Source organism: Rana temporaria, chromosome 11, assembly GCF_905171775.1.
Source record: "Rana temporaria chromosome 11, aRanTem1.1, whole genome shotgun sequence".
In the NCBI taxonomy this organism is placed as follows: Eukaryota; Metazoa; Chordata; class Amphibia; order Anura; family Ranidae; genus Rana; species Rana temporaria.
In genome coordinates, this window is record NC_053499.1 from 21386007 (window position 1) to 21458095 (window position 72089).

General features: G+C 44.2%; 1 protein-coding gene across 1 annotated transcript; it reads right to left on the bottom strand.

The window, feature by feature from the left end:
• Positions 1-33420: 33420 nt before the first annotated feature.
• Positions 33421-59068, bottom strand: CCND1 (cyclin D1). The gene is made up of 5 exons (XM_040328152.1): positions 58765-59068; positions 56455-56670; positions 55020-55179; positions 40053-40201; positions 33421-37903 (listed from the first exon to the last, which is right to left on the bottom strand). The coding sequence occupies exons 1-5, from the start codon at positions 58954-58956 to the stop codon at positions 37745-37747; spliced, it is 876 nt and encodes a 291-aa protein (XP_040184086.1). The 5' UTR covers positions 58957-59068; the 3' UTR covers positions 33421-37744.
• Between the last annotated feature and the right edge of the window lie 13021 nt (positions 59069-72089).

A 72089-nucleotide genomic window follows, 5' to 3' on the forward strand; every position in this document is an offset into this window, starting at 1 on the left:
TCAGTGTGCTGGCTATCATAGTAACCAGTCCAGGAGGCAGGACTTCATATGACAGTGGCCGCCAGGTAAGCAGGAGATCCTTGCTCTGTGAAATCTGGTGACGCCCCCCCTCTGAGGAAGCCCAATGGGCACAGAACCTGGGCGCCCTCCCACTGCCCCATCTCATGGTGCACCCGCCCCCAATTGGCCCGGCAAAGACAAAACGGGGACAGACTTGGTCCAGGGACAGTGTCCTCAGTCCGTGGACTGTCCCCGAAAACAGGGGACGTCTGGTCACCCTAGGCTTGTGGCCAGCAGGACCCATAGGTCCATGGCCAGCTCCCAGCGGGATCTACACACTGTGGCACCTGCTGGGAGCTGCCCGCGCACCTGGAGGTCCTGCTGGCCGCTGCCCATGGCCTAAGGGTCCTGCTGGCCATGGCCAGCTCCCAGCAGGACCCACAATGTTGAGGGCTATTTTTAGGTTACTGGGTGGGCACAGGCCTGGGGCAGGGTAAATAGGGTATATGGGGGGGTATATGGGATGTGGGAGTTCAGCTGCGGGTGTCAGGGTCTCTCACCTCAGCGATGGCAGCTGCCTGTGACAATGCCAGCTCAGCAGGTCCTTGCAAGGCCTCCTCCAATCTGAGGGTGTAAAGTAATGCTCCTGTACTGGGGTCAAGTAAACTTGCAGCCCGAGCCAGTCACAAGGGTCCCAACTCCCTGGTGAACCTTGCTGCTCAGGGGTGGACTGACAACACCCAGGGACCCCAGACCAAGACTGAGCAGGGGCGTGTCAGCTGGGATGATTGACATCACTAGCTCAGGCAATGACACCTCTCTGGATCTATGACAGGTGAGTATAAAACTCGGAGGAGGGAATGGAGGGGAGCTGATATCTCTCTGGATTTGACAGGTGAGTATAAGACTCGGAGGAGGGAATTGAGGGGAGCTGATATACTCACCTGTCATAGATCCAATGAGATATCAGTTCCTGTCCATCCCCTCCTCCGAGTCTTATACTCACCTGTCAGATCGGTAGAGATATCGGCTCCCCTCCAGCCCCTTCTCCAAGTCCTATACTCGCCTGTCATAGCCCCCCCCCCCCTCCGAGTCTCATCTCTCTGAATGTATGACAGGTGAGTATATCGGCTCCCCGCCATCCCCTCCTCCGAGTCTTATATTCACTAATCCTCGGATGTTTTTTCACCTTAATGCATAGAATATATTAAGGTGAAAAAAACATTTACCTTTACAACCCCTTTAATCACTTAAGACCCGGACCATTATGCAGGTAAAGGACCTGGCCCCTTTTTGCGATTTTGGACTGCGTCGCTTTAACTGATAATTGCGCGGTCGTGTGACGTGGCTCCCAAACAAATTGGCGTCTTTTTTTTCCCACAAATAGAGCTTTCTTTTGGTGGTATTTGATCACCTCTGCGGTTTTTATTTTTTGCGCTATAAACAAAAATACAGCGACAATTTTGAAAAAAAATCAATATTTTTAACTTTTTGCTATAATAAATATCCCCCCAAAAAATATATATATAAAAAAAATATTTTTTTCCTCAGTTTAGGCCGATACGTATTCTTCTACATATTTTTGGTAAAAAAAAAATCGCAATAAGCGTTTATCGATTGGTTTGCGCAAAAGTTATAGGGCCAGATTCACGATGGACTTACGACGACGTATCTCCACGTACGCCGTCGTAAGTCCGAATCCGAGCCGTCGTATCTATGCGCCTGATTCTTAGAATCAGTTATGCATAGATTTGGCCAAGATATGAGCGGCGTAAGTCTCCTACGCCGTCGTATCTAGGGTGCAATATTTACGCTGGCCGCAATGGGCGCTTCCGTAGATTTACGCGTCTAATATGTTAATTAGGTAGATACGCCGATTCACGAACGTACTTGCGGCTGCTACGCCATTTACGTAAGGCTTACGTCCGGCATAAAGTTACCCCTGCTATATGAGGCGTAGGCAATGCAAAGTATGGACGTCGGCAAGCATATCTTTTTACGTCGTTTACGTAAGTCGTTAGTAAATGGGGCTGTGCGTAGGTTACGTTCACGTCACAGGCATTGAGCCGGCGTAACTTAGGGAAAAAATTTGACCTGATACTGAGCATGCGCGCGCATGCGCCGTTCTTTAAGCGCGTCATTTACGTGGGGTCACGATTGATTTAAATACAACACGCCCACCTCTTCCACATTTGAATTAGGCGGGCTTACGCCGGCCAATTTACGCTACGCCGCCGCAACTTACGGAGCAAGTGCTTTGTGAATACTGCACTTGCCCGTCTAAGTTGCGGAGGCGTAGCGTAAATAGGATACGCTACGCCGGAACAAAGATACGCGCTCCTACGTGAATCTGGCCCATAGCATTTACAAAATAGAGGATAGTTCTATGGCATTTTTATTAATATTTATTTATTTTTTTACTAGTAATGGCGGCAATCAGTGATTTTTTTTCGTGACTGCGACATTATAACATCGGACACTTTTGACACATTTTTGGGACCATTGTCATTTTCACAGCAAAAAGTGCTAGAAAAATGCACTGATTACTGTGAAAAAGTCACTGGCAGTGAAGGGGTTAACCAGGAGGGGGCGCTGTAGGGGTTAAGTGTGCCCTAAGGGAGTGTTCTTACTGTAGGGGGGCGTGGCTGTGTGTGTGACGTCACTGATCGATGTGCCTGATGACAGGGAACGGATGAACAGTGACAAGCCACACTAGGAAGCATGGGGAGAGGTTTGTTTACACTCACCTCTCCCGTTCTTCCTCTCTGTGACCCGATCGCGGGACACCAGCGGCGATCGGGTCCGCTGTTCCCCCAGGGGGGACGGTCACTGAGAAGAGGACCGGGTCGCGAGCGCGCCGTGTGACCCATGGCTGGGCTCTTAAAGGGGACGTACGTGTACGCCCTTGTGCCCAGCCGTGCCATTTTGTCAACGTATATCATCGTGCGGCAGTCCTCAAGAGGTTAAAGAGGCCACCGAGTAATGAGGAGATTCTCCTGTACGTAATCTGTTGGCACTCGTCCAGCCCACCTCCCTGTCCCCTTCGAAGGCTGCAAATGGGCATGGATCAGGCTGCACTGATGGCACTTGTGAGGCTGCATTCATGGCACTTGTCAGGCTGCATTCATGGCAATGGTGGGGCTGCATAAGGCCACTGATTAGGCTGCATTGATGGGCACTGGCCCTTATTTTGCTTCACAGTTCTTTATTTAGAATTATTTTTTTTTCCTGAAACTTCCCTCTTAAAGTGAAGGTGCGTGTTATACGCCGATAAATACGGTATATTCAAATAACACACCCAAGGTTATCCTTGGTTCTGAGCGGCACTCTGGAATTCGTTGGGGGCCACAAAAGAGATATCTATCCAAACAACACGCCCAAGCTCATCCTTAGACTCTTCACCACACACAGCCACAAAAGCAAGAGAATTATTGTTGGGCCGTGTATTAGTTCATTTGCATTTTATTTTAATGATTCAAAGATTGCCGGGCAAAATGGTCGGCCCTCAAGCATGTTCACTTCATCAAATCTGGCCTTCTTTGAAAAAAGTTTGGGCACCCCTGTCCAAGACCCTTCCCACCTTCCCCCCCAGTTTCCAGATAGCAGGAAGGAGTCACCAGAGAAGTTACTGCTGAGTCATGCAGCCCTACCTGAGTCACTCAACCCTGACCCAGAAAAACACACAGGCTTGGCTGCCACCCAAGCCTGGAAATGTACTTACATTAACACAAAAACCCTATCACTAAGCACTGGGGTAGGCAACATCGGCCCTCCAGCTGTTTTGAAACTACAAGTCCCATGAGACATTGCAAGACCCTGACATTTACAGGCATGACTCCTAGAGATAGAGGCATGATGGGATTTGTAGTTCCACCACAGCTGGAGTGCCAAGGTTGCCTACCCCCTGACTTAGCACTTGCTAGCAATGCTAGAGGGGTGCTACAGGTATGGTTCATGCACAAGATAAGGTGTCATCGACTGGCCACCTTCTGCCCTCTCTGATGGCCTAATGATAGTGTCACGGGCCTCATCAGAGTGGGAAAAAAAATACTTGTATCATTATATGAATTGTAATTTCCGTGTCCTAAAAACAAGCCAGGGCATGGAGGTTGCTAACAGGCAGGCTTCTGTGGGACCCAAATGGTCTATAAATAGGACAATAAAATCAATGAACATTTTAATACCTACTGGGGGTCCATGATTGCATAGGCTTTTTTTTTCTGGAAAAGGTAAACTTAGTCTTTAATGAAGATCCACCATGTGTCAAGGAGCCAGACCACACCCCTGGGGGCTCTATTTACCTTCTTTTTATGAATGTCACCCACCTGTGTCCTAGAAACCAAGGATGTTAGGTGGCAGGGTCCACCTGCATGCTAGCAACCAATGATACTTTGAATGTCACCCACCTGTGTCCTAGAAACCAAGGATGTTAGGTGGCAGAGTCCACCTGCATGCCAGCAACCAATGATACTAGACCACAGGGGCTACTTGCATCCTAAGAGGGATCCCCTGCGACCTAGCAATCAAGGATATTAAGAAGCAGGGGTCACCTGAGTCCTAGAAATGTGGGTCATTGTGGCAGCAAGGGCCAACTGTAATCTTAGCAACCGAGGACAGCTAGGCAGTAGGGAATGTCTGCATCCTAGCAACCATGAATGCTGGGGCAGCAAAAACTACCTACGTTCTAGCAACAAGGAGGGGCCAGACCCCCCCACACCACCATCCTCCCAGCTATAGGGATCACCCCCCCCCCCCACCACCATCCTCCCAGCTATAGGGATCACCCCCCACCACCATTCTCCCAGCTATAGGGATCTAAGCTGTGTGTCTAAAACTCCTCAGAACCAATCAGATTCATTTTAAAAACAAAACACTGCCCTGGATTTGTTTGTTTTTGTTCTGTGGGTCTCTTTACTTCACATAAACATGAAACCAGTTTAAAACCGAAAGTGAAACTAGAGGCACATTATATGATAGAATTTAATCTATTTTTAATAATTTTTAAAAGGAATCAGTTAACTATTATGTCTCTATACCCTGTAAACAGTCATTTCAGCAAAAAAATGTTTTTCCTTTAGTGACCCTTTAAGCCTCGTATACACAGTTCGATTGTCGGGAGCGGCCGTTTACAGCACAGGTCTCTGAAGGAACGGCCCGGGTGGTGGCACACATTTAAAATATATTTACAGTACCTATCGGTAAGCCTTATTATAAGCTTACAGATAGGTAAAATTCATGTATGGGAGTATACTCCTACTTTAACCACTTCAGCCTTGGAAGGTTTTACCTCTCCTTCATGGCTAGGCCATTTTTTGTGATACGGCACTGCGGTGCTTTTAACTGACAATAACATGTGTGTCCTTTTTTTCCCCCCCACAAATAGAGATTTATTTTGGTGGTATTTGATCACCTCTGTGTTTTTTATTGTTTGCGCTATAAACAAAAAAAGACAGACAATTTTGAAAAAATGCATCCTATTAAAAAAAAAAAAAAACGAAAATCAAATTTATTTATTAATTTAGGCAATTATGTATTCTGCTACATGTTTTTGGGGAAAATAAATAAATAAATCCCAATAAGTGTATACTGATTGGTTTGTGCAAAAGTTATAGCGTTTACAAACTATGGGATATATTTATGGGATTCCTATTTATTTATTTTTTTACTACTATGGCGGCGTTCAGCGACTTTTAGCGGCATTGCAACATTGCACGAACAAATCTGACACTAAGTGACACTTTTTGGGGACCAGTGACACCAATACAGTGATCAGTGCTAAAAACAATGCACTGTCACTGTACTAATGATACTGGCAGGGAAGGGGTTAACAGGGGCAATCAAAGGGTTAAATGTGTTCCCTGGCAGTGATTGCAAACTGTGGGGAATGTGCTTTGACTAAAGGAAAACAGAGATCCATGTTTCTGCTTAGAAACACAAGGGGCCAGATTCATGTAGATCAGCGGATCTTTAGATCCGCCAGATCTACCTGTTTTACGATCCGCCGGTGCAATTTAGCGAGGCTAGTTCATGATTCATAAAGCACTTACCTCGCAAATTGCACCGTCGGATCCGAACTCCCCCCGGCGGAATGCAAATTCCGCGGCTAGGGGGAGTGTACAATTTAAATCAGGCGCGTTCCCGCGCCGATTTAACTGCGCATGCGCCGCCGGCGAAAAAGCCCAGTGCGCATGCTTCAAATGACGTCGCTAGGACGTCATTGTTTTCGGCGGCTAGGTTACTTACAGCCATCTGTATTCCCGACGTACTTACGCAAACGACGTAACAAATTTAAAACTCGGCGCGGGAATGTCAGCCATACTTAACATTAGCTACCCCTCATATTAGCAGGGGTAGCTCTCCGCCGGAAAAAGCCGAACGCAAACAACGTTGAAAAAGAGCGACGGGCGGGCGTACGGACGTGAATCGGCGGTTCTCCTCATTTGCATATGCGACGTTTAAAAAAAAAGCGACGACACCTAGGGGCCGGCGGGAGATTACAGCCTAAGATTCGACTGGTGTAAGTCACTTACACCAGTCGGATCTAAGGGAGATCTATGCGGAACTGATTCTTATAAATCAGTCGCATAGATCCGACCGTGGGATCTCACAGATCCGACCGTCGGCTCTCACAGATACGACGGCGGATCAGGAGATCCGCCGTCGTATCTCTTGATGAATCTGGCCCAAGATCTCCATTTTCCCCTCTGGCAAAATGGTGTTCTGCTGTGTTTACATAAACAGACTACCGTTCTGCCTCTCCCCAGAATGACAGGCGGGTTCCAGTGGATATCGTGTCCGCCGGACCCGCTGATTGGCTCCCCCTGTGTCTGCTCGCGCCCCAGACCCCGTGCACGAAATCATGTACAGGTACATGATTTCGTGCAGGAGGGCCACTTTGCCGCAGTATAGCTGCGTGGGGCGGTCCACTCTGCTGCCCTCTTCCAGAAAGTTGTCAATGGGAAGAAGGTTTACCTTCCAACACGACGATGACCCAAATCACACAGCAAAAATGACCACACGGTGGTTGAAGGAGAAAAGGGTGAATGTCCTTGCATGGCCTAATCAGAGTCCAGACTAGAACCCCATTGAAAATCTGTGGAATGACTTGAAGTCTGCAGTCCACAAACAGTCACCATCAAATGTAACTGAACTTGAGCAGTTCTGCAAAGAAGAGCGGTCAAATATTGCAAAGTCTAGGGGGCAGATCCACATAGATCTGCACCCGCGCAGCGTATATGAGATAGGCTACGGCGCCGCAACTTACCCGGCTTTGGTTCGAACCCTAAAAGATTTTGCGCCGTAAGTTACGGCGGCGTAGTCTATCTCTCGCGGCGTAACGGCGCGTAATTCAAATCGGCGAGTAGGGGGCGTGTTTAATTTAAATGAAGCGCGTCCCTGCGCCGAATGAACTGCGCATGCGCCGTCCCTAAATTTCCCGCCGTGCATTGCGCTAAATGACGTCGCAAGGACGTCATTTTTTTTACATGGACGTTAATTACGTCCATCCTGATTCACGGACGACTTACGCAAACGAAAAACAAAAATTCAAATTATACGCGGGAACGACGGCCATACTTAACATTGAGTACGCCACCAAATAGCAGGTTTAACTATACGCCGAAAAAACGCTGACTAGCTTGTTTTTTTTTTTCGGGATATATTATAACAGAAAGTAGAATTAGTTTTTTCCCCAAAATGTTGGGTCTTTTTTCATGTAATAAAAAAAAATGAAAAGCCCAGAGGTGATCAAATACCACCAAAAGAAAGCTCTATATGTGGGAAAAAATATATATTTAAATTTCATTGGAAGTGGATCATTAAAACCACACTGCTCATGAATTAACCGGGCACCTGTCAACCTTAAAGCGGGAGTTCACCCATTTGTAAAAAAAAAAAATTTCTCCCCTTAGCTTCCTGCTCGTTTGGTCTAGGGGAATCGGCTATTTGTATTAAAATATGAGCAGTACTTACCCGTTTTCGAGCTGCATCTTCTTCCGTCGCTTCCGGGTATGGGTCTTCGGGAGCCGGCGTTCCTTCTTGATTGACAGCCTTCCGAGAGGCTTCCGACGGTCGCATCCATCGCGTCACTCGTAGCCGAAAGAAGCCGAACGTCGGTGCGGCTCTATACTGCGCCTGCGCACCGACGTTCGGCTTCTTTCGGAAAATCGTGACGCGATGGATGCGACCGTCGGAAGCCTCTCGGAAGCCTGTCAATCAAGAAGGAACGCCCATTCCCGAAGCCCATACCCGGAAGCGACGGAGAGGATGCATCTCGTAAACGGGTAAGTACTGCACATATTTTAAAATAAATAGCCGATTCCCCTAGTAAAAATGAGCAGGAATCTAAGGGGGAAAAGTGCCCTCTAAGGGTGAACCCCCGCTTTAATAAATGTTAAAAGGGTACTTTACCCCTTTTTTTTTTTTATTAATCACTTCATAAAAATAGGATTTTTAAAATGTTATAACATGGTTACAGTTATTTACATTTAACTATTTTTTTTTTTTTTTTTTACATGTATGTATGAAAACAAAAAGCAACAGATCTTTAGAGAAGACCACAGTATGCTCATGTTAGAGATATTCAGTAGCTACAAACCTGTTACTGCAATACTTTTATACAGCCACTAGATGTCATTATATCATTACAAATCTTTATAAGTGTTGCAAAATAATGTGTGCCACCTACTGGTTCTGATTGATATTGCTGCCAGCAATGGATTATGCATGCTACTAGGAAACACATTTTCTATCGGTTCTTTTAATGTTTCATACAAGTATATTAATAGTCATAATTTATATAGCTAAACATATTGCAGTGTTGTTCAGAGTATGCAATTATCTCCATAACATGTAAAGCATATTTAATAATTATGATGATGATAATTATTATTATTCATCATGTGTTTGTGACTTAAACTGTAAGAAGCTGTCTTTTTCAGATCGCATGCTGGAGGGTTGGATCCCTCTCATACACAGAGCCCAGTGGTCAGGATCTCTAGTCAAAGCTGTAAAAGCCAGCAGCTACACATACTGCAGCTGCTGGCTTTTAATAATAGGACACTTACCTGTCCTGTAGTCCCTCGATGTTGGCTCCGCAGCTGATGTTTCCATCAGCTGTTGGGTGCTGTCGCGGCCATTGTGGGTAAGGGAACCCGGCAGTGTAGCCTTTCGGCTTCACGCCGGGAACCCTACTGCACATGCGTGAGGCCCCGCTCCTCTCTCCTATTGGTCCAGCGGCTGGGGGAGGAGGAGATAGCTCCGCGGTGACGTCACGGGCCGCGGCCCGGACTCCCGGAGGTGGGAAAGGATACCTTTTCAAAGACAGGTATCATGTCCCCCCTCCCCCCGAAAGGGGCCAATTGTGGCACCGGAGGGGGGAGGAATCAGATGAGCGGAAGTTCCGCTTTAAGAAGAAATCTACTTTTAACTGCTTCTACCACAAGCCAAGTCCACAGAAACAGGGCTTCTGCTTCAGCTTTTCAGAAAGGAGTTCACTTTTCTCAACCTGTATATAGTTCTCTTTTTGGAGCATCCTGCTCAATTCCCTCAACTCTATCCGAATGGGGAAAAAAAAGGTACACCCCTGGACTGGTTTTTGAGGAAAAGAGTGACTGTGTGCCTGGCGGTGGGGCAATCCACTGGGAGAAGAACCTGGGCAATTTCCAACGCCTCCTTCGGGGGTAGCGCTACACATACATTTGTTTAGAGGTAAAGCTGTGTTGGCTTTGAATGCCCAATTAAATACAGTAAAACATCGGATTGCGAGTAATGTGGTTAATGAGCTTTCGCAATACGAGCATTTTTTTGTTTTTAAATCCTGACTCGAGTAGGATTCAAGCCACAGCGGGGTGCAGTACCGCATTTGGCCAGAGGTGTGGAGGGCCCCCTCGCGATCGCTCCCCGGAGCGAAGAACGGGGAGAGCCGTATGTAAACACGGCTTCCCCGTGCTTCACTGTGGCGGCTGCATCGATCAAGTGATCCCTTTTATAGGGAGACATAATCGATGACGTCAGACCTACAGCCACACCCCCCTACAGTTGTAAACACACACTAGGTGAAGCATAACTCCTTCAGCGCCCCCTGTGGTTAACTCCCAAACTGCAACTGTCATTTTCACAATAAACAATGCAATTTAAATGCATTTTTTGCTGTGAAAATGACAATGGTCCCAAAAATGTGTCAAAATTGTCCGAAGTGTCCGCCATAATGTCCCAGTCACGAAAAAAATCGCTGATCGCCGCCATTAGTAGTAAAAAAAAATAATAGTAATAAAAATGCAATAAAACTATCCCCTATATTGTAAACGCTATAAATTTTGCGCAAACCAATCGATAAACGCTTATTGCGATTTTTTTTTACCAAAAATAGGTAGAAGAATACGTATCGGCCTAAACCGAGGGAAAAAAAAATGTTATATATGTTTTTGGGGGATATTTATTATACCAAAAAGTAAAAAATATTGATTTTTTTTCAAAATTGTCGCTCTATTTTTGTTTATAGCGCAAAAACTAAAAACCGAAGAGGTGATTAAATACCACCAAAAGAAAGCTCTATTTGTGGGGAAAAAAGGACGTCAATTTTGTTTGGGAGCCACGTCGCACGACCGCGCAATTGTCTGTTAAAGCGACGCAGTGCCAAAACGCAAAACCTGGCCTGGGCATTTAGCTGCCTAAAGGTCCAGGGCTTAAGTGGTTAATGAGGGCTTCCGAGTTCAGCCGAGCTGTCCCGAGTATTTCAGAGGCTCCCTGGTACCACCCACCTCTGGCTACATGCGGTATTGCGTGCCATAGACGTCAATGCGGAATGAATTATTTTAGTTTCCATTAACTTTTATGGGGAAACTCGCTTTGATATGCAAGTGCTTTGGATTACGAGCATTCTCCTGGAACGAATTATGTTCCTAATCCAAGGTTCCACTGTACAGGAAATCTAAAAAAACTGTATTTGTGCTTGTACTCGATTGGATGATTGAAGTGAATCCAGCTTCACCTTCTTCTCTAAGATAAATGAACAGTCACTATGGAATGTGAAAGTACACTTTGGAAAGATAAAAGACCTTTTCCTTTAGTATATCAACACCACTATCTGAGCATTGTTTGCAATAACTGGTAGTTTAGTTATTAACAGAACAGTAATGATCACCTTGTGGCCACTTAACTGAAGCGGCATGTAACTTTGTGTCCATTTATCTTATTTTAAATATGGACCAATGCTATACATAGCACAGTACATTATCTATCACCTGTAAAATCGGAAATGAGTCGTTGAAGTCCTCAAGGGTTGTGTCAGACCATTATTCCCTATGTGATTAACACAAACCCTGCCCCTTTCTGTGTTTACAGGTGAGCAATAATGTATTGCATGTTGTAGTAATGAAGGTACACTTCAGTCATAAATAAAATGAAAGCTTGGGATGCATGCAGCATGTATTTTTCTTTTAGTCCTCCCTGATAGGCATGTTCAAAAGGGAATAATTCGTTTTGTTTCGTTTCGTTTTAATTCGTTATTTAATTAATTTCGTTAAGTTAGATTTGTTACATGTGTTAAATTTGGAAAAGGGGGGGGGTTAAATTTGGGACTTTAAATGAGGTGGTTAGTAAACCACCTCCATCCCTGGTTGTATAATAAAGAGAGAGAGAGAGAGAGAGCGGGACTTTAAATGAAGCATGTGCAGTGATCTGTAATAAATACCCCAGTTTTTTCTGTCAAGTATATATGCTTACCAAATTTCTTTAATAATGCAATATAGTCATGGACGGTGCATTATTTGAAAGTTTTGAAATTAATAACTTATAACTTATTCCAGATTTATTATATTCCCCCTATCCATTGTAATCTGATCCCTGCACATGCTTCATTTAAAGTCCCGCTCTCTCTCTCTCTTTATTCTGTGTTAAATTTGTTTTCGGAATTTGTTCGTTTTCGACCGAATTTCGAAAAATCCGGTCGAATTCGAAAATATTTCGACCGGATTCGAAAACAAATTCTATTTGAATCAAATTCTAAAACAATTCGATTCCAAAAACAAATTCGAATGAAAATTGAAAGCAAGTTTGAATCAAAATCTTAAAAATATAAATCGATTTCTAAAAAAGAATACAATAAAATAGAATATAAAATAATAAAACAATAGAATGAAAATCAAAGAATAGTAAAGAACAGAATGGAATTTAATAGAATGTAATCAAATACAATAGAATATGACCTGGCTTCTTCTATCTATCTTCTATCTATCTTCCATTTTATGAAATTCGAAATTCATATAGAATGAACTCAAATTCGAATAGAAAAATATTAGAAGAGTAGAATAATAAAATATATATATATAAATATATTTTATTCTACTCTATTCTAATATTTTTCTATTCGAATTTGAGTTCATTCTATAGCTGAAAGATGGCTACAACGCAGGCTTACTTTGTCGGATGGGCATCCATGGACGTCCTTCCGTGACCTGCGGGGCGTGGGCAGCGCACTCTGTGATCGCTGACTCCTTAGCACTCAGCTGATAACAGATTTGGGTAAAGGGCCAATCACAGGGGCCTTTTACTTTGTGATCCAATGACAGCTGATCACGGAAGTAAACACAAGCCAGTTATTGGCTTTTCTTTCCTCACGCTGAAAGCATGAGGACAGAAGAATAGAGCAGATAACCGGCTTGTGTTAAAGGGACATTGGCACATGATAATCAGGGGAATGATTATCAGTGCATTGCAGTCCCAACAGTGCCCATCAGTGCTGCCAATCTGTGCCCACCAGTGCTGCCAATCAGTGCCCATCAGTGCCTCCTCAGTGTCACCTATCAGTGCGGCCTGTCAGTGGTGCCTATCAGTGCATCCTTATCAGTGCCCATCAGTGCCAATCCATGCATCCTCATCAGCGCATATCAGTGAAGGAAAAAAATTACCCGTTTGCAAAATGTTATAACAAACTATGAAAAATGTTTTTTTTTTAATGTTTTCATTTATTTAGCAAAAAATAAAGAACCCAGTGGTTATTAAATACCACCAAAAGAAAGCTCTATCTGTGTGAAATGATAAAAAATTCATATGGGTACAGTGTTGCATGACCGCGCAATTGTCATTCAAAGTGTGATAGTGTGATTGCCTACTGGGCAGAAAGGGGGGTAACAGTGCCCAGTGGGCAAGTAAGTGGTTAAACCAGTGTGCAAACACAAAGAGGTCTGTTTTCAACACAAAGAGGTCTGTTTCCCCCAAAAAATTGCTCTACAAACATTTTCACGGCCACAACAAACAATCAACGTATTTTAAAAACCAATGTTTTAAAATAACTCTAAAATCACTACATAGAATATTCTGCAACATTAGCAGCGCTGCTAATGTTGTAGAATATTCTTTGTAGCGATTTTAGAGTTATTTTAGAACATATTGGTTTTTATATTGTATAGTTGCTGCTTGATGTGTATTTAAAATATTTGGAATAACGTGTATATCTATGAGCACAGGGAGAGAGGATTATTATTTTAACTGTTGATTAGGGATGAGCCGAACACCCCCCCGTTCGGTTCGCACCAGAACCGTTGAACGGACCGTCCGTTCGCGCGAACTTTTAGAACCTCTTCGAAGTCTATGGAATTCGAACGTTCAAATTCAAAAGTGCTCATTTTAAAGGCTAATATGCAAGTTATTGTCGTAAAACGGGTTTGAGAACCCGGGTATTGCCCCAGGGAACATGTATCAATGGAAAAAAAGTTATAAAACGTTATAAAGCTGCTTGCGGCTTTAATATAATGTCTGGTCCCTGCAATATGGATGAAAATCATTGAGAAAAATAGCATGGGTTTCCCCGCCCCCCTCCCCCCAGGTCATTGCCAGCCCCTTTGGCCCTATATAATTTGAACAGCAGTATACAGGCAGTGCAAACAAGACAGGGACTGTAGGTTTGTTGTTAAGTAGAATATGTTTGTAATTTTGAACTGATACTTTTTTAAAGTGTAGCTCCAGCCAAAAAATCTATTTTTTAAGCTTAATGGAAAACATAGAGCAGTGAGTGAGCAGTGAGGTAGGGTAGTACTGTAGTGACGTTGTACAAAACAGCCATACTGCTATCACTGCTGTGGTTTTTGATGCCCCTCGGCCTTCTGACTGTGTTTTAAAGGTTCAACTTCACATCTATGCGATGCATCAGAGTATGTGCCTTGCTGCCTTGCTGCAGAACAGCCTATTAATTTGAGAATGAACTGCCTGTCACCCCTCAATAGCACCAAAGTGCATGGGCCTTTTTTTAATTTTATTTTTTAATGTCGCTGCACCAAAAGGGGCTCAAAGGGGTTGTAAAGACAAAAATATTTTCCTCTTAAATTAAAGTCTGACAGTAGCTGATAAAGTAAAAAGTAATGTTTTGCATTATAACTAGTTTGATACCTGTTGAAATCGAGCCGTTTTATTCACCTCCAGCACTCCTGAATCATTATTCTGACTGACTTCCTGGTTTGCGGTGCGCATTCATTCTTGCTACATCACGGCCTAATGGGAACTACAGTTCCCATTGGGCTTAGCCTCCATGCCTGTGAGGGATAAGAGAGCATCTTCACGCAGGGCTGTAGTCATAGGGAGGGGGTGAGCACATTCTGCTTTCCACCATGCAAAACGGCTCAGGTGCTGGTGGAAAGCAAGAAGAGGAGAGACAGGAAATGGCATTTTCAAACCTGGATTACTGTATTTTGGAGGTCAAAAGGAAAAACGAGGTAATGCTCTAGCTTACAGCAATTAATTGATCTAATAAAAAACAAACCATGTTCCTTTAACCACTTGAGCCCCGGGTCATTGTAAAATGACGTCTTCACGGTGGCTCTGAAAATCCAACAGGACGTCTATTGACGTCCTGGATTCCTCCGGCCACTGGGGGGCGCGTCCCTGAGATGCCGATGCGCGTGCCTGGTGGTCGCGATGTCCGCCAGGTACCCGCGATCGGTAATGACAGAGCAGGGACGCGGAGCTCTGTGTGTAAACACAGAGTTCCACGTCCTGTCAGGGGAGAGAGGAGACCAATGCTGTGTCCCTTGTACATAGGGACACAGATCGGTCACCTCCCCCAGTCACCCCCCTCCACACACAGTTAGAACAGAATACAGGTACACATTTAACCCCTTCCTCACCCCCTAGTGTTAACCCCTTCAATGCCAGTCACATTTATACAGTAATTAATGCATATTTATAGCACTGATCGCTGTATAAATGTGAATGGCACCAAAAATGTGTCAAAAGTGTCCGACATAATGTCGCAGTCCCAATAAAAAAATCGCAGATCGCCGCCATTACTAGTAAAAAAAAAAATAATAATAATAATTCTGTCCCATATTTTGTAAGCGCTTATTGTGATTTTTTTTTTTTTTAACAAAAATATGTAGAAGAATACGTATCGACCTAAACTGAGAAAAAAAATATTGTTTTTTTTTTTCAAAATTGTTGCATTTTTTTGTTTATAGCGCAAAAAATAAAAACCGCAGAGGTGATCAAATACCACCAAAAGAAAGCTCTATATGTGGGGGAAAAAAGGGCGTCAATTTTGTTTGGGAGCCACGTCGCATGACCGCGCAACTGTCAGTTAAAGCGACACAGTGCCGGAAGCTGAAATTTCACCTGGGCAGGAGGGGGGTATATGTGCCCGGTAAGCAAGTGGTTAAGTGGTTAATGCAATATTTTTCTGAATGGGTTTTTAAAAAAAAAAAAAAAAAAAATGCATTATGGCCACTAGGTGGCTCCAATCATAGCAATAATCATATTGGACAAAATACTGTGATTTTTGTTGGCCACATTCATAGAGCAAATTTTTTTTAAAACGGAATTCCTACAATATCAGTTTACTCTGAACCATTTTTTTTTTTTATTTGCATATAGAGATTCGTCCTTTCATTCCAAGTTACACTTGTAGCCCTCTCATCTACCGCCCCGTGTCCGAAAGGCTTTTCTGGACACTTTTGTCCGGAGATATAAGAATGACATAGTGTTAACCTTCAGCATCCCTGGAGCAGCGCAGGAATAATGAGCACTGCCAGCAGTTTCTTGTGAATGTAAGAACTGTGAGTCAGCAAGCGTGTAATATTTAGGCCGCTATTGTTCCAGCGGAGGGCTTTGCTGCTATTGTCCAGTGTTGGTCCAGCTCACGTTTAGTGGACTGTGGGAACGGATTAGAGTTTCATGCTTTTTTTCTTCCCCCTCTTGCATAAACTCCTGATCAAAGGCATTCCACAGATGACAAAACACTGTATACTGTGTCACATGGCCTGACCAGACTGAACTAGCAGTAGTTTAAAAAACACACGCTGCCATTGTTCCCCCCACCCAGCCTGTACATCTTACAATATAATTGCAAGAAAAGTCCTCAGAGTTTGCAAGAAAGAGAAAAGAATCTGCCTGCTCTGAGATGACCAAGTAAGGGCCTGCAGCTGCCTTCAGCTTGATGAATATGTAAGGGGGGAAAAAAAATAAAAAAGGAGTGAAGAGCAGAGTTACCAGCGATTGTCTCAGTAACAGATGGTATACTTTATGACATATGCAAAAGACATGCTAGGCCCCTCGGACAGTAAAAAGAGTAGGTCACTTTGAAAAACTTTTGGATAATCCTGGGGTGCCTCATTGTCCAAGTGTCACTTCGCACCCTGCTTTATTTCCTAAGCTTGGGTTCATTTTTTTTTTATTATTATATTTTTTTTTGTCTCATGGTGCCTGCATTTAAAGCTGGACTTCGGGATAAGCAAATATTGTCTAATACAAAACTGATCGTGTGTATGCGGCATAACAGGTTTTCTTCTAAGATTGCTCTGTATTTCTCTCCATCCATCTTCCCATCAACTCTGACCAGCTTCCCTGTCCCTGCTGAAGAAAAGCATCCCCACATCATGATGCTACCACCACCATGTTTCACAGTTGGGATGGTGTGTTCAGGGTGATGTGCAGCGTTAGTTTTTCGCCACACACAGCGTTTTGCTTTTAGGCCAAAAAGTTACATTTTGGTCTCATCTGACCATCAGGCTTCTTCGCAAATTGCAAACAGAACTTCTTATGTCTTTCTTTCAACAATGACTTTCTTCTTGCCACTCTTCCATAAAGGGCAGGTTTGTGGAGAGCACAACTAATAGTTGTCCTGTGGACAGATTCTCCCACCTGAGCTGTGGATCTCTGCAGCTCCTCCAGAGTTACCATGGGCCTCTTGGCTGATTCTCTGATGAATGCTCTCCTTGCCCGGCCTGTCAGTTTAGGTGGACGGCCATGTCTTGGTAGGTTTGCAGTTGTGCCATACTCTTTCTATTTTCGGATGATGGATTGAACCGAACTCCGTGAGATGTTCAAAGCTTTGGATACTTTTTTATAACCTAACCCTGCTTTAAACATTAGTTAGCACTGTAATGATAAAAACAAAATAAATAGGCTAAAATAAGAGTTCTCAGTTAATAACAAAGTTATTTATTTATGCTATATATTATATGAACCTTGCGCTATTAATTTAGAATTATTTTTTAAGGCTGGGTTCACACTTATGTGAATTGGATGTGGGTTTCCCTCACATCCAATTCGCATGACAGGAGACTGTGACTGCTGTTAATACAGCCAGTTCACACATCTTCAGGGCGGCCGCGGAGCGCACAGCAGAAGGGTCCTGTGCGTCTTTGGCTCCGTTTTAGGCTGGGTTCACACTGTTTGCGGAGTGGCTCGCAGCAGAGGGTCCGGTGCGTCCCTGTTCTCTGTTTCAGGGGTGAATGAGGTCGGGTGTATTTTGTGTATTTCTTCCAGATCTGTGCAGTAATCCAGCGTGAAACGTTGTCTCTGTGCCACTTCCTGTAATAAAGACCGCTCAGTGCTGCTCTCACTCCTTGTGCTGGGTGACTGGTCATGTCTCCGCCCCCTCCTAGGGGGAGATCAAGGCAGTGGCGAAGCGTGGGTTGTCAGCGCTTGGGGCAAGGTAAGTAATTTTCGCCCCCCTGACCCATGGACTTGCCTATTTTCAGCTAGCTCCAGTCTGGTCACATGATCCACTGTGTGAGACAGAGGTGGTTGTAGGGAAGAGGAGAGCATGCTTGATAATTACTGGTAAAGCCTGGAGTGGTGACATCATGCATATGTTCCTATGTCCCATCTGTTGTTGGCGCTCCCTCCTCTCCACACTCGTGACAGCGCCCCTCTAAATTTTGCGCCCCCCCTTGCACCCCCCACGCTACGCCACTGGATCAAGGGGTTACATTTTTGTCCTAGGGAGTGATTCTAACTGTGGGGGGGTGGGACTGCCTGGAAGAGGAGACTGATCGCTGTTCATAATCAGTATGAACAGCAGATCTGTCTCCTCTCTCCTGACAGAACATAGATCTGTCTGTTCACATTGACAGATCTCCGTTTCGCCTCTCTCAGGAGCGATCGTGGGTGCCCAGCGGACATCGCGGCCGCCGGGCACGCGCATTGTCTCCGTCGTCATTCTGCGGGCACCTCCCTAGAGCTCTTAAAGCAATTACGACGACGACTTACTTTACAAATGAATTCCAACTGTTTTTTTTTTTTTTTGTTATTTGGCTAGAGTTGCCTTTTAAAGAACTCAGGAAACTTTTTTTCCCTTTGTCTAAAGCACGATGCTGCCCTGTAACCTCTGTCTTCCAAAGCTCAGGAGGAAGAAAACAAAAGAGACAAAGAGGAAGCCAGCAAAGCAGAGGCAGACGGGCCACAGAACAAAAATGTGATGCAGGGAAGTGCTGAGTCACATTGCAGGATATCAGGCCAAGAAAACTCAGTTTTGGTTGAGCTACAAATTCCTGGGAAGAACTAGAGAAAGTAAAGGTAAAAAACTAGGACCGAAGCCAGAGACCCAGCGTAGCGCAAATGTACTTTTATCCGTACAGTTGGTCTGCTAACTAGAAGACAGATACCGTATTTTCCGGCGTATAAGACGACTTTCTAACCCCTGAAATTCTTCTTCAAAGTCGGGGGTCGTCTTATACGCCGGTAACCTAATGCTTACCTTCTCCGGGACCATGACATGCAGATCGCGGCCGTCCTTTTTTGAAAAGCCGCGCCCCTCTTTCTGCTGTTCCGTGATAGGCCGAACACTCCGCTTCCCAGGAGACACTGGGCTAGATTCAGAGACAATTTACGCCGGCGTATTTATAGATACGCCGCGTAAATTCAAATCTGCGCTGGCGTATCTTCTTTCTTTATTCAGAAAGCAAGATACGCCGACATTAGCCTAAGATACGACTGGCATAAGTCTCTTACACCGTCGTATCTTAGGGTGCATATTTACGCTGGCCGCTAGTTGGCGCTTCCATTGTTTTCGGCGTAGAATATGCAAATGACCAAGATACGCCGATTCACAAATTTACGTACGCCCGGCGCTATTTTTTTACGTTGTTTAAGTTAGTCTTTTTCGGCGTAAGGTTACTCCTGCTATTAGGAGGCGCAGCCAATGTTAAGTATGGCCGTCGTTCCCGTGTCGAAATTCAAATTTTTTACGTCGTTTGTATAAGTCGTTGTCGAATAGGGCTGGACGCAATTTACGTTCACGTCGAAACCAATGACGTCCTTGCGGCGTACTTTGAAGCAATGCACACTGGGAAATTCCACCGACGGCGCATGCGCCGTTCGGGAAAAACGTCAATCACGTCGGGTCACCAAGAATTAACATAAAACACTCCCCCCTCATCCACATTTGAATTACGCGCGCTTACGCCGGCCCCATTTACGCTATGCTGCCGTAACTTAGAAGGCAAGTGCTTCGTGAATACAGCACTTGCCTCTCTAACTTACGGTGGCGTAGCGTAAATACGATACGCTGCCGTAATTTTGCGCGCCCCTACCTGAATCTAGCCCACTGTGTTTAGTGTTTCGCCTATCACGGATGCCCTCTCGTCCGAGACCGAGGACGAGAGGGCATCCGTGATAGGCGGAACACTAAACACAGTGTCTCCTGGGAAGCGGAGTGTTCGGCCTATCACAGAACAGCAGAAAGAGGGGCGCGGCTTTTGAAAAATGGACGGACGCGGTCTGCATGTCACGGATAAGGTAAGCAGTGACACACTGAGGCATTTTATTGGGCACAGTGAGGCATGTTGTGGCGCACAGTGAGGCATGTAGTGGGGCACAGTAAAGCATGTAATTGGGCACAGTGAGGCATGTAGTGGCGCACAGTGAGGCATGTAATTGGGCACAGTGAGGCATGTAATTGGGCACAGTGAGGCATGTAATTGGGCACAGTGATGCATGTAATTGGGCACAGTGATGCATGTAATTGGGCACAGTGATGCATGTAATTGGGCACAGTGATGCATGTAATTTGGCACAGTGATGCATGTAATTGGGCACAGTGATGCATGTAATGGTGGCACAGTCTGGCATGTAATGGCACAGTGAGGTGAGGCGAGGCATGACTAGTAGGAAGGGGGTCGTCTTATACAGTGAGTATATCCCAAAACCAACATTTTTCCTGTTGTACTTACCTCCATGGATGCCATACCTCCCAACTTTTTGAGATGGGAATAAGGGACACCTATCAGCAAAAGTATGCAGGCATAGGACACACCCCTTGCCACGCCCCCTTAAAGGAGAATTGTACAAAAAAAATGGTTAAGGGATTGTAAAGGTACAATTTTGTTTCCCTAAGTGGCTTCCTTTACCTAGGTGCAGTCCTCCTTCACTTACCTCATCCTTCCATTTTGCTTTTAAATGTCCTTATTTCTTCTGAGAAATCCTCACTTCCTGTTCTTCTGTCTGTAACTCCACACAGTAATGCGAGGCTTTCTCCCTGGTGTGGAGTGTCGTGCTCGCCCCCTCCCTTGGACTACAGGAGAGTCAGGATGCCCACTAACACACAGCTCCTTTCTCTATCTGCAATGTAGAGAGCATCCTGACTCTCCTGTAGTCCAAGGGAGGGGGCGAGCAGGACACTCCAAGGGAGAAAGCCTGGCATTACTGTGTGGAGTTACAGACAGAAGAACAGGAAGTGAGGATTTCTCAGAAGAAATAAGGACATTTAAAAAGCAAAATGGAAGGATGAAGTAAGTGAAGGAGGACTGCACTAAGGTAAAGGAAGCTATTTAGGGAAAACATTTTTTATCTTTACAACCCCTTTAAACCCACAAGTGCCAGAGCCGTCTTAATAGCATCATGGGCCCCTGGGCAAAGTAATGCTCTGGGGCCCCTACAATGAAGACAGTGCAGGTAAACAGAAATCAAGTAGGTAGGAGGTAGGGGATATCTAGGGTGAAGAAGGGTGAGAGTGCTGGAGGGACATCTGGAATGTAGAAGGGCAGCCCGGGCTCAAGGACAAGCTGCTTTGAGGAAAAAGGCAGGGGCCCCCCATGCAGCTAGGGCCCCTGGGCAGTGCTCAGGTGTGCCCTCTCAGTAAGACAGCCCTGACAAGTGCTTTTCTTACCACTACTATTCCTTTTGGAATTTACAAATGCAACAATTTAGAAATCAGATGAAAGGTTTTGGCCATTGGCTCCTGCTGCTGTCAATCAAATCCAGTGACATGGGAGCCAGGGGGCGTGGCCGAATCCTGCTGTCTGTGTCAATAGATGTAGCAGCAGGACTCTGGGGCACACCCACACGAGTGCCCCCATGAAATGCGGGTCTCCAGGGGGGGGGGACTTTATGAGGAGGAGGAGCTAGGAGCGCTGTCGGGGGACCCCAGAAAAGGAGGAAACCCTTGCACAGAGGAGGTAAGTATAACATGTTTGTTATTTTTTATTTATTTTTTTACAATCACTTTAAAAAAAATAGGTGCGATTACCAGATTTGTACTGTGAAACAAACTTTTATAGGCTTATAAAGTTTACTAGAAAATGTATTATTAAATAGAATTTATATAGCGCCGAAAGAGTTTGTGCAGTGCTTTACAATATAAAGGGGGTTACAATACAACTCAATTCAATTCAAAACCAGATACAATACAATTCAAGAGCAGAGGGTTGGCAGGGCCCTTGTCATGAGAGTTTACATTATCATCTCACACCAAGGCACGGATCTAATTGGGCACTTTTCAAGCATCTAATCACAATGGCCCAGATTCAGTAAGAATTGCGCCTAAATTACAGAGGCACAGGGCAACGATTTTGCCCTGCGCCCCTGCAAATTTGCGCTGCTGCCCTCGATTGACGGAGCAGTAGCTCCGTAAATTGTGAGGGCGCGCCGGCAAAATTGCCCGGCGTAAGCGCGCGCAATTTAAATGATCCCGCAGGGGGCGGGAATCATTTAAATTAGGCGCGTTCCCGCGCCGATCGTAAAGCGCATGCGCCGTCGGGAAACTTTCCCGATGTGCATTGCGGCAAATGACGTCGCAAGGACGTCATTTGCTTCAAAGTGAATGTGAATGGCGTCCAGCGCCATTCATGAATCACTTACGCAAACGACGTGAAATTCAAATTTCACGACGCGGGAACGGCGGGTATACTTTAGCATTGGCTGCCCCTACTATTAGAAGGGGCAGCCTTACGCTAAAGACGCCGTACGGAAACTCCGTAACTTGCGTACGCAGGGCTCGCGCAACATTGTGAATCGGTGTTAGTATGCAATTTGCATACTATACACTGAGCACAATGGGAGCGCCCCCTAGCGGTCATCGCAAGAATGCAGCCTAAAATCTGCGTGGCATAAGAGCCTTATGCCACGCAGATTTTAGGCTGCAGTCGGCCTTACGATGTTCCTGAATCAGGAGCATTCGTAACGCCGGCGCAAGCAAGCAATTGCGCTGCGTAACTATGGTTAAGCAGGCGCAATTGCTCTCTGAATCCGGGCCAATGGCTTTTCAGCCAGATTATGTATATAGTGATTGTACTGCAGATCTTTTCTTTTCTTTTTTTTTTAAATAAGATATTTTTTTATAATTGCTTGCAATCCTAGATGCTTCCAGTAGAGGGAGCCTACCTCCATTAAACGATTGTCCTTTGTTGCTGCATACACCTGCCTAGTAACAGCTGAATATTTCTTGCTGATAAATAAAAGTAACCAGGCAAACTTTATGCCTCAACGTTATGTAATCCACTGTTTTATGGAATGAATATAGCCTCTGTTTTTTTATGTAGCTGCTGTAAATTCAGCCGTGCAGCCTGCAAACATGTTTTTTCTCTGTTGACTTGTCATTGTGTATCTTATAAATTCCAAAGTAACAAAGAAATTCAGTTGTGCCAAAAAAAAAAGGCCTAGATTTTGCATATAAATGGCAGAAAGCGCACACATAGAATTTAATTGAAAGCAGAGCTCCAGGCAAATCATAACCTAAAGATCTATATGATACGCCCAACATGTATGTCCCATAGGTGTGCACAGACTATTGCATTAGGGTGTGCACCTTAAAGTGGATGTAAACCCTCCATACACCCAGTGAAGTCAACAGCCTCAGATGATACACAGGGATGAACCAAATCTCCCTACATAGCTTTTACATGTATATCTGCTGTCTTCGCATTTACATACTCTTTAGAACGTTCAGATCGTGTTAGGAGATTTTCTCTTCCTGTTTAACACAGAGTGTGATGTCTGGGCATACAGACAAGATAGCTAAAAATACTGGGCCAGATTCATGTACATCCGCGGCGGCGTAACGTATCGTCTTTACGTTACACCGCCGCAGGTTTTCCTCGTAAGTGCTTGATTCACAAAGCACTTGAGTGGAAACTTGCAGCGGAGTAACGTAAAGACGTCCGGCGCAAGCCCGCCTAATTCAAATGGGGCGGGGACCATTTAAATTAGGTGCGCTCCCGCGCCGAACGTTCTGCGCATGCTCCGTTTGGAAATTTCCCGCCGCGCTTTGCGCGAAATTAACGTATTCCCGGATGTCATAGAAAAAAAATTGAAATTCGACGCGGGAACGACGGCCATACTTTAACTTGGCTGGTCTAAAGTTAAGCCATGAAAAAGCAGGCTTAACTTTGCGACGGGAAAAAACGACTTGCGACGACGTAACGCACACGAGTACCTCCGTGGATCGCCGTAAAAGCTAATTTGCATACCCGACGCTGGAAAACGACGCGAACTCCACCCATCGGCGGCCGAAGTATTGCAGCCTAAGATCCGAAGGCGTACAAAGGCGTAAGCCTGTCGGATCTTAGCCAAATGCCGTCGTATCTTGTTTGTGAATCACAAATTAAGATACAACACGGCAAATTTGAAAATACGCCGGAGTATCAGTAGATACTCCAGCGTATTTCTTCTGTGAATCTGGCCCACTGATTGGAGGAAAGGCACACGCCCCCTCTCACCATAGGCAGAGACTTTGAGAGGTGTTTTGTAATAGGGCCAGCTCCCTGCTAATCTATTTTAGCAACCTCCCCGGACTGAAGATTCAGGCTGCTTTTGTCTAAAGTGTCAGAGAAATTTTTAGGAGTTTTCAGGCTGATAACAGAGGAACGGTTCAGGAGAGAGCTATGGGACTTAGGTCATTGCAGGGAGATAACAAAATACTGCAGATATATGTGCCCAGCTCAAATTTCATGAATCAGGTTTACATCCACTTTAAAGCGGATCTCCACTCTAAAGTGGAGTCCCGCTGATCGGAACCCTCCCCCCCTCCGGTGTCACATTTGACACCTTTCAGGGGGGAGGGGGGTGCAGATACCTGTCTACAGACAGATATCTGCACCCACTTCCGGCCCTACGATACGGGCAAAGGACGGGTTTTTTCTCCGCTTCCCGTCGCCCCCCCCGTTGTATGCTGGGAACACTCGGCTCCCAGCACACAGCGGGAGCCAATCGGCGGGCGCAGCGCGACTCGCGCATGCGCCGTAGGGAACCGGGCAGTGAAGCCGGAGCGCTTCACTTCCTGGTTCCCTCACCGTGGATGGAGGGGGAGCAGCAGGGTGACGAGCGATCGGCTCGTCATCTGCTGCGATCGGCGCTGGACTCCAGGACAGGTAAGTGTCCTTATATTAAAAGTCAGCAGCTGCAGTATTTGTAGCTGCTTGCTTTTAATATAGTTTTTTAGTGGCACATCCGCTTTAAACTCCCTGGTGGTATGATTATGTCAGATTTTTGATGCTGTGTTCTTAAGAATAACTCACTTAAATCTGTCCAAACAAGAGTCTAGTAGACATCCCGGGTATGATAATGTTTGAAACACAAAATCATAAATTATAATATAATAAATAACTATAAATAATTATAACAAATAATAATATAATAATAATAAAAATTATTCAATAATGTAATCAAAAAATATAAATAAAAAAAATATTTCTTCAGTTTCGGGTGCATGCCCATTCAGCTCCGCTCGCATGTTCTTCTGCCTTGGCTCAAGTCCCGGCCAGCCGCCTGCCTGCCTCCTTGCCTGCCCTGGCGGAGTGATCTTCCCCTGCTCCCCACATAGTAGTAGCCGGGGCCCTGAGAGTGAGGCTTGACAGGCTGTGAGGCAGGCGGCAGCGGGCGACGGGCAGAGAGTCGCTGATTGCCGCCATTACTAGTATAAAAAAAAATTCCCCGGATTTAATTTTAAAAATCTGGTCACCTTATGCTAAGAAGAAAAGTGGAAAAAAACGCAATCAAGGTCCAACCAGCTAAAAAGAGGGCATGTGAGAGGGAAAATCCACAGAACACAAAACAAATTCCCTAATATTCAGTTATATTAGGGAAAGGAGGGAAAGGGACGCGATATAAAACCTGCTTCTAAAAAGACACAATCCCCATTCACAGGGGTCCATGCTCTGCCTGTAGAGTGAAATATATCTACATACATCTGCCTAGCAACTGAGCCAGCACGCATTTGCAACTGTGCTTCTCAACATCCCAGCTGTTCGGGGGCTTGTATTCAGAGCCCACACATTTCTGCTGGTGTGCCATTCACAATGCCCGCAGCAGTATGAAAAATATGCATTCTTCCTCTATGGGCAATTGGACAAGAATCCAGCTGTCACATCCCAAGGGGGTAATATATATATATATATATTATTGGGGGGAGCTACGTGGGGATGGGTCTAACATTTGTCTAAGTGGTTCCTTTACTTGAATCTTTTCCCTGTGCACACTTTTAACTTATATTGAATATATGATCGCCTTTGGTTCTAAGCAGTCATAGCTTTTGTCAATTTTTAGCAAAATACCCTTCCCCCAAAGCTGTGCTGAAAAGGCCAGTAAATCCAATTTAAACTTTAAAATACACAAAATAATCATAAATCCTAATAAAATGATATTCCTTTTTGCTAAAGCACAATAATAAACAAGTAACATTTTGTTATGGTACAATAATTTATGGTATTAGTCTGCTAGTGGGTTACAAGGTGCCAAAATTGGCTAGATGAAATGTGGGAAAAGCGTAAGAAAACCGAGGTTCCCGTATTTTATGGAATTTAGACGTGTAAGGCCTCGTACACGCGACCGAACATGTCCGCTGAAACTGGTCCGACCGTGTGTAGGGCCTAGCGGACAGTTTTCCGGCCAAGCGGACAGGTTTCCAGCGCACAAAAGTTTCTTAGCATGCTAAGAAACTTGTCCGCTGGAAAGCTGTCCGTCCGACATGTCCGATGGTTAGTATGACTCATCGGACATGTCCGCTGGTTATGACGTATAACCAGCGGCCCGAAATCCCGCGCATGCGTCGAATTGATTCGTGGAAGCATTGACCTTCCGTGTCAGAGAACGTCGGTGTCTTCTACGTCACCGCGTTCTCTGTCCGTGGAAACCTCCCAGCAGACATGTCCGATGAAAACGGTACACCGACCGTTTTCATCGGACATGTTCGGCCGTGTGTACAAGGCCTTAAAGGCTGGACATCTTTTCATTGATCATAATAGTGGTCAAACAATCCTTCACAGCTGCAAAGGAGACCGTGGTTTTTTTCCAGGCCCCTAAAACATCTACCACTATATGAAGGATTTCCATGTGCTATATGGGCTGGAACACAGTACTATCTTAGTAAAACTTTATATGCTGCCTCCAGGGTCATAGTATTAAATGCGCATTTTGCAATAGTAGACCAGGCTTTTCTCAATTTCTCAGGGTCAATAGGGGTTGTCTAATCATGCTCCCAAAGAGATGTGCAGGAGGGGAATAATCGAGGGCACTCAAGGAAGAATAAATTGCTGAGATAGTACATGAGGCCCCCAGATAGTGCAAACTGATGTGCTGAAGACTGTTTTTTGGAATGGGAAGGTGAAGGTGCACCTTAGAGGGGTCAGCCGGTGGCGAAGCTTAAGGTAGTGAAATCATTCTGAGAGCGGTTCCTCAATAGGTTTCTTGAATAGAGAGCTAAGAAGGAAAGGAACGATATGTGGGGAAGTGGTGTAAAACCATGCAAGGTCCACCAGGAAAATGCCTCCCGTCGTTCGTGGAGCAGGTTTGATGCCTACCCAAGGACAGTGTAGGGAACAACGCAGGGCTGTCTTAATGAGAGGGCACACCTAGGCACTGCCCAGGGGCCCAGCTGCATGGGGGGCCCCTGCCCTTTCCCTAAAGCAGCTGGTCCTTGAGCCTGGGCTGCCCCAAAAATTTGGGCAGCCTGGGCTGCCCCTCTACATCCCAGATATTCCCCCAGCACTCTGACCCCTCTACACTCTAGATATCCCATACCTCCTACCTACTTGATTTATGTTTACCTGCACTGTCTCCATTGTAGGGGCCTCAGAGCATTACTTTGCCCAGGGCCCATGATGCTATTAAGACGGCCCTGCTGTTACGATGTGAAGCAATTGGCCTTATAAAGAGAAGCATAGGAGGTCAGCTTAACGCCCAAGTAGTCCAACGAGGATGTTGTCCAGTGGTGTTGGGAAAAAAAATGAAGTAGGGACACAACAGAAAGTGTGATGTTCATGATGTTGTCTTGTGGAGGTTGATCTGAAGATCAGATATAATGGAGAATTGTGTAAGGAGATGTTGCAAGTTAGGGTTTGTCAGGGTCGGGAGTGCGTCATCCGCAAACAGAGATATTTTGTGGTCCATACCATGTATTGGACCCCCTGAGATGTTGGCATTGTCCCTAAGTGCTATAGCTAGGGGTTCTAGGGTGAGGATGAAGGATCCGCCTAATCATGTGACCACTATCATTGGCTAAAAATAAGATATGCTGTACCTGTGCAATTCCCAATAGCTTGTACGTATATATAATACATCAGGTACTAAAAGCATGTGACCACATGTTAACACTACAAATTCTTGTGGCCAAACTTTTTTCAAAGAGGGCCAGATTTGATGAAGTGAACATGCGCGAGGGCCGACCATTTTGCCTGACATTCCTAGAACCATTAAAATTTGGTTTATCTTGCCTTTGCCGCGCTCGTTCCCGACACACAGACGAATGCTCTGCTATTTAGGGTACCGTTAATTCTTAATGGTACCCCACACATTGGAATCCTTTGTTATGTTTTAAGCCAGCCATACATGGATTGAAATTTTGCTGGTTCATTCCCTGCATTAGGGTATAAAATTCTAGTGAGAAAATATTCAGCGCAGATACACTAAACAATAAGTATATGAATAATACCAGGTGTAAAGTATAAGGATAAATCACAACACCTCAATAAATTATATAACATACAGTAAATCAGTGCAGCGCAAAAAATAACCAATCTAAACATCAACAGTTTCCCACATCATGGGGGTTTATCCTTTAACAATCAGCCAGCGATTTAGGGATGTCAATAACTCCACATCATAGGTATATGTGAATGAGAAAAAAAACAGTCTAGTGCTCTCAATATAAACACTGTTTATGTTAAAAACTCACTTACAAATAGAGCACTTCAAGTGCATGTGCGCAGGCATTTCTGTATACGGATCATCAAACCATAAAGATGGTCGCGGGTGACGTCACACATAGCTCCTCCCCCATATACGTTACGTCCGTAGGCGGGACTTCCCACACTTCAGTGTTTATATGGAGAGCACTAGATTTTTTTTCTCATTCACAAATACCTACGATGTGGAGTTATTGATATCCCTAAATCAGTGGCTGATCGTTGGAGGATATACCCCCATAATGTGGGAAAGTGTTTGTTGACCCTTTGGGTCGAATTAAAGCGGGGGTTCACCCTAAAAAAAAAAAAAAAATTCTAGCATGCCATCCAGCATACTAGCGCGAGCTACAGTATGCCCTTATTTTATTTTTTGGCGCCATACTCAGTTTAATCCTGTAGTTAAGTTTCAGACTCCCCGCTGGGAATGGGCGTTCCTATGCAGAGGGAACATGATTGACGGCCGGCTATGGCGCGTCACGCTTCCCCGAAAATAGCCGAAATAGGACTTGGCTCTTCACGGCGCCTGCGCAGTCAGCGCCATATAGCGCCGTGAAGAGCCGAGTCCTACTCCGGCTATTTTTGGGAAGCGTGACGCGCCATAGCCGGCCGTCAATCATGTTCCCTCTGCATAGGAACACCCATTCCCCGCGGGGAGTCTGAAACTTAACTACGGGATTAAACTGTGAGTACGGCGCAAAAAAATAAATAAAGGCATACTGTAGCTCACGCTAGTATGCTGGATTTCATGGTAGAAACTTGTTTTTTAGGGTGAACTACCGCTTTAAGCAGGCGAGAGGCTGCTGTTCTGTGGTGGACAGGATGGACTCACTCTTAACATTTGAATCTTCACTGTGTCCCATACTCTTACCATCAAACGTAATGAGGAGAGCCCAGAAGGGAAGGAACCCACCTCCTTGGCTTTAACCATTGACCCATGCAGAGAGTTTTGTAGCAACATTTCCCTCCCTACACATCTCCCTTCCAACCTATTACTCCCTCTTATATACTGTAATTGTGCCGCCAAAAAGTAGCTCTGGGGATGTGGAAGTGCATGCCCTCCTTCCTGTCTTTGTAATTGTGGAGAGTATGCAAACAAATTCTTGCCGGTCCACCTCTCCAAATCAGTTCTCTAAAAATAACATCTATCTTTTGGAACAACTTTTTGTATACCCACACTGGGGAATTATGTAATACATACACAAGCTGCGGCATCCATAGCATTTTGATTAAATTACATCGTCCTGCTACATGGATTTAGGTCTGGACTTTGACTGGGCCATTCTAACACATGAATATGCTTTGATCTAAACCAGGGATATGCAATTAGCAGACCTCCAGCTGTTACAAAACTACAAGTCCCATCATGCCTCTGCCTCTGCGTGTCATGCTTGTGGCTGTCAGAGTCTTGCTATGCCTCATGGGAATTGCAGTTCGCTAATTGTAAACCCCTGATCTAAACCATTCAATTGCAGCTCTGGCTGTATGTCTAGGGTCATTGTCCTGCTGGAAGGTGAACCTCCACCTCAGTCTCAAGCCTTTTGCAGACTCTAACAGGTTTTCTTTTACGATTGCCCTGTATTTGGCTCCATCCACCTTCCCATCAACTCTGACCGGCTTCCCTGTCCCTGCTAAAGAAAAGCATCCCCACAACATAATGCCAACGCCACCACCATGTTTCACAATGGGGATGATGTGTCCAGGGTGATGTGCAGTGTTCGTTTTCTTCCACACATAGCATTTTGCTTTGAGGCCAAAAAGTTACATTTTGGTCTCATCTGACCAGAGCACCTTCTTCCACATGTTTGCTGTGTCCCCCACATGGCTTCTCACAAACTGCAAACAGGACTTTTATGGCTTTCTTCTTGTCACTCTTCCATAAGGTCAAATTTGTGGAGAGCACGACTAATAGTTGTCCTGTGGACAGATTCTCCCACCTGAGTTGTGGATTTCTGCAGCTCCTCCAGAGTTACCATGGGCCTCTTGGCTGCTTCTCTGATTAATGCTCTTCTTGCCCTACCTGTCAGTTTAGGTGGACGGTCATGTCTTGGTGGTTTACAGTTGTGCCATACTCTTTCCATTTTCAGATGATGGATTGAACAGAGCTCCGTGAGATGTTCAAAGCTTGGGATATCTATTTATAACCTAACCCTGCTTTAAACTTCTCCACAACTTTATCCCTGACCTGCCTGGTGTATTCCTTGGCCTACATGATGCTGTTTGTTCACTAAGGTTCTCTAACAAACGTCTGAGGGCTTCACAGAACAGCTGTATTTATACAGAGATTACATTACACACAGGTGGACTCTATTTACTAATTACGCGACTTCTGAAGGCAATTGGTTCCACTAGATTTTAGTTAGGGGTATCAGAGTAAAGGGGACCGAATACAAATGCATACCACACTTTTCAGATATTTGAGGAAAAAAAATAATGAAAATCAATTATCATTTTCCTCACAATCATGTGCCGCTTTGTGTTGGTCTATCACACAAAATCCCAATAAAATACATTTACGTTTTTGGTTGTAACATGACAAAATGTGGAAAATTTCAAGGGGTGTGAATACTTTAAGGCACTGTGTATATAAATGTGAGCTTTTACAACCACTTTAGGAAACACAGCTAGGTCACCACCCCACCCCCAACTGATGAGCTCTCTCCTCCTGTCAATGGGGTTGATTTTCTAAAGGCAAACTGGCTGCTTACTTTGCAAGGGAATTTTCCCCAGAGCCTAGTGCATGTGGTAAAGTCTCACTTTCCAAACAAACAATACTGAGGATGGGACGGGGACAAAACCTCATTCACTTGGGGAAAATTTCCTTGCAAAGTGAAAATTCTATTTGTCTTAAATCAGCCTCAGTCTATACTTTGTCAACAAATGTGGAAATGCAGGACACCTTTTGGTGCCATGTATTGCCACTTCCTCTCCATTTGGCATAGCTGCACAGGGCATTAGAATAAGTCAAACCCAAATACTTAAACTAGTTTAATTTACAATACATTTAGGAAGGATTCACTGGAAATAATAATTTGCTCATTACATTTTATACTGATATTTACCCTGTGTGATGTGAGCTGAGCCAGAATCCAAGGGATCCCCAAAAACCAATGGAATTCTAGTGAAATTTAAGGGACTCCAAAGATCAATTCAGCAGAGAGGGAACCACCACCACCTCATTTTCTCCCACAGGGAGACCCATCAAGGGTGTCAGAGCCCAGTGCCTACCGGTATTGGGTGATGTCACTAGGTAAATTTTCACTAGTTTGATCCAATAAATAGATGAATGTTCACCAAATACCTTCGGGTGAAATTTTGACATTGCAGTTTACCAGTCCTTAATGTGGTTACTGCATTAGTTTAGTTTCTTTCCAGTGTTTTTGCCATTATTTTCACCTGATAATCCTGCCAGTAGTATAAGGCCCCTTTCACACTGGGGCAGGATGTGCGGTGGCGATATAGTGGCACTATACCATCGGCATTGCAGCAGTATTCAGCCACTAGCGGTGAGGTTTATAACCCTCGCTAGCGGCCGAAAAAAGGGTTAATACCCCCTGCAATGCGCCTCTGCAGAGGCACATTGCCGGCGGTATTACCGCGGTGTCCCATTGTTTTCAATGGGAAGGAGAGGTATACACACCGCTCCAAAGATGCTGCTTGCAGGAGATTTTTTTTCTCCAGCCAGCGCATCGCCTCAGTGTGAAAACCCTCGGGCTTTCACATTGAGAATGCTGGGCAGGAGTATTTCAGGCTTTATGCGCTATTTTTAGCGCTAAAACACCTGAAATACGCCTCAGTGTTAAAGTGGCCTTAATCATAGTCAGGTTGAAAAAAGTCCAGTTCAATCAATAAAAAAAAAAAAAAAAAATCATACAATCCTTCACCCACTTGATCCAGAGGAAGGCAGAAAACCCCAGCAAAGCATGATCCAATTTGCTCCAGCAGGGAAAAATGCCCTTCCTGATCCTGATCAACTTTATCTCTAAATGTTAGTACCTAGTTACATTATGTACATTTAGGAACGAATGCAGGCCTTTATTTTTTATTTAAAAAAAAAAAAAAAAAAAAAAAAAAAAAGCAATCTACTGAGCTGGCCACAACCACCTCTGGAGGGAGTCTATTCCACAGCTCTTTTTTTCCTCCAGATGTAAAGAGTGCCCCCTTGTCCTTTGTGATGACTTTAAAGTGAATAACTCAACACCAAGTTCACTGTATGGATCAGTTATGTATTTTTACATGTTGATCATATCTCCTCCTTAATTTCCTCTTCTCAAGAGGGAATAGATTCTGTTCCTCTAATCTTTCCTCATAGCCGAGCTCCTCTATGCCTCTTATCAGTTTGGTTGCTCTTCTCTGCACCTTTCTCCAGTTCCCCGATATCCTTTTTACTAATGATTTGTACAGTGGCGAAACTAGATCTCTCTCTGAAATCCATACCTCTCCTAATACAGGAAAGGACTTTGCCCATTTTGGAAGCACACAGCTTGGCATTGGATGCCATTATTGAGTTTATGATCTACCAAAATCCCCAGACCCTTCTCCATGATGGATGGATTCCCCCAGTTCTCCCCCCTAGTATGTATGACGCATGCATATTCTTAGCCTCCAAGTGCACAACTTTACATTTATCAATATTAAACCCAATTTGCCACATAGAGGCTATTATAGGTTAAGGTGCGCCTAAGCCTCACCACTTCACAGAACAGTATGTCAAATTACCAAACCATATACATTACAACAAAAACAAACGCAAGAGAAGGGTTTTTAAAAACGCAATTTATTTCTAGATTTTAATTCGTATTATATTTTCATACGACTCAGTTGGCGAGTAATGTGTTACATGCAGGTCTGGCGGTGACAATGTGCGTTTCAGACCAGCCATCATGAACAGATAAAAAAAATAAAATGCACAAAGATGAATGACATTTTGAGAACTGTAGACAAAAAAAAAAAAAACCATGACATTACTCTTAGTACATGAATCGACTTTAGGCTTTGGCCTTTTTAGGAGTTACAAACGTTTAACAATGTTTTTTGTGCTTCCCAATTAACCAAACAACAGAACTGGGAGCCACCAAAAGTTATCACATTTTGGTCCAGGAAAATAACTGGTATTGATGACATGGACAGAAGAGTTTGAGGTAAACAGTGAAAAAAATATTAGAAAGAAACAGAAGTTCCTGGATTTTGGACAAGATGTGTCAAGTACTCTTGGACCCCCGACAGTAAAAAGTTTGAAGTAAATCCATAAAATCTATGGAATTTTTTTTTCTTGTTTATTTTACTACTCACAAATTTTGGATTTGGTTTAGCAGCGTGCAGAATCCAGCTAATCCATTCTTCTGAATAACAGCATTAGCCAGGTTTGCTATGTATTCTATCTATGCCATTAAAAAAAAAAAGAAAACAAAAACAAAAAAATACTTTGAGTGCAGTTTTAGCACCAAGCACCTCCCAGTTTTGCAGCAAAGGTATTCTACAAAAAACTGGGAGCCAATAAGTAACGTGCCGATTTCCAAACAACGAACCTCAGCCAAAAGGTTCTATCAAGTGGTGTAGCCTTTTGTTTTTCAAAATAAAAATAAAAAGTACATTTAACATTCTATGAACAAACTAACATTTTGTTTTTCCAACAGAGGTGCTATGAAGGCCATTCCAGCAGATTTCGTATTCCATCAAACGTTTGTTAGCGCAGAAAAGTAAACAAACATTTTTAAACTTCCTCCAAATCCCAAACATGCCCTTGGAGTTTATTGGCTGCTCTTGGGCTATTCAATCCAACCAATCACGGAACATCCCTCAGAATCAAAAAAGGTTCCTTGAAAACATGAAAAATTCTACCCAAATTTGCCAGACGCGTTCAGAAAAGTCAACTTCCCCAATTGGTAAGGCACAGTTTCTAATGTTGTTCTTTTATACCTGAACAGGCTGAGGTCTTGAGGCAGCAGATTAGATTTTGCTTGTTGCTCTAGAAAAAAAGGTCATCTTTGTAAAAAACGTACCTCTAGGCAGTGGGCAAGAAGCAACATTTTTTCCACCTTTTGTGGAGACCAATGGACCCTTTAAAAAAAAAAGGCCTGTACATGCATAAAAACAGGACAGAAGCAAAAGTTTCCATTTATAAAAATTTGTGATCTTACCACCCTTGGGTATGATACTAACTGTCTGAATACAGAGGTTATGATTTATGCCAATGTTTTTAAGACCGAGAACCTTGTAAAAGGGTTAAAAGAACAAGCCCGTCACACTTCTCCCAACAAATAATTAACATCAAAGCAGTAAAAACAACTTTGCATACACATTCCAATGCAAATTAGATCTGATCATCTGAAAGGTCTGCAATTTTTTTCCTTCCAATATAGATCAAAAAAAAAAAAAAAAAAAAAGAATATATATATAATAAACCCCAACTTCTGGCACCCAACACAACTTGCAGGTCTAAGAACGACTGGGACACTTTAGACCTGGTCTGAATGCAACAACAATGTGACATGAGGTATTGTGAAATAGGAACCTTTTTTTGTTTTTGGAATAGAGCAGTAAATCACATTTAAGTACAAATTTACCACATACAAAATCTAAAAGAAAAAACAAAAAAAAAACATGGAAGTCAACAATATAATTTTCTATGAGAAAATTAAAATTCTAGAATGGCAGTATATTTATCATAACAAAAACAAAAAGACTACAACATTATAGCAGCAAAATAAAACAAATGACAAAGATACAGAAAAGCACTGTATGTTTTTTTTTCAGGCTCCGTTCACATATGCTGCGGCCGCGGCTCACAGCATGGGTTCCGGTTCATACACCAAACCAGGTCTGAATCGGACCAATAGATGCACAGGACCCTTTCCAAATGCGGACTGCGACCGCTCCAGAGCTGTGTGAACTGCGCCTTACTTTTTTTTGTTTTTTAAACCTTGCTGGGAACTTAAATCCATAGCAGCTTTAATAATGATGAGAGACTAGTCTCCATTTACATTTTTTTTTTCTTTGTGTTTTTTTTTTTTGTAAATCAAAAAACCATAAGGGCACCTTACATACTCAGTACATTTCCCCTCTGTGAAATCTGTCTTTTCCCTTGAATCTAAATTTATTATATTAGAAAAAAAGTTGAGAGGTTCAATGTGCAAATTTCATATTTTTCTAATTTTTTTTTTTTTGCGTGTTTTAGCCAAGTGGGTGGAAACAAGTCAAGACAACCAATTTCAAGTACGCCGTGTCCACAATTAATTTACAGTGCTTTGCGTAACGACAACGTAAAGCCATTGCCAAGGGAACCCCTAATTCATTTTTTTATTTTCTCTCTCCCGCAATAAAAATGGGACCCACGAAAAGAAACATTTAAAGTGGAAATTGCATTTTTTTATGTTAAAAGGTGATACTGGCCTTGTGAGGATCTCTTGCAATAAATATTTATTTAGCCTTCGCCATAAATTATATAGTTTAGTGTTAAAAAAAAAAAAAAATTCCATTTAACAGTAACTTTAGATAAAGCCTTAAAACTAAACTTGCCCTTATAAAGTTACACACACAGCGGACTCCCGGAAAATTAGTAGGCTTCCTTATATTTCACAAGAAGCGCGCAAAAGGGAATCTATGTACTGTGCCAATGCAAAAAAAAAAAAAAAAAAAAAATAGGTCTAACCACACTTCTAAATACCTGGATAGGTAGCCTGCGGCTTTCTGGCTAAGGAAGTGCACTTGACAACTATGTAATGGGTAAGGGAACCATTTTTCGTAAGTCTCCGCAAATTTCACTATTTCCTAGTGAACTGATGGGCTGCATCTTCGAAAAACAAAAACAGCGCCGTAGCGCGACTGCTTCAGGGGGTGCCTATTAACTCCCAGAATACTTAAAGCCACAGATTGCCTAAGCCAAGTTGAGCTTAATAGTAGCTATAACTTGCCATGCAAGACGCGAATACAAAAAAAAAAAATCAACGTAGTTCCAAACCATTCCATTTTTTTCTTTTCGTTGATTCCCACATACAAAATCCTATCACTAAAACTTAAAAAGGACCCAAAGTGCTTTGAAATGGAATGGTTTTAGAACGTAAAAAATTAGGACTGTGGATTGAACCCAAATAGTTTCAGGCTTGTATCCTTTAGGGCAATAACCAGTTTTTTTTTTTTTTTTTTAAAGAAAAGAGGCAGCTACAAAAATACAAAGATTATAAAAAATATAATATATTATGTTCACCATGTCCGTATCTCTTTATAATAGAGTAAAATATGGGCAGTAAACTCGAGCCTTGAGACAATGCAAGGGAAAGAAAGAAAAAAAAAAAGAGAAAAGAAAAAAAAAAAAAAAAAAACTGGGAGCACCCAACAAGCCTCAGGGTACAGACAATCCACATGGATACATAAATGATTAACATAGTAATGCACTATACTAAGATATACTATTGTATGGGTTACAATAACCATTTATAAAGTGAAGAGGATACAAAACTAAAGGAGGAAAAAAAAAAAAAAAGTATCTGTAAAAGAGAGAATATAAAGTGACTACATGCAATAGCAAGCAGAATACAGAAACGCTTAGACTGCGCAAAAGCGATAGGCGTTAAGAAAATATAGAAATGTTTGTTATTCATCTACCTAGAAGCCTCTTCTACATTAAAAATGGCTGTATACACGTAAGGACACCAAATTTTAGTACCTCCCCTGGAGACATTGGTCTTGTGTTAATGCCTATTTTTACAACATACAGACATAAAACACCTTTAATATAAAACTAGCTCATTAAATGTCTTATAAAAATCATTTTTTTCTAGCACAACACCGCTGAAGGCTTATGCAAAAATACTATTTTCTCTTTTTGTGTTTTTTGTATGAGTTTTTTTGGGGTATTATTGTAGGTCACAGGGATATAAGAGAAACAGCAAGTTTTTACCCTTGCTTGGTGAGTGTCCATAGGTTTGGCTTTTTGTTTAGTCTTTTTTTTTTTTTCTCCTCTCATAATGGGGGGGTCCATGGGAGATATTCACACTGCAGAATTTTTTTTTTTCCACACCCCAGGCTCCATAGAAAAAGGAAAAGCCACCTAAGCGAGTGTCTCTTTTCAACTTAATCCATCATCAGATGTTCACATCTCGGACGTCGGTTGGGGTGCAGGAAAGGTCCGTGTCTTCCACCCCGGACTTTGTGTCTGAGGCAATATTGATCTGGTGGGATGCTTGACGCAAACTTGACTCCAGGAGTAACTCGATCTGTTCCTGGCAGGCCCGCAAACAGTCCTAGGATGAGAAAGAGAAAAAGAAACCCGTTAGTAGAGTTTTAATATTGGTTGCAAAGTTATGTCACCTGCCTAGTTCAACCCCTAACCCTGGATACAACTTCTGCCCAATGTTCGTTCAGATCTCAGCCGGTTCAGCAGGGACTGGCCGAAGATTCAAACCATGTATGGGCAGACTGAATGTACCCAAAATAAACAGTTAACCAGCCTGTTGGATATTACATGCGATTATTGCTAGCAGCTTAACTGAGGGCATCTTGAAATATCAGCAAAATGTTCTCTCTCCAGTTGTCTCTTGAAGCAGCCTTAATACATTAGACAGCCTTTTCTCTAGTACAGCCGACCATATTCCTCGGTCAGTTTTGTGACCGACCATCTCAGCAGTCAAAAGACAGAAAGACGGAAGATAAATCCACTTTGCACTACAAGAGCACTTGGAAGTGCAGTCACTGTAGATTTGAGGGGGAGGATTTGAAATGAGAGGGCAAAAAGGAGAGTCGAAATGAGGGGGCAAAAAGGAGAGAGTCGAAATGAGGGGGCAAAAAGGAGAGAGTCGAAATGAGGGGGCAAAAAGGAGAGAGTCGAAATGAGGGGGCAAAAAAGGAGAGAGAGTCGAAATGAGGAGGGCAAAAAGGAGAGAGTCGGAAAGAGGGGGCAAAAAGGACAGAGTCGAAAGAGGGGGCAAAAAAGGAGAGTCGAAAGAGGGGGCAAAAAAGGAGAGTCGAAATGAGAGGGAAGCTCTGCCGATTTTATCATCCAATCACGTGCAATCTAAAATGTGTTTTTATTTTCCTTGCATGTCCCCCTCAGATCTACAGCAACTTGCACTTCCAAGTGCACTTGTAGTGCAAAGTGGATTTGCCTTTTGTAAATAACCCCAAAGGCGTTCATAAACTGCACAGTTCAAACAGTGATCCAGTTTTCAACCTACACTATATTGTCAAAAGTATAATGGCACTTTAATGGCATCCCAGTCTTATGCTGGCCATACACTATACGAAAATTCGGTCGTTCAGAAAGATCATTTGTTTTTCGAACAGTTAATGGGCACAAAAATCGAAAATCGTTGGGACGTTTGAGCCGAAAAAACAAAGGACAAGTTTGCAAATTTTCTGCCTAACAAATGATAAATCGGAAGGTTAATATGTTTCCCGTCCGAACTTTCAAAACGAACCAAATTTTTTTTATTTATGTTCACTGAACGATTTATCGGTCATTACATGACGGCACTATCATTTGCGCTCACGACCGAACGTTCGTTATTCGAAAGCTCGTTCGGACGATTTTTCGTGGAGTGTATGGCCAGTATTAGTCTGTAGGGTTCAATATTAAGAGGCCCACCCTTTGCACCTATAACAAGCTTCAACTGTCCACAAGGATTTAGGAAGAAGAGAGTCTCTGCTCTTGTGCCCATCATTAGATCAAGATCGGCCTCAGGTAAAAGGGAGCTGGAGGGGTTGCACTCTGAAGGTTTTTTACCTTAAAAACGCAGAGAATGCATTAAGGTACAAAAAAAAAAGAAGAAAAAAGAAAAAGAAAAAAAAAAGAGAGAACTCCTTTAGCCTTCAGAACCAGGCTAATTTGAACAAAGGCAACGTACAGCAAGTACTCTATAAATGGCCCTAAATGATATTTACCAAAGAGAGTTAATGAGAAGGAATGGATAGGTGCCTAATGTGGAAAAACTACGGGAGTTCTCAGAAAGAACTGTTTTTCAGTGTATGTACTCACCGATCAGAAACTGTCAATAGGTGTTAATGAATATTTTTTTTTCCCACCGTTTGGCTGACTCACCGGTCAAGGAACATCTGCTAGTTAAGTTTGCAGAGTAGGAGTAATTTAAGATTAATTCCTTTGAAATAAGTAGAACTCTTGAGAATTCGGAAGAATGCTTGTTTGTTTTACATGCAGAGATTTTTTTAGCTTGTTGGGGGGGGTCATGTGGGTTCTACATATATACAATGGTGGGATGGATCACTGTTTGCCCTGTTTCATTGAGAGGATCTGCCTATTGTAAGATCTGTGGCAACTTTACACAACCTTAAAGTATATAGGACTACTACAATAATGTAGGATGCCACATGGTTATTAATGCAATAAATGTACGCCAATCACTGATGATACATTGAACTGATATTACATGTACATACCGAGTCACATGTGATGATTTGTGATAAGAAGACTGTAAGGCACTGAGAGGAGAAGATGCTATCTGTGTTTCCCAAATTGAGACCCTGTATGGCGGCTGCTACGCTTCCAGCTGCGATCATAGAAGGAGGGTGCGATATGAACTTTACATCTGCAAAAAAAGAAAATGCAAAAGTTTAGAATACTGCAGACGACACCGACAGTCCAATCACAGCGCAACAATTTGGGCAAAGGTAGAACAATGGATACAATGATCGTTACTTCTCTAACCAAAGCGAATGATCTAACCAACACTCACTGATTGGATCAGTGCCTACATTTAGTCTGGGATTGTCAGCACCCAGAAAAAATAATGTATAATATTTGCATTTATTGAAACCTGAACTGAAAATATGTAGGCCGCCAACACTAGCCAATTGACGATCATAGTGGATCAGTGGTACTCGAATCACTGACCCAGAACAAGGCAAGTATACAGATCAAGAGTTTGGTCTTCACCTAGCAATGGCAGCCTATATATATATATAAAATATATATATATATATATATATATATATATATATATATATATATATATATATATATATATATATATATATATATATATATATATATATATATATATATATATATATATATATATATATATATATATATAAATAAAAAAGTACAGATGGGCTTTGCATTGAGCGCTCCGACCAATTTTTGTAGAAGAAATTACAAGGACCGTCCAGGTTGATTTTTTTTTTTTAAAGGATTGTCCAGGTTAACCTTTTTTTCACAAGAGAAAGTCTGTTTTACAAAATGAGAACAAAAAAAAAAAAAAAAAAGGAATCGGGGTGCCCATATCACATTTACCAATCTGCTCTTCAGGTTGGGTTCACACTTGTGCGAGCACGAGCACAGAATCGCATGCGATTCCACCACATTGCTGTGCGGATCGATCGAATTTAGCGATACAAACTATATGTCTGAAAAGGCAAAAATCGCACCAATATGATGCAAGACCTTTTTTTGGTCTGCATTATTAGATTGCATGGGTGTTTATACCAATGCGATCCGATTCCTGCGATCTGCGAACGTCATTAACACCTCCAGTGGTTCGCAGAAGAAGTCAGTGTGAACCAGTGCGATTCAGGTGCGACGCGGGAACCAGCCTTAGATTGCACCAGTGTGAACCGGAACTTAAAGTTGACTGAGAATACTTGGATCTTCTTGATAATGTCAAACGTCTGATATTGCCTAAAGACCAATTAATTATAGTTGCCAAAATAAAAGAAGAAGACACACAATTGCAACTGCAGCAAAAGTCAACATGACCATACTCTAATGCGATGAAGCAATACTGACAGCAGAAAGACCTAGCTTCAACCTAGTCTACATGGCAATGGTTTGTTTTTGAACATTAGGCCGTTTACTTATTTAGAGGAGTAGTCATAATTTAAATTATTAAAAGCAGCAGTAAACTGTAGGGACTTGGGAAACCGACGCAGTGTTTGGGGTGCTATTGAAACATCAACGGGCAACCCACTGGGAAAGCAAGGCTGTCCTGCGATTTACCGCTTTTGCCAATCGCGGCAATTTAGAAAAGCAGAGATGTGAATGGAGCCTCAGAGCACATGGGCCAGTGACGTCACCGGCTTCATCCAGGGTGAATATCTCCTAGACGGTGCACAATTAAAAGATATTCCTTTTACCTACAGGAAAGCTTTACTATAGGCTAACCTGTAGATAAAAATCACCAAGCAAGCTTTACCGACGCTTATTCTTTTAGGAAGAAAAGTGCTATAGGAAATATAAATAATTCAAATTTAAAAAAAAAAAAAATTTCAATGCAATTGAAACAATTATACAGTATAAAATAAAATTTTAAAAAAAAGACGGAGGGGTGGAGAGCATTCATAATACAATTGCAAGGCTACTGAAAAATCCCTAATTTCTTCTTTAGAAAAAACGGGAATGTGGCGCCATTTTACCATATTGATGTCGCAGGAATGCAGTCGGATAAAGCACCATATGCTGAAGTCACGAGGATCTATAGTCTGGTAGCATCCAGACAACTGGAAAGCACCCACCCTTCCCTGTGCCCCCCTGCACTGGGCACAGTAAAAGTCAGAACACTTTCATGTAACACAATCAAGTCACTTTGGCTTCTTTGCACAAAAGAATTTGCTCTGTGCAGCTTTTCAAAGTGACCTGCCAATGCTCTTTCGCCGCTCCCAGGCATATTACAGCCGTGGCTTCCAGGATTAAGGGGCTCGATTGTCTCTGGGGGGGGGGGGTTCCCGAAGTGACAGCGAGCAGTTAGTAATAAATATCCTTAGGCTTTCACAATCCGGCGCTCGCCTATTCTAACCGAGATCACACCTACAAGATCCTTTGTAAAGCGTGGAGCTGCCAGTCACTGGCGCCCATCCATCACGACAACAGAGGCTCAATGAAATGCGCCAGAGTCAGGCGGCACTCGGCTACATTCTGATGTGACACAATGGTGCCAGGACATCGGGACCCCGTCCAAGATGCATTGCTGTAGGTCTATACAAAACCTGTCTCGTGTTTCTTGGAGAGGACGGACTGCCCATTCAACAGCCGCGTCATTCTCTCAAGAATAATCCACTTTTTTTTCTTTAAAGCCTCCCCCCCCCCTTTAGACACACAATAATACCTTCCCCTTCATTTTAGGAACTGCAGCTTGTTAGTTAAAAAAAAACAAAAAAAAAAAAAAAAAAACACCCCCACACACCACCCACCCCTGACACAGCTAGACTGATGTGAACGATGCAGAAAACCAGGTCAGAACTACAGATCTGCACACTTGTTTCTCATCAGTGACTCAAAACAACGAAACCACTAGTTAACCACAAGAAGACCCCTTTCACACATGGACAGGCCTTTCGCCATCCATTGACAGATGGAAAAAAAATGTAATGCAAGACTATGGACAAAATGGATGTAAACAGATCTGTTTACATTACAACAACCGCACAAACAGCATTTTCAGGAGATACCAGTAATGGCAGCCTACAGATTTCTCTTAGGCTCCATTCACATCTATGCAACAAAACGCCCCGACGCTTCTGCCGCTAGAGGGGAGAATTCCCATTGCTGTCTATGGAGATGGTTCACATCTCATAGACGCCGAACGCCTGAAAAAAAAGTCCCGGACCCTTTTTTTCCAGGCGACATTGGCGTTCGCCCATTGACAGCAATGGGAAGAATCTTAAAAAAAAAAAAAAAAAAAAAAAAAAGAAGATACACACTCGCGGCAAAATACGCCGTACGCCGCACGCCGCTGTCGCATAGATGTGAATGCAGCCTTACACCAGGTTTCCCAACTACAATCCCAGCATGCCTTGGAAGTTGGCCACAGCCATCAATCACTCAACTACATCTTTTATTCACAGCCATCATGTAAACACAAGCGAGTAGACCATAACCTACCCACACTGGTCGGAATGCTCACCCCAAAATTTTTTTTATATATATATGAACATGTCCATCCTCCACCCCTAGGTCCTACCGCCATCTTTGTCCTGACGGACAATGCTGCACATAAGGCAAGAGGTCCAGTCGGTTTTCTATACCGTCTCAGAAATTTTCCAAAATGTTCAAGAGCCTTCTTGCCATTAAATCCTACAAAACCCAATCAAATCTGCTCAAACCTGTCGTACGGTTTGAAGCCATCAGCAATCTGCTCATACTTGTTGAGCTAGCTGCTTATTTGAATGGATAAAAATACATTCCTTTCTTCAGCGACATCGATTGCCCATGTGAGCCCATCCTTGCACCTCTATACAAAGATTATGGACATCAATGGGGAGGGGGGGGGGATGCTGTTCAAACCAATCCGATTATTACAAAACAAAGCTCAGATTAACAAAATTGATCAGTGGTATGCCAAAACCCATATAACAACCAATCAGAAATCCCATCCTTTGAGAAGGAATGGAACCTAGCTGCCGATTGGTTGTGATGGCTTAAGCCGGCCTATAGACTTTGTGAATCTCAGCCAGTTCAGCAGGAACCGACTGAGATTCGAACCATGTATGGGGAGAATGAATAAACTCAACTTGATTGATCATATCAACTTGGGTACAACCAGTCGGTCGGTTTTTACATAAAAATTTTCTTAGCCGCTAGCAATAATCACTGTGTTCTTCTGGTGGGAAAGGCTTTCCCCGTCGGGAGAACACAACGGCTCCGTTGAAGGGATTCCCCCCCCCCCCCCAATCAACATTGACTGTGTTGATGGGGGAATCAAGCGATTTTGGGTTGCAGAAAAGAAAATTACTTCATACGACTGCATATTAAATTAAGCTGGCACTGGTTTATTCCATAGATTAATGCCAACAAAAGGATGTTGATAATGAAGTGCTCAAATCTATAGCAAGCAATCAGAAAATCACTTCTGATTTTACACCGGTCACTTGACTAAAGCGGCAGGCTGCCCTGGTAGACCTTTCTTCCCACTGCTGATACTTACTTTCCCCATGCTTCCCTGCCACTCTATTCCCCTGTCCTTGGACATACTCGGCATGTAGGATAGCATGTTACCATCTCACCACATTGCAGTGCTCCGCACCTAAGCGGTCAATCACCAGGCTCAAGCACTGTCACATAGATGTGGGAGGAAGGTCATTAGCCCTATGCAAGCTCTGACATATCTAGAAAAAAAGAGCTTGGACAGCCCTGGGCTCCTACAGAAGGGAAGCAACGGAATCCATACATTTGCCCTCAGCGGCAACAAATTCACTTTAACTCAAATAATCACGGTTAACTGAAACTCATTTCGATACCAGCACATGACCTTTGCTTTCTAGAAAATGCTTGGCAGTGTTCAATTCATTGACCTATTGCCAGGATTGAAAAAAGTAGTTAAACCCCCCCCCCCACCCAAATTCAAACACATTTTGCAAATTACACAGCACAAGGGCACTCTGAGCTCATTTTACTGGGACAGGATGGGACAATGCAGCTTAAAGAGCCGTCCCGTGCAGCACTGTTTGCAGAGTCATTTCCTAAGTTTGCTTTAGGAACCTGCTCTGAAGAATGGACTGTTGACACAAAGCTCTGGCAGTTTCTTCCGTGTTAGGTGCCGTCTGCCTATTTGCTGTTCCTTTAAGTTCTTTGATGCATCAAAAAGGGGAGGCATTGCTGGTCTCCATCTTGGGATCTTTTAAAATTATAATGCGGACATGGATAGCATCTCATGAGCTGCTAAATCATAGCCCAGTATACTGCTGTGTGGTCAAGTCCTAGCTACTAGATTTAATATTATTGCTCCAAAACAGTGATGGGCTTCCTCTAGGCAGGTTTGATTTTATGCTTTCTAGATCAGGGATATGCAATTAGCGGCCCTCCAGCTACAAGTCCCATGAGCCATAGCAGGACTTTGACAGCCACAAGCATGACACCCAGAGGCAGATGCATGATGGGACTTGTAGTTTTGCAACAGCTGGAGGTCCACTAATTGCATATCCTGGTTCCAGATGCTTGTATATATTCCAGAAACATTTATCAGAACTAGAATACAGGGCCAACAGTAGTGCCGACACCCATCACACCCATATGAGCTTGTTGGACATCTCATATGAGCTTGTTGGTCATAAATATACAACTGACCCACCCTTCGGGGTTATAAACAGCCTTCACTTTTCTGGAGACGTATGCTCATTAGCCAAAAAGCAGGTCGGGTACAGATGTTGAAGATTAGAAGACCTAGTTTTTAAATTGCATTTCCAATTCATCCCACGGATGTTCTGTTGGGTGAAGTTCAACCAGGCAACTTGAGTTGCTCCACAGAAAAAGCCTTAAGACCCTTTCACATGAGCGGATCCATCAGGTCCGCCTTCAGTTAGGCGGACCCGATTGGACCATCCATTGCCCTCTATGGAGTGGTGGGTGTCAAAAGACGACGTCTGATTCTATCTGCTAAAAACAAAATGGATGGGGATTTGTTCCCCATCTACTGTATATAGTGGATTCGATGGGATTGCTGTCGGGTGTAAACCCCCCCAAAAAAACAAACAGGTGGCCCATTTGCATCTGACCACCTATAGAGGACAGCGGATTGAGTCTGCTCTGCATGAGCGGCGTGGACATGGACAAGCCCTCCACCGGCTCAGAGGGGGATCAGTGGAGAGATTCCTCGCTGAGCTGGCAGACTTCTCCCCATGGGATAGTGGCCTTAAAGTGGATCTTCATTGCATCTGAGCACCACAAACACTAAGGGCCCTTTCACACACACGGACAAACGGTCCGTTTATTACAAGTCCGTTTACGGACTTGTAATGTATCCCTATGGGATTGCAGACGTTAACGTCCGCAAAGATTCGCTTTTGAAAACCATATTTTTCTTCCGCCCAGCGGAACGGATGAATACGGACACACGGTCCGTATTCATCCGATTCCCCATAGGGAAAAGCGGAGGAGAGACAGGGCGGTCTCTGCACAGTGTGCGGGGACCGCCCTGTCCGCCAACAGCTCAGCGGGGATTAACGGAGGAATCCCTGCTGAGCCAAACGGGCTAACGGAGCGGATCAATACGGATCCGCTCCGTGTGAAAGAGCCCCAATTCATAGCAAAATCCCCAATCCATCCATGTCTTTAAGCTTTATTTTGTCGAGAAATCACTTTGAAAAAACACCCCTCTAGCATTTCTGGCCATCTTGAGTATGGGCAGAGCATTTACTTCCTGGAATCCATCTGCCCTAAAAGGAGTAAAGAGGAAGTGCAGTCTGCTTACATAATTTGTAATAAAAACATCTTTATCATTCTGACGCTTCCCTCCAACATTGGCAAGTACAGAATTGCAGAGTGTGTAAGAGAGAGAAAAAAATAATAATAATAATAATAATAATAATAATAATAATAATAATAATAATAATAATATGCTGCAGAAATCTCCCTCCACCAAGTCTGGCTGCATCCATTTTAACTGTGGGCAGCTGAAGCTGCTGCCTGTTCACTTCCTGGATTTATACAGACACACACCTCCAGCTCTAAAGCTTTCATTGGCCTTCTTATGCCTCATTCACCCTCCCTTCCTGGCAAGCTCACAAGAGAGCTGTACATGAGGTCATAAGCTTAGGCTTTTTTTTTTACCAGACAAAAAAAAAAAAGCATTTACTGACAGAAAAAAAAAAAAAAAAAAAAGGTTTTACCATCCAAAGAGGGGCAGAATTTAATGGATGAAAACAATTACTGAAGGTCTACTTTAAACATGCAGGAGGGTGTGCTTAGCTGAGAGAACCCCCTCATTCTCTCCTGAGATATAGGACATTTGCCTAGGCAAGAAACCAGGAAATTAATATAAATTTAGAGGGGTTGAACAATTAAATAGGATATACATTGGGAGAGTGAAGTTCCACTTTCAACCACATCTTTATAGTTGCCTTTGTGCACAGCATGCTGGAACACAGAAAAGAGCCTTCCCCAAATTGTTGCTAGAGGGCTGGATGTGTACAAATAGTCTAAAATGTCACATGTCCTTTAAAAGTCAAATTCAAGCAAACAATGCCAATATTGGAGAAATTATATATATATATATATATATATATATATATATATATATATATATATATATATATATATATATATATATTTTTTATATAGATTTTTTTAATTTTTTTTTATAAAAAAGTAGTTTGCACAAGGTGAAAAGACCAGGCACAATCTTCAAAAAACAGAAAACATTGGTCTGCTTTCATATTAACTTCTACTGAGATTAGATCAAAACAAGACACACTTTCTTCTTTTTCTGAAAGGGGGGAGTGCAGCATTATTAATAGGGTCTCCTCGAGCCGTCTCCAGCCCATAACTGCCCCAGACGAGGAGCACGTCCAAGCTGTTTTGTTACATTCAGCACGGAATAATCTGTGGCAGAGGCCACTAATTTCAGCATATTAATCAAGGGGGCCCCCTGGCTCTGCAGTTGGAGTGTGTCAGTATTGTCAGACTCCATTGCTTCATCTTGCGCTATTGAACGCTCTGGAACAAGAGAGAAGCTCTGAGATGAATTGAACCTGACACGGGCACAAAAGAGAAGGGGGCCTACACACATCCCCAGCAGCCTATCTGAGACTTCATCCAAAAAGAATAAACAAGCTCGGCGTTTATAAAAGAATAGAGTGCCAGCCACCATGAAGGGACACAAAGCAGCACCCAGGCTGTGCAACGCTAAGGTGGAGAAGAGGGAGGGGAGGCTTCCAAATTTTGTGAACACACCCCCCCCCCCACCTCCTGTAAAAAGGAGCCGTTCACTCCATCCGAGTGCAGAGGCAAATAAATGAGAATCTTTTCATGCAGCCAAATCAAACTTGAAGACATCAATCACTGCAAGGAGACACAACAGGCAGCGACTAGCCACCTAACTCATGGCAATTGTGCACGCTGCCCGCCGCTCAATGGCGCTTCCCGCGTTTTATGTTTGGACAGCATGAACGGCACACAATGGACCAGACTTTATTACAAGCATTAAAAGGAAAGGTTATAGATTCTGCATTTTAGTGGCACATACCTGAAGGGGGGGGGGGGAAATAAAAATGGATATCCTCACATTCTACATGGTGGAAATGCTCCAGATCCCTAGCAAGTGTCACAAGATTCCATCTCTAAAAAACAGACAATTCCCAGACACCAGTTTTAATGTAAACTCATCCACACTGCAAAGTAAAGCTAGCTTTCTTAGTAGCAAGTGCGCCTAAGAAGACAACTGGTGGCCAACCTTTGTCTACTGCGGACAATGAGGCACATGTCCTAGGGATCTCTGAAATGCCCCATGGCTTCCAATTGTATAGAGAACCTACTAGAATTGTTTTTTTAAATAAATAAAATATAAAAATAAATGATATAATTATATATATATATATATATATATATATATATATATATATAATAAAAAGCAGCCCCCCCCCCTCATACTCGAGTCACCTTTTTGTGCCTGATCTCCTGGATTTTGGAGACCCGGTACCCCTGGACCCCAAACTTGGCACACATGTAGCCCCACTCTTCCTTTACAAGTGTGCAAAGTTTGTTGTCCGGGGCACCTACGACCGGGGAGCACCGATTTTTCAAAGTCAGGCACCCCTTCCATAGACTCCCATGTTAAAAACAGTAATTTCTCCGGTAATTTTGGGGACCCGGTACCGGCCGACTGTAGGTCCCCTGGACCCGAAACATGGCACACACGTAGCCCCTTCTCTCCTCTACAAGTGTGCAAAGTTTTTTGTCCGGGGGATCTACGGCCAGGGAGCACCGATTTTTCAAAGCCGGGCACCCCTTCTATATACTCCCATGTTTAACGTAAGTCTAGCCATGGGCACAGTGAGGCATGCAGATGGACACCCTAGGCTTATACTCGAGTCAATAGGTTTTCCCATTTTTTTTGTGGTAAAATTAGTGCCTCGGCTTATATTCGAGTATATACGGTATCTCCCCCCCCCCCCCCCCAATTGAATTGTCTAAGCAACCATTGGTAGAATGCCAATTCATAACTGGAACAAGCACCAGTTTACTATAAGTATTATTTTCATTAAATAATAGTTTTCCCACAAGAGAAGTAAAATAATCTTCCCAAACCGAAAGTGGGCCATTGCCTTGAGATAACCTGTTTTTTTTTTTCCCTTTTCTTTCCTTTTACTGATATGGAATTATAGTGTATGCAGGTCCAATGTTCTCCTCACCCACACAGCAGACAAGATCTGACCTGCTGATATAAAAACGTGTTCCACTCAAGTCTGGCTTCTTCCAGCAAAAAAGATACTTTTTTGCTGTGTCACAAGACCATAGGCCAGGGATCCTCAAACTACGGCCCTCCAGCTGTTGCGGAACTACACATCCCATGAGGCATTGTAAAACTCTAATATTCACAGACATGACTAGGCATGATGGGACTTGTAGTTTCTGAACAAATAACTGGTGGGCCATGGGTCGATTTACTAAAGGGTTATAGACTCTGCACTTTGCAAGTGCAATTTCTCCAGAGCTTAGTAAATGAGGGAGCTCCGCTGACTTCCATCATCCAATCATGTGCAAATGATTTTTTTTTTTACCTGTAGGCGATTGGGTATTCTTTGCAAAGTGGGGCTTCATCTCATTTACCAAGCTCTGGATCAACTGTACTTGCATAGTCTATTTGCCTTTAGTAAATTAACCTCCAAGTGTTTACAGCCAAGTGAAAAGCAAAAAATAAAATTAAAAAAAAAAGTGTAAAAAAAAATTAAAAATTACCCAACGAACCACTCAAGGAAAATGTTACGACAACAGAAACATCCAGTGCACTATATACCCACACAAACCAATCAAATATGGCAAAATCTCCTTCCACAAAAACTTACAACATAGATTATGTGAAGTAAAAGTGGTCTATAAAAAGTACAATGAGGGTTGTCCAATATCCATGGAACTCTCAAACACTATCTAGCACAACCAATAAAGTTTCAGGATACTGCCTCAGGAAAGGCACAGACAAGTGCTTGAGCTATTGAAGAAGTTACCAGATCAGTTAAAAAAGACAGATCCTAAATATCCTATCCATAACTCATCCAGTTTTCTCATAAGTACAATAAGGGGTTGCCCAATATGTAGAACACCATCTAGGATGGCCTCTCTACCTTTTCAGCATAGAGGAACCCTTGAAAACTTCCCGGTCTCAAGGAACCCCTGCTAATAATGACTGTATCAACAACTCATGAAACATGAGTGTGATGGTCAGTGGGAAGAATGCTCCTTGGGAAGGATTACCCCCGTACAGATAGCGAAAAAGATCAGTGGCAGTCTGAGAGGCAGAAAACTGCTAACTGCCCCCCCAACCTCTAGAGGAACCCCCAACAACCTCTGGAGGAACCCAAGTTGAGAAAAGCCTGATCCGGGACAACCAATATGACTTTGTGGTTTCTGCATTCTTTCCCATAGGAGTGGCACAGATGAACACCTGGACTATCCAAAAAGTTAACACATGGCATGGCACGGCACACAGTGAAGTTCTTGACCATACTGCCTGAAGCTCAACAGTGGCAACCCATTTTATGAAACCAAGCCCAAGTTTAGTGATATTTCTTCTGCAAACGGTTGGAATTTTTACAACTTCAGCATAAACAGAAAGCATGTAGTGTATGAGGAAACACAACTTCCAGAAAGACAACTTTTTGGCAGATGCAGCCCAAAGGCATACCCAACCTGCATGTTACAGAAGAATCGAATTCAAGAAAAATAAATAAAATCTTGATTACTTTTTTTTTTTTTTAGGACCACCATAGTATTGGCAGGTTACTCAAGTGAAATACAAGACTTTAAATACAAATCCTAACGACAATGAAGAGTTGTCCAATTACAGTCACCCATAGCAATCAGATGGGACCAGTGCAGAAAAGCTGTCTGGTTTGTGTGTTCATTCATATTACTCTTACTACATAGAAGGTCTATTGTACAGCACACGTTGCTGGGAACTGCAGGGAAAAGTGAAGACAAGTATATGCACCTTAGCTTTAAAACAACAGCGACACAGATCAAAGCACCGCGAATCTCAACAAGCCGGCAACCTTTGAACTGCTTCACATTCAGCAGGTTCACCGGTCAGAACAACACAAAAACAGGTCACACGGCTGGCCGGGGCGAGGCAGGGTAAGCGCACATCCCACAAAGCTCCAGGGCATGCAGTGCAATGCAAGCCTGCAGCACTCCCAGGGTTAACAGAAGCGTCCAGAAAAAAAATAAAATCTCATCGCAATTGCACATCATTGGACACATCGAGTCCCATTAGACTGATTGAAACCGACATGCATTTTGGCACCCGGTGTCTCACAGCGCCAAAAACATGTTTTGTTACATTCCAAGGCGGATAATTTGTGACCTGTTTGTCACTGGAATAATGGACGGGAATTGTATTCTGTGCTGCACAGCGTATAAATCATTAACAGACTCAATTAACAGGGGGATAAATATTTTATAATCTAGGAGGGGGCACCTACTTGCAGTAGGGACAGAGTACATGAGATATATGGATTATATATCATCAGCAAGACTAGGTGCAGGTGAGATATGTCATACAGAGAAATAGCTTCCAGTGTGTGTCAAGACTGATGGCAAAATTATTTTATTTCTTGAATTTAAAATTGCTTAAAAAAAAATAAAAAAAAAGGAGGAGAAGGAAGGAGAACTATGGCCAAAGCTCTTCTGTAGGTGGCAGTAGAGCACTCCTGAGACCGCAGATTCAGCCAATAGTGGGCTAAAGGCTGCCATCGGCTTACGTCACAGAGCCAGTCCAGGGTCCGCAGGGATTCCGACAGTAATGTCAGGATTCACCCACATGCCTGATTGGCAGCTTGCTCAGCCTTACAGCGCACCACTGAGAGCCTGACAGTCACCACTCTGTGCGTTGATCGATCATTTCTCGGTGTAGAGCCGGTGGGGGACAGCTGCAACATCGGATCAATGCTGCCTATACATAGTTGATTTTTTTTTTTTAAGAATCCAGTACTTCTCCTTTATTGCCGCAACTTATGTAGTGAACTCCAGCAGCCACAAGCTTCAGCATCCTGCGACAGCCGATACTAACATTTCCCCAGAAGCTGGAGATCCCCAGGTATCTCTTTTGGAACATGCAGCTCACAGGGGCAAGTTATCGTCCCAAGCATATTATCTGTAAAGTTACGTAATAAAATGTACCTGAAAGTAACTTGCGATTAAAACAGTGGCCCTCATGCAAGTCCTTTTTAATCCTTGCATCAAAGGCCTTACCTATTAGATTAATGTGTGGTTTGCCCAGCCACAACCTTTCCCCCCCTAACCGTGCCTCCAGCATATAGCACAAAGCATTAGCTGTGCAGCTAGCAGAGATGTCAGAAGAAGACGTCAGCAGTGGGTGTCGGTTTCACCACCGGCGCTGGGAAAGTGTGACCGCACAGGCGCTGACCATTAGCACACAATGACATGCTTGGCTGAGCTGACAACTCTCAGCGATTTGGGGGGGGGGGGGGGGGGAGCGTTACAACATGGCTTGTTTATCCAGCACACAATGTGTGGCATCCCTGCTGGTAAACAAAAGCACCATGATGCCACCCTGATGCCAATTACATCCAATTAAATAAAGCAGCGTGGACCACCTAAATGAAAGAGCTGCTGTTTATGTACTTACAGAATGAATGAAGATCTGGTTAAATATAGTCTTGTACTCAATTCTTAATTTTTAGGAATATCTGGTCTGTGCTTTTATTATGTGGCAGCATGCCAAGTGTTGATTCAATTCATTTTTTTTGTTTAAGGATTCTGCAGACAAAAAACAGAGAGCCTGGTTCCCCCATGACATAGCAGACACGTCCACGTGACTTGTGCAAAGACATGGTTCAGATTTCAGTTGACCACTAACCACAGTTTTGCACGCTGCAGCGCCAGCTTGCGTTTTGGACAAATGGGTGTTTAATTACCAAAACTGGAGAGTGCAAAATCTGGTGAAGCTGTGCATGGTAGCCAATCAGGTTCCAACTTCAACTTGTTCAATTAAGCTTTGGCAATAAAAACTGGAAGCCGATTGGTTTCTTTTCAGAGTTGCACCAAATGTTGCACTCTTTAGCAAAAAAAAAAATCCTCTATGGGGTGGATTTACTAAAATTGGAGAATGCAAAATCTGTTGCAGCTCTGCATAGAAACCTTCCATTTTTTTTTTTTGTCAAATCGTAATTCAACAAGCTGAAGTTAGGCTGGATTCACACCTATGGCATTTTTAGTGCTTTTTGCGGATTTGCACTACAGAACGTGTTCCATAGGAAACCATGTTAAATGGACTGTAGTGCAAATCTGCAAAAAGCACCAAAAAAATGCCTAGGTGTGAATCCACCCTTAGAAGCCAATTGGCTACCGTGCACAGAATTCGCACTCTCCAGGTTTAGTAAATCTACACCAGAATGTCCTATGGAAGACTGGGGCATCTTGGTGACTGGTTGTTAGGGCAGCAGGCTTGTTGCTCACCCTACAACACCGTATCAGACAATGCACCCCAATAATTTAGATAAAAAAGGTGCCCTCTTAGGCTGGATTCACACCTATGCAGCTTTAGTGCTTTTTGCAGATTTGCACTACAGAACGTGTTCCATAGGAAACCATGTTAAATGGACTGTAGTGCAAATCTAAAACTGCATAGGTGTGTATCCAGCCTTAGGGCCCATTCACACCTGAGCGTTTTGTAGCCTGAAGCTACAAAACGCTAGAGGGGGAAAAAAAATCCATTATTCTCAATGGAGATGGTTCACATCTCCACTCCAAAACGCCTAAAGCCGAAAGCTCAAACAAGTTCTGGACCCTTTTTTGTTGCTCGAATTGGGCCGATTTGGGTGTTTTTGAACGTTTGTATTCCCATAGAAACTAATGGAAACGCTCGATTCAAGAGTCTAGCGCGACAACGATAGTTTTGTCGCTTTATTCTGTTCTGTGAAATAGAATATTCACCCAGGAAGATGATAAAAAAAAAAAAAAATATCTACAAACATAACAAATGATGAGAGATGATCATTTTTCCTATTAGCTAAAATAAAAAACGACGAAGTTCAGATACGTCGGATAACGATGTATGCAAACGTGCGACAAAACGCCAGAAAAACGCTCAAAAACCTTATGCTCAGGTGTGAATGGGGCCTTAGGGTACACCCAGCTTTGTCATAAAAAAAATAAAAATTATAAAGACCATACAGAATACAATGGTTTCTGAAGGTTGCTTTTCTCCTTCACTAGAACCTTTGTACCGCAAAGAGCATGCTGGGGAACAAAAAACTTAAAATCTGCACCATGGCATACATAAAAACTTACCTTTTCCAGGCCATTTTTTTTTTTAACCCCCAAAAAAGCCAGTAATCCACATTGTAACATGAGGGGGGGTTAAATGTACCATTGGGCGCTTTACAGTAAGAGTGGTTATAGAAGGGTGGGCACCAGCGACAGGGGGGCATTTTCCAGAACAAGCCTTATAACACCCGTACCTGTAGCGCAGAGAGCCACAAAAGTCTGGGCGTGTTTGCGGATGATTTGCTTGGTGTCCTCAGTCAGTGACATTTTGTTAAGAAAATGTTCAATAAAGTCGTGAGGGGTGACGGACGCCATGTCCCATTTCAGCTTATTCAGGATTACCAGCTCCATTAACTGTAGGGGAGAGAAAGAAAACAGAAAAAAAAAGAAAGAAAAAAGAAAAAGGGGGAAACAAAGGGTCAGAATTGTATACAATCACTGGTCAGCAAGATGTTAAAAGTCTACAAAGCAAAAAAAAAAAAAAAGGAGAGAAGGTTTACACATGGGCAATATATTCATGCTGATAACAATATCAGGATGATAAAGATGCCACAGGACCTATTCATCTTAAATTCTTATCCTCAAACTGATAAGATAAGTAAAGAAGCACCATATGAAGAAACAGGTAGTTACCCATTAAATTTAAAACTGATACATTAGGGTTGTCCAGACATTATACAATTTCTAGTACAGTTTTCCTTTAGATTTACCAAAACCATATCATATGAGGTCAAACCTTCAAAACTTTCAATTTGCATGCAATCAGGCAGGCCCTTGCACTACATAGTTGAAAGTAAAATGAATAAGAATATTGTATAATGTATGGCCAGCTTAATGGATTGAAAAATTCTGCAGTTATTCATTCACACATTAGCTGGAATCCCAAAACTTAGAAAAAAAAATTCACATACAGCAGCTTTCCGGGAAAAATCTATTAAAAATGCAATTTGCATTGCTCCTCATTAGTTGTGGGTCATGCATTTAGAATATTACACAGCCCAGCTCAACCTGATCAATTCCCAACGATGTCTATGTGGCTCGCTATCCAACCCTCAAGTCCCATAGAACTAGGATGAGCACCATTAAGTAGCTTTTGCAGATGTTATTTAACTACAAGTCTCAGCCAACCCTAAAAAAAAAAAAAAAAAAAAACACCACAATGGCCGGCATGGACCTGCAGTTCTACAACATCTGGAAACTTACTGACTCTCAGCAATACCGGTCAGTTCCTGTGCGGCGTGTTCCCCGGTCTCACAGCTAGGGGGAGCCAAATACAAAGTGAACGCCTCTGCATGTGTTAGCAGCATGCTGTATAAATGTTACATTGTTCAGGATTTCATAGGAAACGGCATGTAGCTCCCCCCCCCCCCAAAAAAAACGCGTGTGCACGAAGCATCGTGACACGCTGCAAATACCTGCAGCACAAGAATTTACAGGAGGTCACATGGCGCTTTTTTTTCCTTTCTATTTCTTTTTATCTCTGACTCAAGACAGCCACTCTGATCATAAAACAGACACCAAATTCATCAATTTGCAGAAATGGGGGGGGGGGGGGGGGGGGGGGGGGTCTGATAAACAGATGTGCAGGCCTGTGATTGAATCCATTATGTACAGTAAACAGGAAATTACCAGTAATTCTTCTGGTCTGATGGAATTATCTGTGTAAATACAAAGTTTCTCTGCAGTTAAAGGGATGGTCTCCTTCATTTTGGATGCCAAAAACATGCATGTCGCCCCGAGGAGTTGCAGCCTGCTCTTCTTCAGCGGCTCCACGGACAGAAACCGATCCAGATAGTTCATGGCAAGGGGGAACACTTCCTCTTCGCACTTCTGTTCCTCGCAGACCTTGGGAGGAAAAAAAAAAAAAAGCACAAAGTTACTAAACGGGTTCCAGAGAAAGAAGGACCAATAATAGCCGGCAATCAGCAACAGGAAGGGATTGTCAGAGCAAAAAAAAAAAAAAAAAAAAATGAATATGTGAGCAATGAGAAACATCTACATATGGCTGCGAACCAAGAGAGCCGGGGCTGTGCGATCCAGGGCTGGGGATCACAACCAGGCTGAGCACAGGGGGGCCATGCTGGGGCTTGTAGTGCCACGGCAGCTGGAAAGGTTTGCTGCAGAACAATGGGGCGCTTTTCATGCAAATCTCGGCTACACTGAATGAGACAGTATAGGCGTACAGAAGGTGGTGGAGAGGGGGGCCAAATGGTCAGAAACCCCTAAAAAAAAAAAATTATATGCAATAATAAAAACATTTTTTTTATTATTGCATATTATTTTTTTTTTATATTAAAAAAATAAATAAAAAAAGATTTTATAATATAATTATATATATATATATATATATATATATATATATATATATATATATATATATATATATATATATTTTTATATTATAAAATCTTTTTTTATTTATTTTTTTAATATAAAAAAAATATATGCAATAATAATAAAAAAAAAAAAAAAAAAATTTTATAAATAAAGTCTGGGCTTCATGCATATGCAAAAGCACATTATCTATTCTAGTGTCTTGTGCATAGGATACAACTAATATATACACATAGAATTGTATAAATGTCACAAAATATCTCTAAGAACTGGGCAATGTCTGACATGGGAGCACATGGATAGATTCCCCATTTTTGGCATATTGTGCACATATGAGAACCTGTTGAGCCACGTTTACTGTGTCCTTATGTGTGCAAGCATAAGACTGTCCCAAAGCCCAGACACCCCCCCCCCCCCCCAATTACTGAGATCCCCTAACACCGTCCTTGTGTGTGCGTGCGCATAGACTGTCCCCAAACCCTGGGACCCCCAACAACGAGATCTTCAAATACTTACAGTATGTGTGCACACGTTTAGGCTGTCCCCAAATACTGAACTATTAACCCCCCCAATACCATCTTATCTATACAAGCATAATTTGTCCCCAAATACTGGGATCCTTAATGCCGAGATCCCATCCCTCTGTATGCAGGTGTAGTGTGTCCCCAGCACCCTGGCCTACCTGGCATGGGGAATGATTATCAGGAGGATCCACAGATAACAGACAGAGGATCTTATGCAGAATAAATATAACCCCCCCCCCCCCCCCCCCCCCTGTGCAATAGCATGCATTATATCTTATTTTTTTTATAATATGACATGACAATAATAGCTCACTATTAGAGATCTATATTGATCATAAAGATATTGGCCATGTGATTGCGGAACTACAAATCCCATGAGGCATTGTAAACCTCTGACATTCACAGACATGACTGAGCATGATGGGAATTGTAGTTCCTGAACACCTGGAGGGCCATAGTTTGAGGACCCATGTGATAGATCATACATTATATATATAGGATAGTGCATGCCATTGCAGAAGAGTGATCTCCTTCTATATTCTTCTATGGGGGGGCAGACAATCCAGAGTGCTGATCTCCCATTCTCCTCCATGCCAGGTGGTCCGGTGTAGTGATCTGGGGGGTCCCGGGGTTGGAGAACGCTCTATTAAGGAGCCAGTACTTGGGGTTTCTCAGTTTTGGGGGGTGCAATATTTTATAATAGGATCTCAGTATTTAAGGGTACAGTAGGGGGGTCAGGAATTGGTTTTTAACAGTATGAGAGAGGTGCTGTAATTTGGGGTTCTTGGTATTTGGGGGGGGGGGGCCGTATTGGGTGGTCTCAGAATATGCAGTTTTTTGGGGTCTCAGTATGTAAGGAGGTGGTTATCTGGGGGTGTCAGTATTTTTGGGGTGTCAGTATTTCAGGGGAGGGATGCATTATTTTAGGGGGTGCCATATTTGCAGTATTTGGGGGTTCGGTCCATATTTGCACACACGGTGTCTGCTCAGCTCCTCAATGTGTCTATACTAAGGTGTCCATGCAGTGTGGGGGGGTGCAGGCTGCATGCGGGGCCCGCTCGGTCCGTCCATTGTCACGCACCTCCAGCATCCATGTGGCCACGATCTTCCTCATGTAGGGGAGGATCTCTCTCTGCACACACTTGAAGTAGTTGGCGGACGGACAGGCGGTCTCTTCGGCTCTCAGCATGGTCCGGAGGACTCGGTCAGTGAGGAGGTTCCGGTCCAGGTGAGCCCTCCGGATGGTGTCCACCTCACAGCACAGCAGCTCCATGTCCGTATGATCCCCGTGGAGGAGCCCGGCGTGTTCCCGGAGCCGGGAGAGAGGAAGAGGAGGAAAGGAGGATGTTCTGAGCGGAGATGAAAGAAGAATGAGAGAGAAAGAGCAGCCGGGCCCGGGAGAGGCTTAAACACAACCCGAGCCCGCCCAACACCCTCCTCCTCATCCTCCCTCCTCCGTCCTCCATGACAGGCCAGGGGGAGGAGAGACACACAATACAGGAGGGTGACATCCTGAGGAGACATACGGGGGGCAGCAATATGAGAGCACATAGATTGTCCCCTCACATTGTCACCCCCCCTGTCTCATCTATGGCCTCTCATATTGCTGTCCCCCAATGTCTCCACATTGTCCCCTACCTATATCCCCTCACATTATCCCCCCCCCCCCATGGTCCCCTCAAATTAGCCCCCCCCCATGCCCCCTTACATTATGCCCCCCATGGTCTCCTCACATTGTTGTCCCCTCACATTGTCACCCCCCCCCCCCTGTCTCATCTATGGCCCCTCATATTGTTGCCCCCCCAATGTCTCCACATTGTCCCCTACCTATATCCCCCCCCATGGTCCCCTCAAATTAGTCCCCCCATGTCCCTTTACATTATGCCCCCTATGGTCTCCTCATATTGTCGTCCCCTCACATTGTCGTCGTCCCCCCATTTCCCCTCACATTGTCTTAGTCCCCCCCCCCCCATGTCCCTTCACATCCCACCCTGTCCCCTCACATTAGCCCCCCATATCCCCTCACATTATCGTCCCATTTCCCCTCACATCGTCATAGTCCCCCCCCCCCCCCCATTTCCCCTTCCCCGTGTTCCTTCACATCCCACCATATCCCCTCACATTAGCCCCCCCATTGTTGCCCCCCCCCCCCCATGTCCCTTCACATCCCACTATGTCCCCTCACATTAGCCCCCCCATGGTCTCCTCACATTACCCCCCCCATGTCCCCTCACATCCCACACCATGTCCCCCCCCTCACATTAGCCCCCCCATGGTCTCACATTATCAGCGCCCCCCACACTGTCCCCCCATATCTCCTAACATTGTCGTCCCGTCCCCCCATGTCCCCTCACATTGTCCCCTAATGTCTCCACATTGTCCCCTCACATTGCCCCCACTCCCCTTGTCTCATCTGAGGGGACAATGAGGGGACATGGGGGGGACAATATGAGGGTACGTAGATGAGACAAGGGGGAGGACATAATCTGAGGGGACAATGTGAAGGGACATATGGTGGACGACGACACAATCTGGGGGGAAATATGGGGAGACAAAACCTGAGGGGACATAGATGAGAGAAGCCGGGGGGGGGGGGGGCAGCAGGCTGAGGAGACAATCACATTGGTAACGGAAGTGATATGAAACAAATTTAAGAAAATTAATGATTTGGCAGTGTGCTTGGTTACTACTAGGGGACTCAATACTATGTAAGGGGTCATGTATCTGGGGGGTGTAGTGTGAGGGGTCATGTATCTGGGGGGTGCAGTACTGTGCAGCGTGAGGGGTCATGTATCTGGGGGAAGGGGGGGCAGTAGTGTGCAGTGCAAGGGGTCATGTATCTGGGGGGTGCAGTAGTGCGAGGGGTCATGTATCTCGGGGGGTGCAGTAGTGCGAGGGGTCATGTATCTGGGGGTGCAGTACTGTGCAGTGTGAGGGGTCATGTATCTGGGGGTGCAGTACTGTGCAGTGTGAGGGGTCATGTATCTGGGGGGTGCAGTAGTGTGAGGGGTCATGTATCTGGGGGTGCAGTACTGTGCAGTGTGAGGGGTCATGTATCTGGGGGGTGCAGTAGTGTGAGGGGTCATGTATCTGGGGGGTGCAGTAGTGTGAGGGGTCATGTATCTGGGGAGTGCAGTAGTATGCAGTGTGAGGGGTCATCTATCTGGGGCGTGCAGTAGTGTGCAGTGTGAGGGGTCATGTATCTGGGGGGTGCAGTAGTGTGAGGGGTCATGTATCTGGGGGGTGCAGTAGTATGCAGTGTGAGCGGTCATCTATCTGGGGGGTGCAGTAGTATGCAGTGTGAGGGGTCATCTATCTGGGGGGTGCAGTAGTGTGCAGTGTGAGTGGTTATGTATCTCGGGGGGGGGCAGTACTGTGCAGTGTGAGGGGTCATGTATCGGGGGGGGCAGTACTGTGTAGTGCGTGAGGGGTCATGTATCTGGGGGGGGCAGTACTGTGCAGCGTGAGGGGTCATGTATCTGGGGGGGGGGGGGGGGGGAACAGTACTGTGCAGCATGAGGGGTCATGTATCTGGGGGTGCAGTACTGTGCAGCGTGAGGGGTCATGTATCTGGGGGGGGGGGGCAGTACTGTGTAGCATGAGGGGTCATGTATCTGGGCGGTGCAGTAGTGTGCAGTGTGAGGGGTCATGTATCACGGGGGGTGCAGTAGTGTAAGGGGGTCATGTATCACGGGGAGTGCAGTGCGTTCCGGATTCAGGGACTCTAGCGCAGGTCCTGTACCCGGGTCCATGTCTCAAGCTTCACCAATCTAAAGAAATTCTCAGTGAAAAAAAGCCTGCAGATATTTATTAAGGGAGATGTCTGCACTTGGAGAGAAGCCCCTCACATATACCTGCTGGAGGAATCCTACCCCACATACAAGCATCGCAAGGTCACTGCAGTTCATACATTCCGGTAGTGTGCTTGTGCAGTACGCTTCGCAAGGCAAAATAAAACATGGGGGCACAAGGTGTGCAAGTGCTGGAAATTCTCAACGTGCGATGAACTCATGCCCTGTGATTTTCAGGCGTCATTGATCATTTTACCTTGTTTTGTCACCGATTTTCAAATGTTTTATTATTATTTTCTAGTCTTGTCATTTTTGTTTTTTTAAAGGGAAGGGTTATCGCCATTCCAAAAGGACCACGATACGGCCGCAGCTTTAGGATACTCATTTTTCCCTACTCACGTCTGCAGATCACAATGAATAGGCTGTTCCACCTAAAACGGATATCTTAGCGTTCAGTAGAGACTGCGGGACTAACTACATGGTTATTGGTTGTGTTTATTCCTTCAGGTTTCTGTGGACACATTGCCGCAGTTGGGTTCTCGGGTCTGTTGGCTTGCACGAGAGGGTCCTACAGTATGGATCATCGAGAAGAACAGTGCAAACACCCCAACGTAGGGGGAGCACCCTGAATTCCAAAGCAGGTGGAAACAGTCAGAAAACAGAGATCCCGCTGCTGGAGTCCTTAGGAGGGGAAAGGCCAGGTAGCGACCAGGTAAATGAAATAGCACTCTTGGGTGCACTAGTCCTTCAGGGCTGATTACATTTACACATTGGATCTCACGCATTAAAACAAGCTTTAGCACAACGCACAGGCTAGATGCACAGACAGTTTGTGGTGCCATTCATTTCTTATGGCAGCCCAATGCACTAAGGCAACCCACATTGCAATACACCATGTTTTTTTAATGGAATGACAAAGAATCTCTGCATTTTGCGACAACACACTTTTGTTTTCTTTTTGAATTTTGGTGCTTTGACAGCGGTTTAATTTTCAGTAGGCTTCCAAAAAAAACAAAAAACAAAAAAAAAAAACACACATTTATACTCACCTAGGTGGATGCTGCATCTGACCCCCGCTGGTTCTGTAGTGAGAACTGAGTGATCAAACCCCGATGATTTCTCAGTTCTCCACTCTGAGCAGAGGGCCAGGGTTGTCAGTCACTGGCTCTCTGCTCTCCCCTCCAGTGCTCACTGGAGCTCTAAGCTGTGGAGGGGCTGGCTCATCCTCTGTGATCCGCAGAGCCAGAGTCAGCTTCTGAGCAGATACTGACCATATGTTCACAACCTTTCCTCAGCCTGGACCGGCTCTGTGATGTCAGCCGACATTGGACTTGGAATCCCCACATTCCAATTTGCAATAGCAGGAGATTTTGACCGGCTCGGTTCACATATCTCCGCAGCAGGTCCGGTGCGTTTTGCAGAAAAACGCTGTGCGTCTTTTGGTCCGTTTTCAGTTCTGAATTCAGCCCAAAATTTGGGCTGAAACGGTGAACCAGGACGCACCGGACTCCTAGTGTGAACCAATCCTTTTAAGGGTAGATTCACACTGATGCAGTGCGATTTTTTTTTTTTTTTTTTACATTTCTTTAGTTGCTTCCTGGTTTCTGGCCTAGGCCAAAATGATGTCATACATCCCAGGAACATTAATGGAAATGTTGTTTTTCTTTTGCCTGGAGGAGGTTCTTTCTCAGCTAAGCACGCCCTCCTGCCTGCATAGCTAAGGGCAGATGTTTTCCAGTAAGTAAATGCTACATGAATCATCTGCCCTTATTCAAGATGGCCACTGCCAGAAAAGTGATTTCTCAACAAAATCAGGCATGGATGGATGGGGGAGTTTGCTTTGAATATTAAAAATTAAATTAGCGGTTTTAGTTTGGTGCTCGGATAGGTTGGCGCTGCACAGACATTAACACACTGCACAAATGTAAATTGACACAACAGATAAAAAAACATTTTGCATGAAAGTTTTGGTATTACATAAGATTACTGTAAGTTTTATCCTGACTGGCTGCAGTCGGACTCTAAATAGCTGCGTACGGTGGCTGTTTTTTTGCGTGCGATCTTTGTGAAGTGAGAGTGCGGTTGCAGAGGGGGGGGGGGGGGGGAGCTCTTACTTCCCTATTTGCTTTTTTTTTTTGTGAATGACAGTCATTTGACTAGACCTGGGAGAACTGCAAAGAACCTTTCCAGCAATAAATGCAAACTGACACTCTGTTCCCTGGAATTGTGCAGCGATCGCCCACGGGGGTTTGGAAAGCTGACAGGTTTTGTGCAGTTCGCCCGAGACGACAACTTGTCGCCAGATCTCCATACCTGCCTCTTCGGCACACACCCTTCAGAAATATTTGTCATTTACACAAGACATTATATAGCTTGGAGATACGGCCCATACTGCCAGCTCAGCTGCACCTTTGACTGGCTCTTATGTTGTCACCATGCTTTGCAGTTCCTGCTATGCAAGCCTGCCACTTAACGTAGAAGGAAACCCAGTTGGGGGGGGGGGGGCTCACACCAGAGACATTGGGCAGCGTTAGACAATGCAAAGACAAACCAAAGGCTTTGCTTTGTAGGACCTTTCAACACCAACATGCTGCATTGGTGGGCATTGCAATAAAAGTATGCAGGCATCATTTTATCACATTGCAGTGCAGCACATTACAACATGCTGCAGGGCATAAAATTAACATAATAGTAAAAAAAAATAATAATAATCAAGTATTACAATGCCTTTGTTACCACACACAGCAGCATGTGTTCACATGTTATGTGCTATGCTTTGTTGTGGTGTGAATCAGCCTTATATGAATGACATCCTGTTTGCTAAAGCCCCTATGAATAGGGCAATAAACATGAATTTAAAAAGAAAAATAGTTGTCACCTTGTTTTTGCATCCTTTGTTGCATTTCAGTGCTGCTGATCTTTCTGCAGCCATGCCTTGTCTACCTGCACTCCTTCAATGGCTGCATGAAAATTCTCAGGGCGGGTCTGCTGGTGGTAATAACAGTGGACCACACCTGATCAATGTGGCAACTTGTAATCTCCATTGGAAGCTCATGTGGCAGGATGACAACACAAGAGAAAATGTGGAAGACGGGGGGACAGAGCGTTACCCTATAACAGGAAGTGCCTCCCGTGGACCTGCATGGCAGGATCACCAGGTGTTATTTTACTGAAAGCTGCAGTTTTAAAAATAGTGAAAAACACATTTGAAGTAACATGGGGTCTATTTATAAATGTTTTCACATTTCACCCAGGATTCACAGTTTTTAAATAGAATTTTCACACCTAGACAGCCCCGCGGTCGCAGTTAAGCGCAGCTAGTTTTAGCCAAACTTTACCGGCGCCAAAGAAGGGGTTAAAGGCGCCTGTGTTGAGGCCCTGCTAAAGCGCTTTTCAGGCACTTCAGCAGTGCTGTTCATTAATTTCAGTGGGCAGGGTGGCCCCAAAGATGCTACTTGCAGGACGTTTTTTCCCATCCGCTCCAGTGTGAAAGCACTCAGGCTTCAAGGGTGGCACCATCCGCATGGAACTTCACTTTTATAGTGCCGTCTTACGTGTTGTACGTCACTGCGCTTTGCTAGAGCATTTTTTTTTCACAATCGTGTGTGGGCAAGGCCGTTTTAATGATCGGGTTGAAAAAAAACTTAATTTTTTTCTAGACCATTAAAAACGTCATTGTTTTACAACCTGTAAAAAGGTTGTGTGTACGCGGCATCAGCGTATATAATGTAAGGCGATCACCTAGAACAAGCATGCAGATAAGGGTGTTCCCAATCCACAAAGTATTGAAGACAGAGGGTGAACATAAAAGCCAGGAAAATAAGCATTTTCAGAAAAGCAGGAATGGCAACCCTCGTCTTTCTTTCAGTCCCTGCCCCCAAAAGGAACGTAAAGTCTATAGTCCTTGCATGGCCAAACACAGAAATGTACACTATGACTAATCAGTGTGGAAGGCAATTATCTTACCAGTACATTTCTGGCTTGTGGGAGGAAACTTGCATGATCATAGAAGAAACATGCAGACTCCATGCAGGCAGAAAACTGCAAACCCAGGATCCAAGAATGCTAAAACTGTAATAAGCAACTTGAATTTGTTTATTTTTTTAAAGTAGTATGTGCTATGGAGCATTTACAGTACTCTGTAAGGCCCCATTCACACGGACGGACCGTTCAGGTCCGCCTGTCAGTTTTGACGGCGGACCTGAACGGCCGCTCCATGCAGTCCTATGGAGCGTCGGATGTCAGCGGAGACATGTCCGCTGACATCCGATTCGATCCACCAAAATCAGACGTATGGTGATACGTCCATATCCATCCATGGCGGATCGGATCGGGTGAGATCTGATGAAAACGGACATGCTGTCCGTTTTCATCAGATCGCTCCATAGGAATCAGCGGCGCTGCACAAGCTCCTCCCCGCTCAGTGAGCAGAGAAGAGCTTGTCATCTGCCAGCTCAGCGGAGATCTGCGGACTGATCCCCCGCTGAGCTGGCGGGAGCAGGCGGACTTCGTATCGACGGAGTCCGCCTCGTGTGAATGGAGCCTAAGGCCTCGTACACACGACCAAACATGTCTGCTGAAACTGGTCCGCGGACCAGTTTCAGCAGACATGTTCGGTCGTGTGTACGACCGACCGGACAATTTTTCGGCGGATCGGACAGGTTTCCAGCGGACAAATGTTTCTTAGCATGCTAAGAAACATGTCCGCTGGAAGCCTGTCCGTCGGACATGTTCGGTCGTCTGTACGACTTACCGGACATGTCCGCTCGGCCGAAAGCCCTCGCATGCGTCGAAGTGATTTGACGCATGCGTGGAAGCATTGACCTTCCAGGGTCGCGTCATCGTCGCGACGACGGCGCGGCCACGTCACCGCGTATCCTGTCCGCGCGGATTTCGGTTTGATGGTGTGTACAACCATCAGACCGAAATCTCCGATCGGACATGTCCCTTCGGGTGTACGAGGCCTAAGGCTTAATGTACACAGGACGTTTTATACAGTAACCTCCCCTGAACAATTTATTTGACAGATAGTAATGACACAGTTTTGCCGCGTTTAGCCACGTTTGCGTTTAGAAACGTTTTTTTTCTTCTTCAAATATTCAAAAATGTATGTCCATTAAAAAGGCCTGTAAACGAAAAACACAGCTGAATGCGAGTTGCCACGTTTACAAGCTGTTACAGGCATTTGGCCTTTCGAATGCCTCGGAACATCCGTCCTGAACGCATTTTTTTGCTTTCCAAAAAAATGCTTCTAAACTCAACTACCTAGAAACGACTATAAACGACCCTGTGTACATATACTGATAAGATAACATAGAAGAGAGCTCGGGGGCAGCTGAAAAAAACTTATGTTACTCAATTTTCGTGCCACAAACACGAATATAGTGACGTACTACGAGGAATTTCAGCTCTTGAGCGCCACCCTTTGGGCCCCTTCTGCTTTTTTCGTGTTTGGTGAGCATTGATTGCGAGCATGCGTGTTTGTACTTTTGACTTTTGTGTGACAGATTTGTGTACTGACCATCAGAAAATCTGACGTCAGACCGTTGTCCGCCCAAAATTTACTAGTTTGTCATCCAACATTTGTTGGCCGAAAGTTGGACAACAATTGTCAAAAATGGCAACGGTCAGACTTTACGACAACAGTCTGCCAACACACATTTTACTGCCAACAATGGAATCGTGTGTACGAGGCTTAAGCGTTGTTATTTTACAGAAGTTTTTTGGGCGTTTTTTCTGGTGTTTTATGGGGCGTTTTTGTAAAGGCATTTTCAAGGTTAAAAGGTCCTCAATGTAAAAGCAGTAAAAAGCTCCTGTACTTTTTTAAGCGACGGGGGTTTTGCTTTAAGCCACAGAGCACTCAGATGTGAACAGTTGCCATTGAAATGAATTGGATTTGTCTTGTTGGGCATTTTTAGAGCTGAGGCTTAGGCCCCATACACACTATTAGATTTTCAGCAGATTTTTGTCTTTATGCCGCGTACACACGGTCGTTTTATGTGATGAAAAAAAATGACGTTTTTAAAAACGTCACTTTAATTGATCGTGTGTGGGGGAAAACGTCGTTTTATGTCTTCTAAAAAACGACCAAAAAAAATTGAAGCATGCTTCAATTTTATGTGTCGTTTTTCAAAACGTCAACTTTTACTTCACAGAAATTGACTGTGTGTAGCAAAAACGTCGTTTAAAACAACGTTTTTTCATCCGCGCATGCCCAGAAGCGAGCTTCAATGGAAAAACGTGGTGGAACGTAACCTCGCTTTGCTAGAACATTGTGAGAAAAACGATGGTGTGTAGGCAACTTCGTCTTTGAAAATTGAAGTTTCAAAAACGTTGTTTTTTACTTCACAGAAAATGTCGTTTTTTTTTCATCACATAAAGTGATGGTGTGTACGGGGCATTAGATTTACCAAAACCATGTAGTGCAAGGGCCTGCCTGATTGTATACAAATTGAAACTCTTAAAGTGATACTAAAGGTTCGCATTTTATTTAAAAAAACAAACGTCATACTTACCTCCACTGTGCAGCTCGTTTCGCACAGAGTGGCCCCAAAGGGCTTTTTCTGGGGTCCCTCTGTGGATCTCTCGGCTCCTCCCTGCATCAGATAACCCTCTCTGGGAAGCACTTTCCCAAGGGGGTTACCTTGCAGGCGCGCTCCTGAGTCCTGCCTTCGATGTCCATAGCTGCCCCCCGGCTCGGCTCCGCCCCCCCCACACCCGCGTCATTGGATTTGATCGACAGCAGCGCGAGCCAATGGCTGCGCTGCTATCAATCTATCCAATGAAGAGCCGAGAAGCCCGGGCAAAGATCCAGCACGTTCGCGACGCGAGACTTTCGAGGGCTCAGGTAAGTACCGTATATACTCGAGTATAAGCCGACCCGAATATAAGCCGAAGCACCTAACTTTACCACAAAAAAACTGGGAAAACGTATTGATTTGAGTATAAGCTTAGGGTGTCCATGTACATGCCTCACTGTATCCATGTGCATGCCTCACTGTGTCCATGTGCATGCCTCACTGTGTCCATGTGCATGCCTCACTGTGTCCATGACTAGACTGACGTTTAACATGGGAGTCTATGGAAGGGGTTTCCGGGTTTGAAAAATCGGTGCTCCCCAGCCGTAGGTCCCCTAGACAACAAACTTTGCACACTTGTAGAGAAGAAATGGGGCTATATGTGTGCCAAGATCCGGGTCCAGAAGATCTAAAACCAGCCGGTACCGGTTCCCTAAGATCACTGGAGAAATTACCATTTAACATGGGAGTCTATGGAAGGGGTGCCCGGCTTTGAAAAAATCGGTGCTCCCCTGCCATAGGTCCCCCGGACAACAAACGTTGCACACTTGTAGAGAAAAAATGGGGCTATATGTGTGCCAAGATCCGGGTCCAGAAGACCTACAAACGGCCGGTACCGGGTCCCCAAGATCACTGGAGAAATTACCATTTAACATGGGAGCCTATGGAAGGGGTGCCCGGCTTTGAAAAAACGGTGCTCCCCGGCCGTAGGTCCCCCAGACAACAAACTTTGCACACTTGTAGAGAAGAAATGGGGCTATATGTGTGCCAAGATCCGGGTCCAGAAGACCTACAAACGGCCGGTACCGGGTCCCCAAAATCACCGGAGAAATAACCATTTAACATGGGAGTCTATGGAAGGGGTGCCCGGCTTTGAAAAAATCTGTGCTCCCCTGCCGTAGGTCCCCCGGACAACAATCGTTGCACACTTGTAGAGAAAAAATGGGGCTATATGTGTGCCAAGATCCGGGTCCAGAAGACCTACAACCGGCGGGTACCGGGTCCCCAAAATCACCGGAGAAATAACCATTTAACATGGGAGTCTTTGGAAGGGGTGCCCGGCTTTGAAAAATCTGTGCTCCCTGGCCGTAGGTCCCCTACACAACAAACTTTGCACACTTGTAGAGAAGAAATGGGGCTATATGTGTGCTAAGATCCGGGTCCAGAAGACCTACAACCGGCCAGTACCGGGTCCCCAAAATCACCAGAGAAATTACCATTTAACATGGGAGTCTATGGAAGGGGTAACCGGCTTTGAAAAATCTGTGCTCCCCGGCCGTAGGTCCCCCGGACAACAAACTTTGCACACTTGTAGAGGAAGAGTGTGGCTACATGTGTGACAAGTTTGGGAAAATGGTGACTCAAAGCTGAGGGGGGCATTTTCAGCACAAAAAAAAGTGCTGAAAAACTCAGCTTATATTGGAGTATATACGGTAAAACTGGGGTGGGGGCTGGGGGCGGTAATCAGCAGATGTTTTTTCACCTTAATGCATAGGATGCATTAAGGTGAAAAAACATGGACCTTCACAACCCCTTTAAGGTTTGATCTATTATTATATGGTTTTGGTAAATCTGAAGACAAAAATCTGCAGAAAATCTAATAGATTAGTAGATTGTAATTGCAGATCGCCTGCAATTATTTACGGCAGAAAAACGCCTAGATGTGAACGGAGCCTAAACGTCCATTTACTAGAAGCAGTGTACATGAGGCCTAACTGATTATTTTGCTTGTTAAAGTGGAAGCAAAGACCAAAGCTGGCCATAGAGAGATGTTCCTTTTTTTTTTGATCAGCCAGCCGGAAACGAACGGATTACCCCATCCACACATTCGAGGTGGAAGGAGGAATCCTCATCTCTGCGCTATTGTATTCTGACAGAGGGGACTTCTCTGCTGTTAGTGTGCAATTATCAGAGCTGCAGGCCAGGGTCGTCTTTTTTTTTTTTTTTTACAGTAAAAGGGCCAGGGTCGTCTTTAATGTTGATTGGACCCTGGGCAAAAAAAATCTCCCCCCGCATGCAATTTTGCTCTCCACCTGCTCTGAGACATACAATGAATATCAGCTAGACTTAAAATCAGTTTACTGTATCAGATCAGGCAGTGATTGTGATTGGTTGCCAGAGGTTACGGCATATCATTACCACCTACTGACTGGTTGCTAGAAGTTACAGCTCATGATTTCTTCTTGTTGATTGGTTGCTAGAGATTACTGTACAGTAATACTGCTCACTGATTGGTTGCTTTAGGTTACAGCACATCATCTCTTCACTGCAGAGGGGCATGATATACATATGCCGCCGGCCTCAGCTATTTACATATGAATGCTCCCGTTATTTACATATGAATGATGGTTATTTACATGTAAACACAGGGGCCCGAATTCAGCTACATTTGCGCATTTATTACGGAGGCGCAGGGCAGCGATTTTGCCCTGCGCCCCCGCAATTTTCTTGCGCTGCCCTCGATTCACGGAGCAGAAGCTCTGTAAATTGCGCGGGCGCGCTGGCAAAATGCCCGGCGCAAGCGCGCGCAATTTAAATGATCCCGTAGGGGGCGGGAATCATTTAAATTAGGCGCGTTCCCGCGCCGATCGTAGAGCGCATGCTCCGTCGGGAAACTTTCCCGACGTGCATTGCGGCAAATGACGTCGCAAGGAAGTCATTTGCTTCAAAGTGAACGTGAATGGCGTCCAGCGCCATTCACGAATCACTTACGCAAAGTACGTAAAATTCAAATTTCGCGACGCGGGAACGACGGGTATACGTAACATTGGCTGCCCCTGCTAATAGCAGGGGCAGCCTTACGCAAAATTCGCCGTACGGAAACAACGTAAATTGCGTACGCAGGGCTCGCGCAACGTTGTGAATCGGTGTTAGTATGCAATTTGCATACTATACGCTGAGCACAACGGGAACGCCACCTAGCGGCCATCGCAAGAATGCAGCCTAAGATATGCGGGCATAAGAGCCTTATGCCGCGCAGATCTTAGGCTGCAGTCGGCGTAACGAGGTTCCTGAATCAGGAGCACACGTTACGCCGGGGCAAGTAAGCAATTGCGCTGTGTAACCTATGGTTACACAGGCGCAATTGCTTCTTGAATCCACCCCAGGGTCTTCAGGTGAGTCATCTGTACACAACAATAGGGCAGAGCGGGGCAGCATTAGTAGCAGAACCTTCCACTGAGATATCGGGACACAGCACAGGACCAAAACTTCAAGGGACAAGGGGATTTAAACTGGGATAGTTGGCAAGTATGAGGAAGCTGCTTTGGGCCCCACAACAATGACAGGGCCCAGGGCAGCTTCCCCTTTTGCCCTACCTTCAAGACAGCCCTGCTGCAGGCCATACATTTCCAACATTCCAATTTGAGAGAAACCGATCACTAGATCAACTTCTCACTAGGCGGGCATGGCCATAGATAGTTTGAAATCCAGCCTCAATTCAGCTGAATTTTTGATCCATCTATGTGCAGCTTTACTCTAAATATTCTTAAAGCGGAGTTCCACCCAAAAATGTCGGAACCCTCCTCTGGTGTCACATTTGATACCTTTCAGGGGGAGGGGGGAGCATATACCTGTGTAATACAGGTATTTTGCTCCCACTTCTGGGCATAGATACCCGAGCCACCCGTGGGCATCTACGACACTTCCCGTCCCCTCCGCTGTCTTCTGGGAGACCCACAGGTCCCGAAAGACAGCAGGGACCAGTGACATCGCGCAGCGTGAGTCGCACATGCGCAAAAGGGAACCAGGAAGTGAAGCCTGCAAGGCTTCACTTCCTGATTCCCTTACCGAAGATGGCGGCGGCAGCACCCGAGAGC

Coding starts and splice junctions, on each gene's coding strand:
- CCND1 (XM_040328152.1), bottom strand. CDS start 58,956: ATGGAGCTGCTGTGCTGTGAGGTGGACACCATCCGGAGGGCTCACCTG. Junction 55,180..56,454: donor TCAGACCAGAAGAATTACTG/GTAATTTCCTGT, acceptor TCTCCCCTACAG/TTAATGGAGCTGGTAATCCT. Junction 40,202..55,019: donor TGTGGCTCTCTGCGCTACAG/GTACGGGTGTTA, acceptor CTTTTTTTGCAG/ATGTAAAGTTCATATCGCAC.